Source organism: Mus musculus, chromosome 12, assembly GCF_000001635.26.
Source record: "Mus musculus strain C57BL/6J chromosome 12, GRCm38.p6 C57BL/6J".
Taxonomy (NCBI): domain Eukaryota; kingdom Metazoa; phylum Chordata; class Mammalia; order Rodentia; family Muridae; genus Mus; species Mus musculus.
This window is the reverse complement of record NC_000078.6, coordinates 85684126-85743956: the sequence shown is the minus strand read 5'-3', so window position 1 is coordinate 85743956 and position 59831 is coordinate 85684126. Positions and strand designations below refer to the sequence as shown.

Sequence of the window (59831 nt, the reverse complement as noted above, 5' to 3'; positions counted from 1 at the left end):
CCTGTCTCAGGTGGGAGTCCACTCACATCCTAGATGTCCATTGCATCTAAGGATAGCTGGGAGCCATCTAAGGCCCCTGTCCTAGCACATGTGCCCCACGTGTGCCCCAGGGAGAGACTCACTACTGGTTCCCAGCAGAGAAGACCAGTTCTGCTAACTCTCCTGGGTCAGTAGGAACCTTTTCAGGGAGCACACATTTTCTGGTAGAAATTACAGAGGCTTTCATTCTATTATGGGGTATTTGTAGAGAGAGCGCATACCCACTGAAGAGTTTCTGTGAGTGTCTATAACTTATTTTTCAGACTTCCATAATTAGGGTCAGAACAAATAACCACAAGGCAGAGTCCTGTTCCTAATGGCTCTTCCCCAGCACTCAGGGCAGAACTGTAATCTAGCGCCAAATTCCAGGGTCTAATTTGAGATTCAGGCAAGATTTGAGCTTGTTTCTGTTGTGGAATGGGAGTGAGTTTGATTTGCTCTGAGCTCTGGACTGGGTCTACTTAGGTTAGAAATTCTGTTGTTTGGGATCTTGGTAAAGAGACTTAATTTCTGTATGTCTGTCAAGTGAGTATTAAACACTCCTGCCTCAGTCAGGCATGGTGGCGCACGCCTTTAATTCAAGTGTTTAGGAGGCAGAGGTAGGCAGATCTCTTAGTTTGAGGCCAGTCTGCTCTACAGAGGGAGTTGCAGGACAGCCAGAGCTATTCAGAGAAATCCTGTCTCAAAAGGATTTTGAACCAAAACCCAAAGTTTTTGGGCAGTCATGAGAGTGGTAAGTATTCCTGGTAGCCTTCCACTAAGGTACAGACAGATCATCCAACTAGGTGGATGTTACACAGAGAGGTTCTTCATTCATTATTCATCTGTCATAAAGACATTTATTGAGTAGCTTCTTCTTTTTTGAGACAGGGTTTCTCTGTGTAGCCCTGGCTGTCCTGGAACTCACTTTGTAGACCAGGCTGGCCTCGAACTCAGAAATCCACCTGCCTCTGCCTCCCAAGTGCTGGGATTAAAGGCGTGTGCCACCACGCCAGGCCTGTGAGTAGCCTCTTATATGTCCTATCTACAGGTGTCTGCAGGCATACCTTGAAGAAAATGGGCCTACACTTCTTAGGGATTTCTTTCTGATAGAGGGCTCTGGTTTGGGGTTGGGCCTAATCCCTAGGGAATGAAAGATTCTCATTCTCGTTCTCTCTCTCTCTCTCTCTCTCTCTCAACTCCACCCCCCCCCCAGTCTGCCACCTCCACCCCCCACCAGTTAAGCAAGGCCTGCAAGTATAGAAAACACGGAGTTTGTTGAGGGCACGAGAAAGCTTTATTTCCAACAAGATTAGTATATTGAGGCCCCTTTGAATTTGTGATGCTGTTCTTGAGTCACACATGAGTAGCCTAGATGTGTAACACTGCCTGCTTGCCCGGAGTCCGTTAGCTTTATCTCCCCATATTTCCCACACAATCTAGCTAAGAACTCACATCCATTTTGTCTACTCTGCGGCATTTAGTGAGATAAACTGTATTGCACACGTGCTCATTTTGAGTCTGTAGACTCAGCATGGGAGTTCAGAAAATTGGAGGCGAAGAGATCTAACATATCGGGGGGATTTAAAAACAACTGGTTTCATAAGAACTGTTCAGAAGGTAAGTCTGGCGCTGGAGAGATGGTAGTGGTTAAGAAGAACACATACTGCTCTTTCAAGTGGGCTCACATCTGCTTTACTGTGCTACTCAGCCTGGGCAGCTCACAAGCCTCCAACTCCAGGGGATCCAATGCTGTCGGCTAGTCTCCATGGGCACCAGACACACAAGTGGCCCACGGACATACATAGATACATACATACATACATAGATACATACATACATACATACATACATACATACATACATACAGGCAAAATATGTAGACAGACATAAAAAAATAAAAATTAAGATAAAACAAAAATTTTTAAAAGAAAAAGAATTTTGGTGGTGGAGAGCTCTTGGGGCCACTTCTAGGAATTTGGCAGTCCTTGGGCCAGGACTTGGAAATAGGCTCAAGATCTTGATCATCTTGATAAGTCCCTGAATATCACAGGACTTTGTTTATTGCCTTGTCGTTGACCTAAGAACTGACCCTGTTCTTTGCATTCATCTAGAATGGTATGGAAGCAGACTGGAGAAAAATAAACCCACTTCAGTCATGTTATAGTGCTTGTCTAATTGTCTTTTTCTATTCAATCCTTACCTGCTCCCTTGAGACCCTGTTTGGCTGACTGAGCTGACTCTTGGTCATTTGGTCAACAAATTAATTGAGGAGAGTGGGAATAGGAAGCAAGCATGTGTGTGAGAGATGAGGATGGGGCACATACAGTTGTTTTACATAACCCAGGCAGTATCAATTTCCCCCTGTGACTTAGAGCTCGGTGGTTAATACCAAAAGGATTATCTGAGGTTGAAATAATCGCCTCAGGAGAGCCAGAAAGGAGGGCCAAGCAACTGTTGTTTTTGATGTGAGTATTTGATTCCTTAGAACATGTAGAACTTCATTTTAGAAAAACAAAATGCCCACCACCAAATATAGATTTGAGTCAGAGATGGGGAAGTGGCTGTGTTGGCCAAGGGTTTGCTGTGTGAACATGAGAATGTGAATCTTTTTTGTTGTTTAGTTTTTTGTTTTGTTTGTTTTTTGCTATTTATTTGTCTGTCTGTCTGTCTGTCTGTCTGTTTATTATTTTTTGGGACAGTTTCTCTGTGTAGCCCTGGCTGTCCTAGAACTCCCTCTGTAGACCAGGCTGGCCTCAGACTCATGGAGATCTACCTGCTTTTGCCTCTCAAGTGCTAGGATTAAAGGTGTATGCTGTCAGAATTTGGGTCACCGGAGCAGGAGTGAAGAGCTGGGCATGAGAAATGTTGAAAGGGTGGAGACAGGAGTATTCCTGGAACTTGATGGTTAGCTGATCTTCAGGCTCAGTGAAAGACCCTGTCCTAAAAAATAAGGTGGAGAGCAATTGAGGAAGACACCCAACATCAATTTCTGGCCTTCACACACACACACACACACACACACACACACACACACACACACACACACACACACGCATACATGTATGCATACACATAAACATGTTCATACACATAGACCACACAGTAAATAAATAGATAGGTTAAGTGGAATCAAACTTAATAGAGCTATTTGTCAAAGTCCCTTAGGTGGTACTTAGGTTGTGGCCAGCTCTGGGTTTGACAATGTTAGTGCTAAGATGGATGCTTGACACTCTTAGCCCTGGGCCTCAGTGGAGGCAAGTGCCTGCTCAGTTAAGCTCTGTATCCATCCAAAGAAGACGCATCATCAGGCTGCCTCCTTGGAAACACTGGCTGTTACCTATTGCCCTCTCCTGAATCTTGTTTAACTCATTTCTGACCTTTTTGTGTCTATTGTCTTTCACACTTATAACTTCTTTAGGGTTTTATCTCTTCCACTCACAATGCAGTTCTCTTTCCTCCATCTCCTGAAGCATGCCAAGGTACACCTGTCTGGAATCCCACGGGTGAATAGCTATGCCAGACTCAGAGAAGCCCAATGCCTGAGAACTGCCCAGAACTCTCCTCCAATCACTGTCAAGGCTCTCCTCCTCTCCTCTCCCACTGCAGCCATCTTGGGTTGGTCTCTCACCCTCTTTCACTGTTCCTCCTTCCAGCTTACCACCAGACCACTTGATGGGGTTTTCTTTTTCTTTTTTTTTTTCTTTCTTTCTTTCTTTCTTTTGGTTTTTCGAGACAGGGTTTCTCTGTATAGCCCTGGCTGTCCTGAAACTCACTTTGTAGACCAGGCTGGCCTCGAACTCAGAGATCCACCTGCCTCTGCCTCCTGAGTGCTGGGATTAAAGGCATGCGTCACCACGCCTGGCTTGATGGGGTTTTCTTAGACTTTTTCAGGTCACTCCCCAGCCTCAAGTTTTCCAGTGACCATTTGCAGCATTCCTCGGCGTACCACACAAAGCCTCTGTGACATCCTTTGGGACACATTGCCACACTGCCCACTCCCACCTGCAGCTCCCATGAGCATTGTGGGCCCAGCTTGCCTTGCATGCACCATCAGGGCAGGGCAAGAATTGCCCCATGAGGAAGCCCTCCCCATCCACACCCAGGTGTGATTTAGAGGGTTTGACCCACCCTACACGTGCACCTCCATAGTAATCCCTGTCACATCCTCTCGTTGACTTCAAGTCATTCATCTTGGAGTCCTTCCAAGTTTCTGGATCACATCTTCATCTTCAAACTCAGCCCCCACGAGGACTAGGGACTGACTTCTTGCCTAGTTTCTTAGAGGAGTCCCACCTCAGGTGGCCTCAAGGTTTAATGTAGGTGAAATGTTACTTACTGAATAAAAAGCAAAAATGTTTCTTCAAGAAATGAGACTAACTAGAACACACAAGCCAAAGAGTAAGGAGGTTTTGTTTTGCATAATCTGTAGAAAGCCCGGAGCTGTGGGGCCCTCTTTGCATAACAGAATACAGAAACTGTATGCAGAGAGCTTTGCTGACAGCCAGGGCAACAGTAAAAAGGTGTGTGGGGTAACAAGGTAGAGAGGTGCTGACTGGGGAGGGATCTAGGGATTTGTGGTATTGGAGCTCATTGTGTTGGAGAGAATACAGCCAGAATGCTCAGGTTCTGCCCTGATGTTTATGGAGATGAAACCTGAGCCCAGGAAACTGAGAGCTATTCATTCATTCATTCATTCATTCATTCATTCCTAACCTCCCACAAGTAAGACCCTAGGTATAGAGAAAAGAAACTAACAAAAATGGGGTTTCTGTCCTCCAAGTAGCCACACAGTAGTCATGGGACAGATTGTCTCAGGGTACCACAGTGAATGCCATGGGAGAGGGCCATGCTGGGTCACAGGCGGGTAAAGCTAAGACTCAGGAAGAGATGTTTGATAGAGTCCTGACAGGTAAGGCATAAGCCTTGATAGTAGGCGTTGAGGATCCATAGAGCAAGACAGATGTGCCCCCTCACCCCACCCCCCATCTTCCCGGAGCTTGTAGTCATGGTGACAGGGTAGTTGCCAATCAAGTATGCTTGTATGCACAGGAGGTTAAAAAAAAAAGATCTGAGGATCATACCTAATGATTTGTAAAAGTGAGCTAAAGATCTTAAGAGTGGAATTTCAGTTGACAAAATTGATAAAGTCAGTGTAGTCTCAGAGGACAAATGACCAAGGACCCTGAGCTGGGAAGGAGAGTTTGTTTTGTTTTTTTGAAATTAAACCTCGCTAGATTGGAAATAAAGTATGTCATATAAAAAAACAAACAAACAAACAAACAAAAAAAGAAATTGAACCTCGCTAGCATAGTGGGAGGAAAGGGATGGTAAGAAGTGAGAGACAGAAGTGGGTGGAAAGGAGAGGAGACAGGAAGGGGAATAGGAAAGAGGGAGAGAGAGAGAGAGAGAGAGAGAGAGAGAGAGAGAGAGAGAGAGAGAGAGAGAGGAGGGAGGCACTAGAAGGTTTAAGCAGGTGATGGTGTCAGTTCCAACGCTGGGAGAGGTGGCTCTGATTGCTATGGAAAGAATCCAGCCGTGGTGATGACCGAGACACCTCACAGGAGGATGCTGTGGTCGTCCAGGTGAGAAGGAGATTCATGAGCTGAACAGAGCTGGCAGGATGGGGAGAAGTGGGCAAGTGTCAGGAGAAGGCACTGGAGTTGAGCTATAGGGTGTGAATGGTGAGGCTGGAGTGAGGATAATGTCCAGATTGGGTTCTCAAAGGACCTGGGTGGATGTGTGGTGCCTTAGTGTTTTCCTGCTGTGAACAGACACCATGACCAAGGCAACTCTTATAAGGACAACATTTAATTGAGGCTGGCTCATAGGTTCAGACATTCAGTCCATTATCATCAAGGTGGGACACGGGCAGCATCCAGGCAAGCATGGTGCAGAAGCTGAGAGTTCTACATCTTGATCCAAAGGCAGCAAGGAGGAAATAACTTACCTCAGGTGACCAGGAAAGGGTCTCTTCTGCATTGAGTGGAGCTTGAGCAAAAGCCCTCTAAGCCCACCTCCACAGTGACACACTTCTTCCAACAAGGCCACAGATCCTAATAGTGTCATTCCCTGTGGGCCAAGCATTCAAACACAGGAGTCTACTTTGGCCATACCTATTCAAAAAACTACAAATGGTGAGATTAATAAATTCGGGCTTGTGAGATGGCTCAGCAGTTAAAAGCACTGGCTGCTCTTCCAGAGGTCCTGAGTTCAATTCCCAGAAACCACATGGTGGCTCATAACCATCTATAGTGAGATCTGATGCCTTCCTCTGGTGTGTCTGAAGACATCACATCGACAGTGTACTCATCTACATAAAATAAATAAATACATTTTTTTAAAAAGATGAATAACTTCAATTCAGAAGTGTTGCATTGTGGGAAGTGGGATAATGCAAGTATTCGTGGATGACTGCCTGCTTCTGTCCCTTACCACCCCACCACTATCTCAGCCACTGCTAGATGGAGGAAAAAAGAAAAAGAGTTGGGCAGTGGCACAGCCTTTAATTCCAGCACTCAGACGTCAGAGGCAGGCAGATCTCTGAGTTCAAGGCCAGCCTGGTCTACAGAGTGAGCTCCAGGAGAGCCAGGGCTACACAGAGAAACACTGTCTGGAGCGGCAGGGGGATGTGTATATGTGTATATACATGTGTATGTAGCTTTTGAGACAGGGTTTCATGTAGACTAGGCAGACCTCCAAATCACTGTGAATGACCTTGATCTGATTCTCCTGTCTCTACCTCCCCCGGGGCTGGGATGACAGACATGTGAAGCCATGCCAACCTCTAGAGAATCTACTCTAAATTCAGAATGTGAATTTCCATGAGAGCCCAGTAGCCAAATGGTATGAAAATCAGTGAGTTCTGAGTCACTTCTCTTCTTTCCCTGCTGGCACCATGCCTCCTCCAGTCGCCACCAAATAAAGCCACCTGTGCATTCCAGTGCCTGGCAAGCCTTGCAGGGGTTGTATACACTCACTCTGTGATGTTCCCTCCTTCTCCATCCCCTTTCTTCATAAGGACCAACCCTGTGACCACAGTGTGACCTGAGAGCACCCCTACATTTGAGCTGCCCCATCCTTAGTTCCCCTCACAGTGTTTCTGCAGATGACGGACCAGATCTAAAGAAACAATGGGCCGGGCATGGTGGCACACGCCTTTAATCCCAGCACTCGGGAGGCAGAGGCAGGCAGATTTCTGAGTTAGAGGCCAGCCTGGTCTACAGAGTGAGTTCCAGGACAGCCAGGGCTACGCAGAGAAACCCTGTCTCAAAAAACCAAAAAAAAAAAAAAAAAAAAAAAAAAAGAATAGGGTTTTAGGCATCAGGTGTAAGAGACTGTTTTTAGTAAAGACAATCTTTTAGTGTGCTTGTTGTGTCTCTGAATGTGTGTGTGTGTGTGTGTGTGCACTCATGCACATGGGAACATGTTCTTGGGCTCCTGTTCCATGTATCACCAGCCCTCCCTCCATGTCCCTCCATGCTCAGCACTGATGGCTTGTGCTGACAAACTGACTTGGCCCCAAGCCATAGATCCTACTTCCTGTCAAGTGGCTTCCTCTGCAGCCTGGTTCACCCTACTGTGCTGGCCACAAAGCTTCCAATGGAATTTCATTCCAGTGCTGTGTGTCCCGGGGTCCTGCTCTGTTGACAGAGGGACCTTGGGGCCCATGAATGCTTTGCGGGTCTGGAATCCTATTGCCAAATTTGATGAGTTCCTACATATTTTATAAAGGAAGTAAGGGGTCTGTAGTTTGTAAAAAAAAAAAAAAATCTTTAGAGCAATCTAGTGACCCCCAAGTGTAAGAAATCACTGGTTTAGATGGCTGATTTACATATTTCAAGTATTAAAAAAAATCTACAATGGGGCACATCATTGGGTGTCTGTTGTTAATATCAACACCATGTTTATTTTGTCACTATGGCAACCAATAATATGTAGTTGTATTAGTCGGGGTTCTCTAGAAGAACAGAACTGATAGAATGAATCTATCTATTTATCTACCTATCTATCTATAGAGAAAGGGGAATTATTAGAGTGGCTTATAGAGTGTGGTTCTGCTAGTCTGACAAAGACTGCCTACCAATGAAGTCCCAAGAATCCAGTAGCTATTCATTCCCAAGGTCACATATTAATAAAGACATCAAAATATAAGACTTTTTTTTTGTTTTTTGGTTTTTCGAGACAGGGTTTCTCTGTATAGCCCTGGCTGTCCTGGAACTCACTTTGTAGACCAGGCTGGCCTCGAACTCAGAAATCTGCCCGCCTCTGACTCCCGAGTGCTGGGATTAAAGGCGTGAGCCACCACCACCCGGCAATATAAAACATTTTACAATCTTAAAAAATTCCACAGCCTTAAAAATTCAAACACTTTAAATGTCATTGTCTCTTTTAAAATATCCAGTCTCCGGGACAGTGATGGCACATTCCTTTAATCCTCATATTTGAGAGGCAGAGGCAGGAGGATCTTTGTGAGTTCAAGGCCAGCCTAGTCTACACAGCAAGTTCTAAGACAGCCAGGGCTACACAAAGAAAAAAAAAAAACAAAAACAAAAAACCCAGTCTCTTTTAAATCCAAATCCTCTGTAAAACCTCAAAGTATATTATTATTATTATTATTATTATTATTATTATTCCTTCTTTGGTTTTTCAGGACAGGATTTCTGTATAAGCTTATCTGTCCTGGAACTGGCTTTGTAGATCAGATTGGTCCTGAAATCACAGAGATCCACCTGCCTCTGCTTCCTGGGTGCCTCCATACCCTGCCTTTAACAAATATCTTTGTTAAAAGTTTAAAGTCTCTTGGCTTTGGGCTCCTGTAAAATAAAAAACAAATCAAATGCTTTCTTACCAGGGCACGATCACAGCCTGAACAAAGCAAAACCAAACACCAACAGCGTAAATAACTCGTGTCCAATATCCAGGATTCACCTACAGTCTTCTAACTCCTCCGAAGGGTTTGGGTTACTTCTCTGGCCCTGCCCTCTGCAGCACGCACAGCTTGTCTTCTAGGCTCCAGCTGGCTCCACTCCACCACTGATGCTGTCCTTGGTGGTCATTCCATGGCACCGGCATCTCCAAAATACCGGGACTTCTGCAACTGGACTAATGCACTTTCACCAGTAGCCTCTCCTGGACCTTCATGGTGCCAAGCCTCAACGTCTCTGCATGAGTCCTTTAACCACCTTCACCAGTGGCCTTTCCTGGCCTCTCACAGTGCCAAGCCTCAGCTGCTCTCCATGACCCCCTCACGTCTTTAAAACCAGTACCACCCGGGTGACTCTTACACTACCAAATTTGGCTGTCTACTCAAGGCAAAACCTTGGCGACCTCTGGAACACAGCTCCTGTGTGCTGACTTTCAGGACACTCATTTCCAGAAGATTCCGCTTTAGTAGTACTGACCTATTCTGTTTGTTTTTTAATTTATTTTACATATATGAGTACACTATAGCTTGCCATGGACTCGGCCCAGTCAGCCCCCCTCAGTCTGTGGGAATCAGGGGTTCCGGCAGATGGGCATAGAGTCGGCAGAAATTGGGGTGACAAATAGACTGGACACAAGGGAGTGTGCTGGATCTGAATGTAATTTGTCAAATCATTTGTCTAATCAAGCATCAAACTTTTTACACAGAAGAAAATAGGGAAGTTAGGTGACACAATGACAAGGTACAATGAGGTTACATAAAACAGAGGAATGCAAACATGAAGGACTGGCAGGAACCAGCTGAGATAAAATTCAGTGTTAACAACTGGGAATCAAAAGCAGCTCCACCTAAGGTCAGCTTAATCTTAGAAGTCAGGGGCAAGGGCTTCATGCCCTTGCCATAGTTCCTATTCTAGTCTATTGTATAGTCCACCTCCTCCTTGGGCCATAGTAAATACGGGTGTAACTCAGCTATCTATAGTTCTAAGTATCTACTCTGGTTCCTCCTTAGATCACAAACTTCCTTCTTCCCAGATAATGGTAAATTCCTGTGTAGGGCAGTAATTTAGCTATCCATGCCCAGGGTCGGATTAAGGACTGCCTAGAATCTAATTTAGCTATATGTCAAAAACATCAGTCCTTAGGAGCACTTATAATAAAGCAATATTAAGGGAAAGCACACAGATCCCATTACCAACTAAAGCAAGGACACTGGAGCATTCATTCTACAGGATGCTATGGTTCCAGGAGACTAAGTTTCTGTGAACTTTTCACCTTGGGACAGTGCCCAGGTTTTGGGGGCCTGTCGCGCTTGTCACTACTGAAGTGGATGTAGCAATAGCTGTCCTCAAACACATCAGAAGATGGTTGTGAGCCACGATATGGGTGCTGGGAACTGAACTCAGGACCTCTGGAAGAGCAGTCAGTGCCCTTAACCTCTGAACCATCTCTCTGCTAGTTTCATGGCTCCAGTTAACCAACATCAATTGTCTCAGTTTTATTTCGATGGTGCTGGTCTCTTGTAATTAGTTGACAATTTGGATCCAGCTGACTAGCACAGAGTCTTAATTCAAAATAGCAAATATGCAGCTGGTGGGGGTGTGGGAGTGGCACATGTCTTTAATCCCAGCACTCTCGGGAGGCAGAGGCAGAGGCAGAGGCAGAGGCAGAGGCAGAGGCAGAGGCAGAGGCAGAGGCAGAGGCAGAGGGAGAGGCAGAGGGAGAGGCAGAGGCAGAGGCAGAGGCAGAGGCAGAGGCAGAGGCAGAGGCAGAGGCAGAGGCAGAGGCAGAGGCAGAGGCAGAGGCAGAGGCAGAGGCAGAGAGGCAGAGGCAGAGGAGGCAGAGGCAGAGGCAGAGGCAGAGGCAGAGGCAGAGGCAGAGGCAGAGGCAGAGGCAGAGGCAGAGGCAGAGGCAGAGGAGGCAGAGGCAGAGGAGGCAGAGGAGGCAGAGGCAGAGGCAGAGGCAGAGGCAGAGGCAGAGGCAGAGGCAGAGGCAGAGGCAGAGGCAGAGGCAGAGAGGCAGAGGCAGAGGAGGCAGAGGCAGAGGCAGAGGCACAGAGAGGCAGAGGCACAGGCAGAGAGGCAGAGGCGCAGAGAGGCAGAGGCACAGGCAGAGAGGCAGAGGCGCAGAGAGGCAGAGGCAGAGGGATCTCTGTGAGTTTGAGGCCAATCTGGTCAGCAAAGCCAGTTCCAGGACAGCCATGGCTACATGGAGAAAGCTTGTCTTGGTATGCAGCAGGCCTGTAAAAGCTTTAATTCTCAAGCTTCCTTCCAAGCTTTTATAAGGCAGGCCACCATCACCTGCATTTCTCTCAACTCCTCTCCTCCAGGTTCCCACAGAACCACTCACCAAGTTTTGAACAATCCTGTTTTCTGGGGGGTTTTTTGTGTGTCTTTTCCACCCAAAGCTCCAAAGTCTTTCCACAGTTCTTCCAAAAACAACACGGTCATGCCTGTCATAGTCATGCCCCATGATCCTGGTACCAATTTCTGTCCTAATTAGGGTTACTGTTGTTGTGATAACACATACAGACCAAAAGCAACGAATGTGGAGTTTGTTTGGCTTACACTTGCACAACACTGTTCATCATGAGGGAAATCAGGGCAGGAGTGCAAGCAGGGCTGATCCTGGAGGCAGGAGCTAACCCAGGACCACCTGCCTCAGGATGGCATGACACACCATGGACTAGGCCCTCCTCCTTCCATCAATAATTAAGAAAATACCCTACAGGCTTGCCTGCTTGTAGGCGTTTTTCTAACTGAGGTTTCTTCCTCTTGGATGACTATAGCTTGAGTCAAGTTGATGTAAAACTAGCCAAGATGGGTTTTACAATAGGAATTGTGTATGTTAGAGGCAAATTTTGAGGACTAGACCAAGAAGCCACTGGGTTGATTTTGGCCAGAATGAGGCTCACATTTACTGAGAGGGTTGCTATTCTAAAGAGGATTAAGACCCTTTATCCTCCTTCTATTCACCACATAGTGCTGAGGTGTGGAAAGTCTTTTGGGGTACCACTTGGCAGGAGTCTGACATTGGCTAAGGGCAAAGAAGTGGGCTTCAGACAGGAATCTGACATTGTCCTAGGACAGGGAAGTAAGCTCAGGCAGGAATCTAACTTTAGGCTGTGATAGGAAAGTAGGATAAGGCAGGAATTTTAGTCTTAGGGTGGAACTAGGACTCAGGCAAGATTTTTGGGCTTGGAGGAGAAAGTGGGCTCAAATATTTCGGTCATTATGATAAGCCCTTTGTAACAACTATCAGGAGTAATCACAGGATTTAGCTTGCCCAAAATACTTGCATGTAATTAAAGTGGTATTAAAAAGTGGGTTGGAGCCGGGCGGTGGTGGCGCACGCCTTCAATCCCAGTACTTGGGAGGCAGAGACAGGCGGATTTCTGAGTTTGAGGCCAGCCTGGTCTACAAAGTGAGTTCCAGGACAGCCAAGACTATACAGAGAAACCCTGTCTCAACCACCCCCCCCAAAAAAAAGTGGGTTGGAAAATAAAAATTTGCCTTCAGTCTCAGAATTGACTGGGGTTACCCTACAATGTTGTGTGTCTTTTTTCTTTTTAATCCTCACTCCCATGCTGGAGAACCTGTTGACTGACTGAGCGGGCTTGGTCACTGAGGCCCGTGTCTGAAGGGGAAAAGAACACTGGCTTTCTTTCTTTTTTTTTTTTTTTTCTTTCAATTTTTTATTAGGTATTTTCTTCATTTACATTTCAAATGCTATCTTGAAAGTCCCCTATACCCTCTCCCTGCCCTGTTCCCCTACCTGCCCACTACCACTTCTTGGCCCTGGTGTTTCCCTGTACTAGGGCATATAAAGTTTGCAAGACCAAGGGGCCTCTCTTCCCAATGATGGCTGACTAGGCCATCTTCTGCTACATATGCAGCTAGAGACATGAGCTCTGGGGGGTACTGGTTAGTTCATATTGTTGTTCCATATAGGGCTGCAGATCCCTTCAGCTCCTTGGGTACTTTTTCTAGCTCCTCCATTGGGGGCCCTGTGTTCCATCCAATAGATGACTGTGAGCATCCACTTCTGTAGTTGCCAGGCACTGGCATAGCCTCACAAGAGACAGCTATATCAGGGTCCTTTCAGCAAAATCTTGCTGGCATATACAATAGTGTCTGCGTTTGGTGACTGATTATAGGATGGATCCCTGGGTGGGGCAGTCTCTGGATAGTCCATCCTTTCATCTCAGCTCCAAACTTTGTCTCTCTAACTCCTTCTTTGTTCCCTATTCTAAGGAGGAATGAAGTACCCACACGTTGGTCTTCCTTCTTCTTGATTTTCTTGTGTTTTGCAAATTATATCTTGGGTATTCTAAGTTTCTGGGCTAATATCCACTTATCAGTGAGTGCATATCAAGTGACTTCTTTTGTGATTGGGTTACCTCACTCAGGATGATATCCTCCAGATACATCCATTTGCCTAAGAATTTCATAAATTCATTGTTTTTAATAGCTGAGTAGTACTACATTGTATAAGTACCATACTTTCTTTATCCATTCCTCTGTTGAGGGACATCTGTGTTCTTTCCAGCTTCTGGCTATTATAAATAAGGCTGCTACGAACATAGTGGAGCATGTGTCCTTATTACCAGTTGGAACATCTTCTGGGTATATGCCCAGGAGAGGAATTGCTGGATCTTCTGGTAGTACCCAATTTTCTGAGAACTCCTCTTTCACGGTTCAGGTGTCACGGACCTGGACAAAGAGAGAAGATCCAGAAGGAGCTATGTGCAGGGAGTGAAAGCGGGGAAGTGCTTCTGTTCACCTGCCCATTGATCACACTCATGTCCGCATTTCAGTTGAGACTGAAATCACTAGGCAGCCACACATTTCAGATTGAGGTGACTCCTCACTGCCATAAAGGTCAAACACCCTGTGCTGACACAGCTCCCCCTCCCCCACCGACTTGAGTCATTGTGTCTGAATGACTGTGCTGACACAAACGGGCCTCAGCTGGTGAATCCAACGGACAGAAGAAGTGGGGCACGGGGCAGGGCAGCCTGGCAGAGCAGAGACACTGGGCACAGGGGTTTTCTCTGCTCTGTGACCAGAGAGCTAGCTGGTTGCTTGATGACTAGAGCCGAACACGACAGTACAGAAATTAGAGGACTTGCCATAGAGGAGGTATGGGATGAACTTTGACCCTCACATCAAATGTCTTCAAGGTGATATGTGGAGGCCAGGTGGAACCCCCAAACTGTTGAGAGCTTCCTGTCAATCATTTATGACTCCCTTTATAGTGAGCTTTGGGGGTGCCCAGAGAGGTGGAAGCTTACATCCAGAGATCACAACTGTGCACCCCACTCCTGGCAGAGCAAGGAAGGTATGACCATTGGCCGGAACTTCAATGGTCAGCTCAGCGTGAAACAGGGACCAAAAATTGGCACGTGCAGTTCTCCATCTTATCGCTAGGTGGCAGCACTACCTAGGTGCTGTCCCCGTGGTTCTGTGTACAATGTGGAGCTAGAGAACCTTCCTTAGCGTTTCAAGCCTGGCCCGAAGATCCCAGCTTTGGGGTCAGCGCAGGCCAGCCTGAGTCCTGTGTTCGCACTTAATTAACACGGGCAAACCAGGTAGCGTCTTTTGAGGCTGTTTCTGTATCTAAGATGAGGGTTACAACAGTTCCTGAAAACATCACGAAAAGAAAAATAGGGCCAAAAAGGATGCCACCGGCAGTCTCTGCCAACCCTCGGAGCACATTCACATCCCTCCCCCATTGCAGTTATTTTTATTATTTTGTCCTTCACACTCACCCCAATGCTCACTTCAAACAAGCATATGAAAGCATTTTGAGGTAGGGAGAGAGAGGGCAGGATTGCCATCACTCTGAAACTGTAAGTCCCTTCCCTCTACAGGCTGACTTGGTCATTATGTCTCATAACAGCAATAGAAAAGTCACTAATACAGAGGAGGGAAGAGGGACAGAGGGACAGAGGGACTAGGCCGGTGAAGAACAGCAGAGTCCCAGAATCTTCTGCAAGGGTGCACCTTCAACGACCTAAGGAGCTCCTCTTGACCCTTGTATTTGGTTTCGGATCAAGGACAAGAGACCCAAGTGTGGATCTTACATACCAAAGCAGACCTGGCCTCCAGATTCTCCCAGAATCCCTCAGTCTCTACCTGGCATACCCTGCCCCCAACCTTGAACTTTCTAGCCCAGGGTCTGGGCTTTGGCTGTCGTGTCCCCCCCCCCCCCCAATCTCTTCCCTGTAAAATCCAGACATTTTCATCTCTTTTTTTCCTACTCTCTCAAAATGTTGAAATGTCATTGCAAGTCACCTCAGGCCCTCTTTCTTATCTTCATTGAGTTTATTAATATTGAACTCCAGATTATAAAATGAGTAAAGTCTTTCTGACTTTGAGGGGTAAACTTGACGATAACCCTGCCTAAAAGAGCCACGGAACCCATGGGATATCTGGGTTGCAGTTTTTAAGACATTGGCATTCCCACTTGTGATCCGGCCAAGCTTTTTTTTTCTCACACTTGGCACTGCAGTATTTGGCGGTTCGGCACAGAGAACACCACACCATCTTTTCTTTCTTTTGCCAGGGCTTCAAAAAGGTTAAAAGTAGACAGCGGCAGCTGAGAATCATCTGTGATATGTTATTTGTCCGCTGCCAGGGAAATGAGCCAATTCAAGTCAGATTATATTATATTAAAGTGGGTTTATTGAGAAGCTGCTCTCGGGCAAATTCACTGGCTCCAAGGATTGAGGCCAGGGGAGTCGCCATGGTGAGGGATATGGGAGGATGCACAGGAACACACACACACACACACACACACACACACACACACACACACACACAGAGAGAGAGAGAGAGAGAGAGAGAGAGAGAGAGAGAGAGAGAGAGCAAAACGTTGGAAGGGAAGAGCCTGGGGAGGGGTAGGGGCAGTGTTGGAAAGTTCAAGGCAGGGTTTGCCAGGTAGGAACTGCGGGATGCTGGGAGAATCTGGAGACACAGTCTGCTTTGGTATGTAAAATGTGTACCTCTGTCCCATGTCTCTGGTCTGAAACCAAACGCCTTGAAGAGTAAAGCTTCCACTATATTCCAATAACGTCATCCTGGAGACCAAACCTTCAGTTGTAAAGCTCTGGGGTTTCAAATCCCCAGCCATTATTTAAAGGCAAGCAGCTGTATTTGGTGTAGGACGGACCAATGCGCCTGAAGCTAGAGGCTGAGCTCAGCTTGTTGTCATGGTTCCTGCTAGAAGCAGTAGTGGTTGTCCAGGTCGGCTAGCTGCTCTGGGGACTGGTGCATGGTTAGCAGAATGCCTGGCTTCTAGTAGGGCATAGGCATCCCAGAGCTCACTCAGGGAGCCCTGAGTGTCAGGACCCAGTGTCCCTCTATGGGAAACCCATATATAGCCACTATCTTTGGTTTGTTTTAAAGATTTGTTTATTTATTTAGTTCATGTATGTGGGTACACTGTACTGTCTTCAGACACACCAGAAGAGGGCGTCAGATCTCATTACAGATGGTTGGGAGCCACCATGTGGTTGCTGGGAATTGAACTCAGGACCTCTGGAAGAGCAGTCAGTGCTCTTAACTGCTGAGCCATGTCTCCAGCCCTGTCTTTTGGTTTATGACTTTGCTGGAACAATATGTTTAGCTCACAGATACAAGGGAAGGTACAGAAGGTAGCAGGAACCTGGACAGCTACACGAGTTCCCTGGTCAGGGCTCCTCCTGTGGTGGTGAACTGGCCTCACCCTTCCTTCTCTGAGAGCTTTCTCTTGAAGAGTCAAATTCCCAGGAGATGTTCTCATTGGCTCAGCCTGCATCACATGATTGCACCTTAATCAGATAAATCAAGCCCTCTTGATTATCCGTCCTTTGCCTAGAAGGAGGCAATTCTTTTTTAAAAGTTTATTAGCAAATTCATTATACATAATGGGGTTCATTAAGATAGCCTTATATGCATAATATAGTTTGATCATAATTACCCACCAGTACTATCTTTTGTCCCTCTCCTGTCACTGGTCACCTTCCTCTTTTTGAGGCAGTCCCTTTCTACTCTGTAGGTCTTTGGTGACTGCCTGAGGGCCTTCCCCAGTGGAGGGTCCTTGATGACGGGGCAGCCCGAAGAGGAGATAAGAGGAGGGGCGGGAGGAGTGAGTCAGGCGATGGTGTTCTGGGGAATCTGACAGCTCTGACTGACTAGCAGTCAGGTGCTTCTTTATATAGGTTTCACAGAACAAGGACAGACTAATGGTTATCTAAGAAATATAGATTATGGTTGATTTTTTTTGTTACATGTCCAAGGTTACAAGTTCAGTCACAATTAGAAAATACAAACAGAACCAGGTATTATTATTATTTTTAAAGATTTATTTATTATACATATAAGTACACTGTAGCTGACTTCAGACACACCAGAAGGGGGCATCAGATCTCATAACGGGTGCTTGTGAGCCACCATGTGGTTGCTGGGATTTGAACTCAGGACCTCCGGAAAAGTAGTCAGTGCTCTTCACCGCTGAGCCATCTCTCCAGCCCAGGTATTATTATTTTTATTATCAGCCCTATAACTTCAATTTAAAGAATCTAAAGAATGTCTCCTCCAAATCAAACACATTTATTATATGACAGCCTGCTTGGAGGTTGGCAGTGTTTGCAGTTTGAAAGCACTCCAGACAAACAGAAAATATCTGAATTGGTCTTTTTAGGAGTAACAAATACCAACGCCTAACTTCTTTTACTATATGTTTCATCATCCTTGCTATAAAGTAGGAAAGGTTTATTTTAGTCAATCTCTCTTATTTACTGAGTTCTTTTTCCCGGGAGTGTACCCTCTATGACCCCCTATCTTTACACTACATTTACAAAGAGCTCTAAGCTATAATTAAAAGAGACCTTAGTCTGTAACCTATTCTCCTGGCCAGTCAGAGTTTGTTATTGTCTCTGTTTACTCTCCACCAATTATACTGTTAGAGTTTGCTCAGGGGCAGACACCCCAAGAAGATTCCTGGAGTAATGGCCTCATCTAGCTATGTGCTTATCTGTGCTTATCTCCAGGGCATAAGGCAGACTTCCAAATAGAGCCAGATAAAGTTAATTCTAGGATTTTCCTAAAAAAGACCCAGACATAACTTTTTCAGGAAAAGACATAAAATGAATCATAACGCAGAAAGCCCCCAGGACTTCAACAGACAGAGACCAAAACCCAAAAGTTAGAGACAGAAGGACAGCGGGAAGGACAGCGGTTGGCTTATCTTTGCTGGGACTGTGTCAAGAAGCTGTGCTGGGGACTTCATGACTCTCACCATTTCTGGTGGATATGGCCAGGTCAAGGTGACCTAATGAATTTGGTTACTTACAGGAGTGTGGGTGGAGGGTTATTTACAGCAACATGGGCATCTTACCAGTGGCTACATCACTAAAGAAAGTGCTCCCCCAACCAATCACTAACTACTTACAGATCCTGGTGGCGGGTGTGTGTGTGTGTGTGTGTGTGTGTGTGTGTGTGTTGGGGTGGGGGTTCTTGAGCTCCAGCCTGCTGCTCCCTGACAACAGGGTGTTGACAGAGTCCGGAGAGTGCAACATGTTCTGCCCGGAAGACAGCATTCCCCGATACTCCACCCCTTCTTCTGGCTCTTGCCTTCTTTCTGCTTCCTCTTCTGCATTGCTCTCTGAGCCTTGGAGAAGATGGAATAGCTGGTCTATTTAGTACTGAGCAGTCAGTCAACCAAGCATCCTCATCCTTTGACCCGTTTATGGAGCTCAGCTGTTACCCCGGCCCACCGTGTTTTTGTTGCAGGATTTTCCCTGTTCAATCACATCAGGGCAACGGGAGGCCTGTGATTGGACAGGAAAAGGGAGACAGAGCAAAGAGATAAGGAGAGAGGATCGTCTCAGGGTAGGGAGAGGAGGGTCGATGGCTGCTGACCTGTAGCTGAGTGGCGTTTTCCAGCCACAAGTAGTTATGATTTCACAAGGTTAGAAATATTGGGATAAAGTTTTTTATCATTATCAATTGGCTTGAAATTATTGTATTGGCATCTTGTAAATGGTGATATCATTGATACATAAATCTGATTGGTTAATTAAGCTTTAAGAGTCTTGATTTTACTGGGTTACTGGGTCTTGTGATATGCAACCTCGAGGATGGTCGTTCTATTTGGTTTCTGGAGTGTGGGACCACCGGTCATAGGGGATTGTGACAGGGAGGGAACTAGTGGCTTGTGGGGACTAGCTCCAGAGAGTTGGCAGTGGCGGCAGGAGCGCAAGGGCATGATCTAACCTCCAGAGAGTTGGCAGGTTCATTTCTTAATATTTCCCACATCTTCTCATGCCAAAGCTGACAGCAGGAGTATTCTATTGGCACATACGTTATTTAACAGGCATTGTACATTATTTCCATTTAGTGAAATAACAGTACTTGCTTCCCTGCTAGGGCCCATGCCATTCCAGCCCTAGGCTTTTAAACAGGGATCGGTTCTCTTGATTATTACCGTAACAGACTTGCTACTGTTGTAATGCTGGGCACATCTTGCCTGGAAGGTCAGGAAGGTAGCAGGTAGGACTCTAGGTGACAATCCTTTCCTAGCAGCCTGTATAGCATCTGCTAGGGCCTGCAATGAGGAGGCTGTGGCTCAGTCAGTCCCAGCTTGACTTCTCTATGTCCTATGACCAGAACATGTGGTCTTCAGCATTAAGGTCTTAACATTCTGGTGGGCACTCAACATCAGTATAACTTAAAAAAGAGTCATTTAAAAAGACTTATTATTATTTTAAATTATGTGAACACATATGTGTCTGGGTATGGGTATATGCATATAAATGTAGGTGCCTGAAGACTTCAGAAGGGGGCATCAGATCCTCTGTAGGTGACAATACAAGTGGATATGAGCTGTCCAATGTGGGTGCTGAGAATCCAATTCTGGCTGGACCTCTGTAAGAGCAGTATGCGGTCCTAACCACTGAGCCATCTCATCAGCCCCTAAAGAGGCAATTCTTACAAGAGACACCAGGGTGCTAACTGAGAGGATGGATATATCATCATCATCATCATCATCATCATCATAATAAATGTCACTTTCATCACTTACATTCCAGTTCTGGGTCACAGTTCAGTGACAGACACCCTGTCTGCCGCACCCAGGTTGTAGCCTCAGCCAGAGCCAGACCCCATTTTAGGTTCTCAGCAGTCAGCCCTTCTTAGTTAGTCATAGGGCAGATTCCAGATGTTCATACCGAAATAAACAAGCCTTGAGAATGTAAGAACAAATGGATTCTTCACACTCATCAGTCTGAATAATTCATCAAGTGTACAAGCACATATTAATATTAAACGCTTGTTCACTTAGACACTAAGGGAAAATGACAGTGAACAGGGAGAGTCTCCATCCACCCCTGCCTGGAGGGTGATGCATAACCCATGTCTAACACTGGCCACCACCTGGGTGGCTTTGCAATGCTATGGATGGATTCTGTTTTTTAAGAGTCTCACTATGTAGTCCTGGCTAGCCTAGAACTCAGTACATAGACCAGGCTGGCCTCAAACTCAGAGATCTACCTGTGTCTGCCTCTCAAGTGCTGGGGTTAAAGGCATGAGCCACTATGCCTGCTATCTTTTCCACAAAGAGACAGGAAGAAGGAAGGAAAGAAAGAAAGGGAGAAAAGCTGAGACAGAGGGAGAGAGAGAGAGAGAGAGAGAGAGAGAGAGAGAGAGAGAGAGAGGAGAAGGAGGAGGAGGAGGAGGAGGAGGAGGAGGAGGAGGAGAAGGAGAAGGAGAAGGAGGAGAAGGAGAAGGAGAAGGAGAAGGAGAAGGAGGAGAAGGAGGAGGAGAAGAAGAAGAAGAAGAAGAAGAAGAAGAAGAAGAAGAAGAAGAAGAAGAAGAAGAAGAAGAAGAAGAAGAAGAAGAAAGAGAAAGAGAAAGAGAAAAAGAGAAGGTAGACATTATCAATATGTGAGTGAGTGGGGTTTAAAAGCATCTCACTGAAGACTCAGGGGCAGAGCAAGGCTTCGAGGGCAGAGGAAACCAGAGAAGTAGGGGATGGGCAGAACAGGTACAGAGGAAAGAGAGTTCAGGTCCCTTGGTCCAGGAACTACGGATCCCTCATGTTGAGAGTGACTTTGATAAACTCTTCAACCCCACTCATGCTGAGAACAAGTCTAGACAAGATGCATGGGGTCAAGTCCAACTGATGTGAGTCTCAGTAAGATGAGTAGAGTCAAGTGGTGTGGTGCTGATGTGAGTCTCACTTGCATTGTGTGGGTGCAATGGTACATATATAAAGAGCTACTGTTAAGAATTGGGGGTCAGAAGCCGGGCATGGTGGCGCACACCTTTAATCCCAGCACTTGGGAGGCAGAGGCAGGCAGATTTCTGAGTTGGAGGCCAGCCTGGTCTACAAAGTGAGTTCCAGGACAGCCAGGGCTACACAGAGAAACCCTGTCTTGAAAAACCAAAAAAAAAAAAAAAAAAAAAAAAAAAAAAATTGGAGGTCAGGGCTGGAGAGATGGCTCAGTAGTGGTTAAGAGCACTGACTGCTCTTCCAGAGGTCCTGAGTTCAATTTCCAGCAACCACATGGTGGATCACAACCATCTGCAATGGGATCCTACACCCTCTTCTGGTGTGTCTGAAGAGAGCAACAGTGTACTCACATACATAAAATAAATAAGTCTTTAAAAAAAAGAGCTGGGGCTCTATGTCATGGCTACAAGTTGTGAGATGGTTTGAAAAGTTTGGGGTCAGTATTTTTTAATGCCGCTAGACTGAGAAATAAGATAAGGACTTGGCTTTTCAGAGAAGGAACCTGTAAAAGTAACTGGGGTTTTTTCTTTGTCCCATTTGCTCCCAAATAGTGACAGGATGCTTCTATCCCTGCTATAGTCCATTTTAGGTCCCAAATAAATGACACGGAGACTTAGTAAATTTATTAAAAGGTTGTAAGCCCTATAACTGGGCAGATGTTCATCTGTTCTAACCCTCTACGGCTGCCTACTTCCCAGCAGTGTGATCCTTTATCTGCAGTCTGAGTCTTGCCTTGGCTAGCTCTGCTCCATGTGTGTCCTCATGGCGACTCCTCTTGTCCCTCCACATGTTTCTCTCTCATCTCTCTGGGAACCCTGACTAGGATAAGAAATCGTGCTCTATTATCTCTGTCCAGCTATTGGCTGAATCAGCTCTTTATTAACCAATCAGAGGTGATAGAAAACAATCTTTATACAACATTGAGACTGGAGATGCTTGGCAATGCCAGTGTCCAGACTGCAACCAGATCCCTGGACACAAGTTGGCATCTGAATATACAGTGCACAAAACTACCTCCTAACACCTCCTTCATTAGTTCAACAAAAGCCTCATCTTCTTATATTAATAAACTATAAACAATAATAATTATGAAAACACTCAGGTAAAATTATATTCACAATGTCCAGTCCATTTTTATTTGGCAACCTTGGATAATGTACTCTATTCTCTATCATATTTTGGTAAGTTCAGAGTTCTGTACTTAAATAATTTTCTATTATCGCTTGAGTTTATCAACCTAAGAATATCTTCTTAGACTTTAAAACATTTTCTTAAATCCTGAACAACTTAAGCCTAATTGTGAGACTGTGGCTATCTGTTCTTCAACTCCATCAGAGACCTGAGAAGGGCTAAATATCACCTGAGTGAGCAGGAAGTGCAGAACGAGTGGTTTTCGACTCTACAGAAAAGACAGAGACAGGCGGCTGCCCGGACAGTCACTGAATGCTTATCTGCCACATTGGAGCATCATCCTCAGCCTCCTGGGTCAAAATAGCTGACAGACTTTTCTGCGAAGCAGGAATTATGAAGGACTGCATCCCTTGTCTTGGCAAAGCTCTGCAGTCGTCTTCCCTGCATGTCCTGCTTGTCCATAGCTTGAACAGCATGCTGTCACACTGAAGGCAGGGGCAGTTTCTTGCTCAATGTCTAGCTTCCCACTTTTGAAGCAAACTCCATGTAGAAGCAAACTTGTATGCTCTCTGGCTTCTTTGAAGTAGAATAGGGGTGCTGTCAGGAGCTGACATGTCTCACTGTCAAAAAAGCCTTTTATTAAGAAACAACTTTAAATGCCATATTCTGTGATCTCTGAGGTTTTTGAAGACTATCTATCTATCTATCTATCTATCTATCTATCTATCTATCTATCTATAGTATATCTGAATTATTTGTTTCTAGCTATTTACTATTTGTTCAACATAGGAAATATATTTTTGTAATTAACTAAACTAGTATCTAACATGACCATAAGATTTGTTGACTGATTACTAACTCGCACTTCTTAATTATAAACAGTTTGCAAATAGCAGCTTCACATTGCATTTTTAAGAATTATACCTTAAACAAGAGTTGAAACATATATACAGTATGAAATAACAAAATATAACCTTAAATTTGTATAAATATACAAATTCTGTACCAAATGTAAAATATTTGGTTTATTAATGCTTTTTGGTGAAAAAGTAGATTCGGTTACCTACCCTTTAACCCTTTATCATATCATTCCTCTCCCCCACCTTTTTCTTTTCATCCCTTCTCCCCCCTTTCCTCTAATACTAGGTAGGAGGGAGAGAAAGATAGAGAAAAGAAAAAGAAAGAGAAAAGGAGACCCCTGAATCTAACCTCCCTTACTTTGTTTACTCTCTGACCAAGACCATAAACAACTTGAGACCAATCCCCCTTAAAGGATGATAAACATCCATCACCCATTGAAAGACCAAAACCCACCCATCCCACCTCTTGGAAATGGGGGCATCATTCTCTTAAAACTTCCTCCTGCTGTCTGAGGCAAACAGCTCTTTTGGGGGCTGTCTTAGTCAGGGCTTCTATTCCTGCACAAACATCATGACCAAGAAGCAAGTTGGGGACGAAAGGGTTTATTCGGCTTATACTTCCATGCTGCTGTTCATCACCAAAGGAAGTCAGGACTGGAACTCAAGCAAGTCAGGGAGCAGGAGCTGATGCAGAGGCCATGGAGGGATGTTCCTTACTGGCTTGCTTCCCCTGGCTTGCTCAGCCTGCTCTCTTATAGAACCCAAGACTACCAGCCCAGAGATGGCACCACCCAGAAAGGGCCTTTCCCTCTTGATCACTAATTGAGAAAATGCCTTACAGTTGGATCTCATGGAGGCATTTCCTCAACTGAAGCTCCTTTTTCTGTGATAACTCCAGCTGTGTCAAGTTGACACAAAACTAGCCAGTACAGGGGCCCATAGAAAATTGGCATATAGGCCAGTCTTAAGAAAGCTAGCTGTAAGATTTGTTGTCTACTCTCTATGTGATGTAAAAGTGCAGGGCTTAAGTGAAGTCTTGACTGGGACAGACTGTAAGGCTAGCTATTTTGAAACAGTCCCGGAAGCAAGTTTTGATGAAACAGCTATTGAGGTAGTCTGGGACTAGATCAAGCAGGATGCTGGAATAAATATATCTCAGCATCTCAGCATTCTTTTCAGGATCCGAGAGGGTGAATCTTGTCACGGCCACTTTAACTTCACTGGTATCTGATGCTTTTGTTCTGAAAACATATAAACTTTCACAGGTAATATACATGTTTGTAGTAATATATGTGTGGAATATGCAGTGTGCATAATTCAGTTCAAGATGATTCTCTGCTCTCAGGTCGATCAGGTAAGGCACCTGTATTTCTTTATGAATTAGTTTGGACTGTATAATCAGTCTTTCTGCTATTTGAAAGGATGCCATAAGTCCTGTTGGCCATAAGTTGTGGCCAACAAGATTTATTGGTTATGCGTAGCTGAAGTCCTGGCTGGAGACGTTTTCATGTGATCCTCTTCATGGGATCAGCATTTCATGTTATCTGTTTTGTTGGTCATCTTGATTTCTTACAAGTCTGAAGTCAGGGTCTTCTGGAAGTCTTCTCTGGTCAAATCTAATCTTTATTAGGTTTGAAGGAGTCCATAGCTTTTCTTCTCTTGTTAAAACAAAGATAAAACCTCTTCCCCAACATAACATATTTCCTTCCTTCCATTCTGAAGTTAGGATATCTTTAATATAAACAGGCTGGGTTAGCTCAGCGTTTTTTTTTTTTTTTCCTGTAATCCAATGTCTCTCAACAGCTGTTTTGTTTGCTTGTTTATTTTGTTGTTCATTAGCATTTAAAAAATTTAAAGTTGGGCTGGTAAGATGGCTCAGTGGTTAAGAGCACTGACTGATCTTTCAGAGGTCCTGAGTTCAATTCCCAGCCACAACATGGTGGCTCACAACCATCTGTAATGGGATTCGATGCCCTCTTCTGGTGTGTCTGAAGACAGCTATAGTGTACTCATAATAAATAAATAAATCTTAAAGAAAAAAAAAGAAAAACCAAAAAAAAAATGAAGTTAGTAAAATCTTATGTAATTTTTCTCTGGGGGTCTTTGTTATCCCTTTTCATTTGTTATGCATCCCTTTAAAAACTCAATTAGGTCTATGGCCATACCACCCTGAACGTGACCAATCTCGTCTGATCTCGGAAGCTAAGCAGGGTCGGGCCTGGTTAGTACTTGGATGGGATACCTCCTGGGAATGCCAGGTGCTGTAGGCTTTTTGGACTCCCTTTGCCGGGCGTGGTGGTGCACGCCTTTAATCCCAGTACTTGGGAGGCAGAGGCAGGCGGATTTCTGAGTTCGAGGCCAGCCTGGTCTACAAAATGAATTCCAGGACAGCCAGGGCTATACAGAGAAATCCTGTCTCGAAAAACAAAACAAAACAAAACAAAACAAAAATACAATTAGATCTCTCTACAACTGCTTGTCCTGTAGGATTGTGTGGGATACCTGCAATATGCTTTCTATTGTAGTAGGCAAAAATATTGCTTCATTTTACTAGAGACATATGCTGGAGCCTTGTCAGTTTTAATTTGTAGGGTATTCCCATGGTTGCCATAACTTCTGTTAAATGTGTCATTACAAAACCATCCTTTCCAGAACTTAAAGCTGTGCCCACTGAAATCTTGAATACGTGTCTACGGTATGGTGCACATATTTTAATCTTTCTAAACTCTGCAAATGAAACATATCCATTTGCAAAATTTAATTTCTTTGGGGGACCTTTAGGGTTACTCCTTCCAGTTAACGGAGTTTGATTATACAAAGAACAAGCAGGACATTTCCTTATAATTCCCTCAGTGTGTTGTCAAGTGATAGAAAAATCCCCTTTTAAATAGTGTGTTTTAAAATGAAATTCTGAAGCTTCTAGCAAGTATCCTATTAATGGTTGACCGATTTCATCATGATCTTGTGCTAGAGGGCCTGGCAGACCTGTATGGGATTGGATATGTGTTATATAATGGAGGATTTCTATTTCTGATTACTTGCTGTTGTTGAATAAACAGTGATGTTAATTCTAAATCAGCAGTTTTCTATATGCAAAACAACTCTTTCTGAATATTGAGTCAGTAACTATATTAAGAGATTCACGAAAATCATGATATACCATAAGAATTACATATAACTGTGATTTTTGAATTAAGTCATATGGACTTTGAATTATTTTACTTATATTCTTTTGACTTTTAGCCTGCCTTTCCTGATTTATTTACATAACTTTAGAATTTAGGGGCTCCAGAAATTGGTGTTCCTTTTACTTTATGAGGGGGAGTCCAATTAGGGAGAGGGAGAGGGAGGGGGAGGGGGAAAGAGGGAGAGAGGGAGGGAGGGAGGGAGGGAGGGGGAGTGGTGGAGAGGGGGAGAGGAGAGGGAGAGGGAGAGGGAGAGGGAGAGGGAGAGGGAGAGGGAGAGGGAGAGGGAGAGGGAGAGGGAGAGGGAGAGGGAGAGAGGGGGAGACAGTCATAGTGGTGTCTACCTTTAATCCTACCAGAGGTAGGAGGATCTCTGTGAGTTCCAGATCTGCCTGGTCTACAAATTGAGACATTTTTAAAAATAAAAGTCTTTTCGGGCTGGAGAGATGGCTCAGTGGTTAAGAGCACCAACTGCTCTTCCGAAGGTCCTGAGTTCAAATCCCAGCAACCACATGGTGGCTCACAACCATCTGTAATGAGATCTGAATCCCTCTTCTGGTGCATCTGAAAACAGTTACAGTGTACTTAGATATAATAAATAAATCTTTTTTTAAAAAAAGTCTTTTCAATGCCTCTGCTGTTGGGGAATGTTCTGTGTTCTTGTGATGGTTCATATATGCTTGGCCCAGAGAGTGGCACTATTAGGAGGTGTGGCTTTGTTGGAGTAGGTATGTCACTGTGGAGGTGGGCTTTAATACACTCATCCTAGCTGCCTGGAAGTCAGTCTTCTCCTAGCAGCCTTCAGATGAAGTAGAACTCTCAGCTCCTCATGCCTGCCTTGCTCCCACCTTGATGATAATGGACTGAACCTGTGAGCCAGCCCTAATTAAATGTTGTCCTTATAAGCATTGCCTTGGTCATCGTGTCTGTTCACAGAGGTAGAACCCTAACTCCTAACCAATAGTTGAGCAGTGGTGACGCATGCCTTTAATCCCAGCACTTGGGAGGCAGAGGCAGGCAGATCTCTGTGAGTTCTAGACCAGCCTGATCTACAGAGTGAGTTCCAGGACAGCAAACACAAAGAAACCTTGCTTCAAACAAACAAAATCAAACAATAATAAAACAGAACAAAACAAAACAACATCAACAACAACAAAAACCAAAACCAAAATAGGGGACCAATACTGCGGCCATCAAAGGTGGCCCTGTGGGTTAGCGTTGCTTTCTCTATTGTAGTTAGCAGTTAAACAATAGTGTCAGGGACTGGTGAGATGGCTCAGTGGTTAAGAGCACTGACTGATCTTCTGAAGGTCCTGAGTTCAAATCCCAGCAACTACATGGTGGCTCACAACCATCCGTAATGAGATCTGATGCCCTCTTCTGGAGTGTCTGAAGACAGCTACAGTGTACTTACATATAACAAATAGATCTTTGGGCCAGAGCCAGTGCAAGTGGAGCAGAGCGAGCAGAGTTTCTGAGCCAGCAATCACATGATGGCTCACAACCATCTGTACAGCGACAATGTACTCATATACATGAAATAAATAAATATTAAAAACAAAACAAAACAATAGTGCCGATGGAAGGGAAGGTTGAGATTGTAGCATCCCATGGTTCCTGGTTCCTCTCTGTAAACCTCCCCCTCCCATCCTGGTGTTCAATCTGTTAGAATGATGAAAACTGCAGCTGATAGATGTGGGTACTGGAAACTGAACGTAGGTCCTCTGCAAGCGCAGTGTGTGCTCTTAACTGCTGGGTTATCTCTCCAGCCCCAAGAATGTCTGTTTTGAGACAGAAACTCGCTATGTAGCTCTGGCTGTCTTTGAATTTGACAGGTTGAACAGGTTGCCCTCAAAACTCAAAGAGATCTGCCCGTCTCTTCCTCCTGATTGCTGGGATTAAAGGCATGCACTTCCATGCACGGTTAAGAATGGTATTTTTTTTAAACCATTATGGTTTTAGCCATTTTTTTAAAAAAAATATTTATTTATTTATTTATTTATTTATTTATTTATTTAATATATATGAGTACAGTGTAGCTGTCTTCAGACACACCAGAAGAGGGCATTGGAGCCCATTACAGATGGTTGTGAGTCACTATGTGGTTGCTAGGAGTTGAACTCAGGACCTCTGGAGGAACAGGCAGTGTTCTTAACCGCTGAGCCATCTCTCCAGCCCCCCCCCCCCCCATTTTTCTTAAAATTATCAGTGACCTAGAATCTCTTTCCTTTCTTTCCATGCATGCATGGTTTGCTCATGGTCCTAAGATAGTGGCTCCCTCTCTAGTATTACATCTACTTTCAGGCAAAAAAAAAAAAAAAAAAAAAAAAAAAAAAAAGAGGTGGGGAATGTGTGTGCTCACTGGGATAGCCTCACTGTTTTGTCTTGTTTAGATTTCTTTATTCTTATGTGTATGAATGTTTTGCCTGCGTGTATTTGCACCATGTGTGCCTGGTTCTCTCATAGTTCAGAGGACATAAGATCCCCTGGAATTGAAATTATGGATGGCTTTGAGTCACCCTATGGGTTCTGAGAACTGAACCCTAGTCCTCTGCAAGAACAAGTGCTCTAACCACTGACCCATCTCTTCAGTCCCCTGACAGCTTCAATTTTTAAAGAGCTTTTTTTGTAAGACCTACTTGTTTAAAGTTCATGGTTAGAACTGTGTCACATGGCCAGGTCTAGCTGCAATGTAGGCAGGAAGATGGAACTTATTATCTTATTGCCAAGAAAATATAAGACAATGACCAGTCTCTGCCACCCCTTTCAACCATGGTTGTCATTGACAGGCTTGGCAGCGTTTTTACAGGAGTCTACCAGGCAGACCCCTGAGCACAGGATCCATCTGTGCCTTTTCCTATGAAATTCTCTAAGAGAGGGTTTCTTAGCTCTGCTTACCAGTAGATTACTCAAGCAGTATTCGGTTTTTGTTTATCTTAAGGGAGTTAACTCACATCACATATCAGCATAAAAACAAGATGAGAGTCGGGGGCCAGGGTGGCCACCAGGGACAGCACTCTACTGTCGTGGGGTGGCATGGGCACAGAGATCATGCCCTGCCCCTATCACCTCTGACAGTCGGGAAAGCTGCCCACAGGGTCATGAGTGTGGGAGAGCTGGCCCTACCCCTCACCAGCTGCACCACTCAGGAGAGCAGGCCGTACACCTCATCTAGGCAACACCATGGAGTTGGCCTTGATGGTGGAGGTGTGGGTGAGCCGGTGAGAAGTCATGAGAACAGAGTTGAACCTGCGTCCTGCTGATGGTGCATTGGGTGGCCTAGCCAGAGTAGTACTGCAAGCTCCCCTGGTGATGTAGATAAGGGAGACCCTATTGGTCTAGGTGGACCTGGGCGGGAGTGGGCTGACTAGCTTGGCTGCCTGGTAGGCCAAGATCTGAGTTGGTACACCCTAAATCTATATCATCTGCTAAAAGTTGGGTCACGTGAAAGGGTCAGTCCAGTTGTTCCAAAGCTGCAGGATCTCCATGACACGGGGCAACAACAGGATAACCATGAGGAGTCCTGGTAAGAATCCAATATTGATGGTGTCACAGAAGCCAGAGATCTCTAACCAGACCAATGACTCTGACTCAATGCAACGAATATTTGCAAGTGAAGATGTGTGGACAGAAGGATATACTGTGGGACACACTGTGACATACTACAGCTTTCACAATGAGATGTTTTCTATGCTTTGGGTTTTGTTTGTTTGTTTTTTATGTTGGGGGGGAGGTTGCAAAGTTGAAAGGGGATATGGGAGCGGGACTGGGGTGTATGATGTGAAACTCATGAGGAGTCAATAAAAAGTTAAGAAAGAAAGAAAGAAAGAAAGAAAGAAAGAAAGAAAGAAAGAAAGAAAGGAGGGAGGGAGAGAGAAAGAAGGAAGGAAGGAAGGAAGGAAGAAAGAAAGAAAGAAAGAAAGAAAGAAAGAAGGAAGAAAGAAAGAAAAGAAAGGAGGGAGAGAGAAAGAAAGAAGGAAAGAAGAAAGAAAGAGAGAAAGAAAGAAAGAAAGAAAGAAAGAAAGAAAGAAAGAAAAGAAAGGAGGGAAAAAGAAAGAAGGAAGGAAGGAAGAAAGAAAAGAAAGGAGAGAAAAAGAAAGAAGGAAGGAAGGAAGAAAGAAAAGAAAGGAGAGAAAAAGAAAGAAGGAAGGAAGAAAGAAAGAAAGAAAGAAAGAAAGAAAAGAAAGGAGAGAAAAAGAAAGAAGGGAGGAAGGGAGGAAGGAAGGAAGGAAGAAAGAAAGAAAGAAAGAAAGAAAGAAAGAAAGAAAGAAAAGAAAGAAAGAAGAAAGAAAGAAAGAAGAAAGAAGAAAGAAAGAAAAGAAAGGAGGGAGAGAGAAAGAAAGAAGGAAGGAAGGAAGAAAGAAAGAGAGAGAGAAAGAAAGAAAGAAAGAAAGAAAGAAAGAAAGAAAAGAAAGGAGGGAAAAAGAAAGAAGGAAGAAAGAAAGAAAGAAAGAAAGAGAAGAAAGGAGAGAAAAAGAAAGAAGGAAGGAAGAAAGGAAGAAAGGAAGAAGAAAGAAAGAAGAAAGAAGAAAAGAAAGAAAGCAGGATAATCGAGCCATGAGGAGCAAGCCAGGAAGCAGCATCCCTCCAAGCCTCTGCATCAGCACCTGCCTCCAGGTTCCTGCCCTGTTTGCAAGTTCCTGTCCTGACTTCCCTCAGTGACAAACAATGCTGTGGAAATAGAAGCCAAATAAACCCTTTCCTCCCCAAGTTCTTGTTCATGGTATTTCATTACATCACATGGTGAACTTAACTAAGCCACATACCCCACAAGAGTTTTAGGATTGGCACATCTCTGTCCCCTTTCTAGTCCTACCTCCCACTCTTTGTGTGGTACTGAAGACTAGGGCAGACACTGCTCATCTCTATAGCAACAATTCTAACAAACATCCCTGCATCAGTGTTGGTGACCTAAAATCAAGAGAAACACATTCCTTTGAGTCACGCACTGCCCTTTGGCGGGTCTTAAGGTATTAATTCTCTCTATGCTTACAATCCCTACTCTCAGGAGGATGAGGCAGAAGGATTTGAAGTTAGAAGCCAGACTAGATACATAGACACAGAAAGACTCCATGTCTAAAAATAAATAAACAAAACAAAGCAGAACTGGAAGTTAGTGTTGGTCTTGGTTCCTTAACCCCTTTCATTGCTAGGACTCCCTGGAACAACTTTGGAATGCTGAAATCAGTTGGAGAGAAGGGAACCTGGGCAGAAGGAGGATGGAGACAGCCTACCTGTCCTCCAAGTAAGTGGGATACCCAGATGCCTCACCTCCTGTGTCACAAAACCACAGGAGCAACTGTGACAGGGGCTGGAAGTATACATTCAAATATACATTGCCAGCCAGTTGTGGTCCAGCAGCTGGTAACCTGGTCTGTCTCCTGGTTTTTTATTCCTTCTAGTGGGGCAAGGGATCTTTGGTTGTTGTTGTTTGTTTGTTTGTTTGTTTTGTTTTTTCTGAGACAGGGTTTCTCTGTGTAGCCCTGGCTGTCCTGGAACTCACTTGTAGACCAGGCTGGCCTCGAACTCAGAAATCCACTTGCCTCTGCCTCCCAACTGCTGGGATTAAAGGCGTGTGCCACCACGCCTGGCTCGAGGAAAGGAATCCCTAGGACAAAGGAGGCACACCTCCTCAGAGCCCGCAGTGCTCTGTGTCTCCAGGATGCCCAGACTCCCTAAGCTAATGCTCCTCCCATGGCTGCAGTTCTTTCCAGAATTGTCCTTCCTGGGGCTGGAGTGTGAACAGAGTTTGATGCTGTGGACAGGAGGAGCCAGGGATGGAGCAAGAACAGACTGACTGCCACTAGAGGTCTGTCTCCCCATTACCTGAACTGATCAAATTCCAAGGTGTCTAAAAATCCTAAATTTGAAGCTGGCACATCAGGGCAGATGTGAAGTCATCTTTGCCAGAGAAGAGAACGGTGTCTAGGTATTGAGACCTAGAACATGGGACATTTATACTTTGTCCCAGGTCAAGCAGATGTAAGGGGCAAATCTGGCCTATCAATGTAGTTTGTCGGTCCATAGATTATTTTAGAAATTGGAGAAGAGTGTGGTAGAAGATGTCTGTAATTCCAGCACCCATAAGGCTGAGGCAGAAGAATTGCTTCAAGTTCAAGGCCAGCCTGAGCTATTTAAGTGCCAGGCCAGCCAAGGTTACAGATCCTGAGTGCCTCGAAATAGACAGACAGACTCATAATCCTAAAACTTGGATTTCAATGCTGAAGTGTGGTTCAGTGGCACAGAATGTGCCTACCATATTGGAGGCCCTGGCTTCAACCCTCAATACTGGAAAGGGGTAAACACAGAGAGAGAGACAGAGACACAGAGAGAGAGAGAGACAGAGAGAGAGAGAGAGAGGAGAGAGAGAAAAGGAACTCATAGAGGAATTATGATTTTAGCTTGTCTTACAAACTGGGAGATATAGCAATCACTATACTTACATTATAGCATGACCCCATTGGATGGAGCTACAGAGACATGACATACTATTCATTTGTTATACTCTGATCCACTGCATTCACGGTGCCTGTGTGTACCTAAGAACTGGTCCAGCCATTGGTGTGATGTGTCATTCCTGTACTGAGCAGCTAAGCTGGGTTGTGATGTCTGAACTCAGTGGCTGCCCCTCCCAGTCCCCGTGCAGAGAGACTGCACCTCTGCTGTCTGCTTTCACCAAGCTGATCAGAAAGGAGAAGTGGAACCACCCAGGGTCATTAGAAAGTGGGGAATGAAAGGGGAAGAGGAGTCACTGCTGAGAGATGGGAACAGCGCACGTGAGATCGCATTTCTAGTTCTGGCCCCAAGTCTCATTCAGAAGATGCCCGGGCCAGTCATGTGTCTTGTGCGGGATTTCTAGGGGGAAATCACCATGCTACAGCAGGGGTGAGGGGAGACATCTCTGACTGGAAGGAAGCCTGCCTATGAAAGGCCAAGTAGTGGTCAGCTGCAAAGAAAACTGGACCTAGAGTTCTGTGTCTCAAGATGATGACAGATGACACACGGGGCACCTGAAGTGAGTGGTTTCATGCTGGGGCCGCTGGGTGGGATAGAGGGGCCAGGACCCCCAAATCCTGGTCCTGTAGGGAACTGAAGAGAAGGCCGCTCTCCGTCACAAATCCCAGACATATGGAGCCTCTGCTCTGGAAGGGGGGGAAGCACCAGTTTGCCGTTTTGATGGGAGACCAAAGATTAGGATTCCAGAGATGGCACTGAAGGACAAGGGGGTACTCAGTGGCGGTAACCTGAGCAAACTCTGAATCAGGCTCAGCCTATATCCTAAGCAGACTCTGAATCAGGCTCAGCCTAGCCCTACTCTGGGGCATGCAGAGGCAATGGCTTCCAAGATGAGAGCCCACTCTGTCCCTACCACCATGATTTGCTCTGAGATCCTCTCATAGACAGGTCACAAGGAAGTCATAGGCAGGAGGCAGGTTAGTCAGGCCTCTATGAAGTTTAATGCTCACATCAGCTCAACACTGCCCTTATTCCAGGGGGTAAGAGACACCTGGGCAGGGACCATCAAAATGAGGCTTTAGGGAAATCAGAGTCACTAACCAACAGGTCAGGACTTGGCTAACAAGCACAGGGCCGACTCCTCCTTCCCCTTCATGAGAGCATGGCAGTTGAAGGTGGCTTCTACTGATTCTGCTATTCTGAGGGATTACGGGCTGGGCCTACAACAGAGCCCTGGCCCTGGGTTATCTACCTCATTGGTGCCCAGCCAGTCAGCAGAGACTATGGAGAAGGACAGGCTCCAAAGCAACCTTGGAGGAGACGGCTGTTCTTGCTTCTGGGCACTGTTATGGGTAAAGGCATAACATGAAGACCAACAGATGTGTGGCCTGGGGACTTCTGAGAAACAGGTGGACATCAAAGGGAAATGAAGAACACTGGTTTCTACCAGATGTCCAAATTGAACACAGCCCTGAGCTACTCAACCTTGGGACACTCAGTGTACAGGTTGAGTGTCCTATTTCTAAGGGCGTCTTTGGCAGGGTGTGGCAAAAGGTTACCTACGGCCTTGAATGGGAGGTGCTGCGTTTGTGTTACCCATATTCCTGGCATGGAACCTGCCACAGCATCCTTGAGACTTGACTGTAGGGCTGCAGCAGCCAACCAGGAAGGTGTACAAGTGGGAGAAACTGAGATTTCCCTGACCTGTCTTATACAGCCCTTTCTCTAACTGTAGAGTGACTGGCTCCACCATTTAGAGAAAGCACCGTGCAAGAGGCACGGCTGGGGGGGGGGGTGTCACACTGTGGAGGAGTGTGAGGGAGATAGCTAGAGGTTGAAGATGATTTGAAGAGACCAGCTTCCCAAACAGGGAACAAAACATGGAGCAGACAGCTAAGTGGAATTCATAGAGTCTGGAAGAGCTCCCTGAAGCCAAGAAGGAAAACCAGGTGCCAAATCAAGAGAAAGTAGTTCGCACGATGCTGATGGGAGAAGTGAGGGAAGCCGCTTTCCAGGGCTGGTTTTTTAGAAAATATTTATTTAGAAAACTATCCACCCCCTGCCCTCCTCCCTCTGTGCTGTGTATTTTGGGCATCATTCATGACAGTCCAGGGTTGACTTGTCATTTTTTGGGTCCAGTACATTGGCTCGACTTCCCTGGGAGAGTCCAGTACATTGACTATACTTCCCTGGGAGGCCTTAAGTCCCTCTGACCACTACAGTTCTTGTGTTCAATACTTGTCCAGGCCTCTGCCACTGGGCCTCTGGGTAGAGGTATGAGGGCAGCCCGGCCTCAGTTTACATGCCCCTCCAAGGGATCACGGGAGTAGCATCGCCCTTCTTGTCCAGAAGGTCAGGGCTGGAAGCGTGGCGAGCTGATGTGAGGCTGGTGGAAGGCATGGGCACTGTATACCACCTCGGGGGGCGAGGGGGTGCCACTGGCCAGCACGGAGCACAGGGGCTCGTGGCTGCTCAGCACTGATGTGAAGTACTTGAGCTCCTCGGTGAGCTGTTTGATCTCTTTGCGGAGAGCTGCGTTCTGTTTCTCCAGGTCCTCACTCTCCTGTAAAGAGACAATCGGCATGATGACTCGCGTCGGGGGTCGGGGGAAGGTTGGTGGTACATGATGGCAGAAAGGTGGTACACAGGGAGCTAAAGTTTTCTATTAGCACAGCCATGAAGAGGGCAACTGAGAATTCCTGTGCACACATACACATACACATAGATTTGTATGTGGGTGTGCGTAAGTATAAGGTTGACCCGTGGGCAACTGCTGATTGCTGTCTATTTTGACTAATAGGAATAGCAATTTCACCTAAGATGTCTCTTCCCTGTCACTATAAGAAAACTCCAGGAGGCTGGGTAGTTTATTTAGATCAGAGTTCTGAAGGTTTAAGGACATGGTGGCTGAGGGGTGCATGATGGGAAAATGGATGGGCAAGTGGGGAGCTTAGAAAAGGAGCTTGTGTATAAGAGAGAGGGGGTCTCTTTAACAATCCACTTACAATAACCAGTCCCATCCCCTCACTAGTGAGAGACAAGCTGGGAGTGGTGGCACAGTCCTGTCATGAAGCACGGGGAGGCAGGAGGATTGGGGGTTTGAAGCCAGCCCAGGCTAGAAAGGAAATACAGAGAGACAGTCCCTTGTCACCCTGTCTCTAAATGGATGAGTATTCTCAAGGGCTGGGAGATATGCCTAGTGTGAAGAAGCAATGGAGCCCTAGGTTCAATCTGCAACACTGAAAAGGAAGGAAAGGAGGGAAGAGAGAAGGAAGAAAAACAATAGAAGAGAAACTGAGAAAGACATTAGTACTTTTTAGTGACACAATCCCCCCTTGTGGCCACCACCACCCCTCAACTCTGTTGTTTCACTAGGGATGAAATACACATACAAGTTTGGTAGGGACAAACCTCAGAAAACCTTGCCGTGGTGTGTGTGTGTGTGTGCGCACACACACACACACGCACGCACGTATGCACCTCTAGGTTGGCAGTCGGGCCAGCCCCAGGTAGAGGAAAGCAGTTTGTGCCTCTTACTCCCCAACACACGCCAAGTGCCTTGTGTCTGTGGTTGCCTCACGCGCTCTGCCTGCTTTGCTCAGGTGCTAGGGTGCTTATAGCCTTTCTGAATATTGAGGATCTACGATGGACTTGGCATTCTATTCTGCTCCCTCCTGGGTTTTGCGATCCTGTTCCAAACCATCCATAAGCCTTGGACAATACCCAGAAGACACTATGAGCTTCCCTACACCTGTAAATCTCTGATGAAGTTTATTAAACATAGGAAGCGATTATCAATAAATAAACACAGAATGGAACATTTATGACAGTATACTATAGCTGGAGTTATTTTAAAACGTATGAATTGTTTATCTCTGGAACTTTCCATTCAGTATCCTCAGACCACAGTTGACATTGGCTAACTAAAACCATAGAGGGTGAAACTTCAAACAAGGAGGAGCCCTGTACTCTGTGCAGAGGCAACAAGCGCTTGGTCCAGAAATGTCTTCCAGTGTTGTGGGGACTGCGTCATTTACCAGCCACCACAGCACTGGGGCATAGAAGTTGCTGAGAAACAACAACTTCTCCAGATAATGGGGTTCCCGGACCTGAATAAACAGAACCTTGCCAAGTCCTGGGGGCCTCCCCCAAGTCCCCTGAGAGGCAAAGGAACCTCATTTCAGGCCAGAAGCTTGCAGGCAGCTCTTCTGCAGATCTGGGATTTGGGAAGAAATTTGGACTCTGGAATCTGGGCTTTTCTTTTCCATGTGTGTGCACACATGTATGGGTGCAGGTGCACGCATGTGTGACACGCACATGGAGGTCAGAAGAACTCCCACGGGCACCGTCCACATTTTGTTTGAGAGAGGATGTCTCATTACCTGGAACTGCCAGTGGCCCTCGGGCTTTCAGGGATCTGCCTCCAATCTCGCCATCGCCCACATTCCAGCCACGTGCTCCCCCCGCCCCACTTTTTATATGGGTGCTTGAGAACACAATTCAGGTCCTCCGTTAGCACTTTACCAACGGAGCCAACACCTCAGTTCTGGAAATCTGAGCTTTTAACAGGTGTCTTAGGTCGTTTTAACGCCCGGGCAAGTTTAAAAACCCTATTAAATATGATACAAATAATTAAAGCCTGCTTTAATTATTTAAGCATGTATTAAATGCCCGTTTAAGCTCCAAGTGAACTTAAGTGTTTGTGGACTGACTGGCTGATAACATCAATTGTTGGCATGAGAATGTTGACTCAAAAGTATAGTGGTTAGCAGATGTACGATAACTTGACATTTAAAATTAACCCTAAATGATCCAGCAGGAGTGAGCTGCAGGCTAAGGAGAGATGGGATTTATCAGCTATACTGCCAATCACGGAAACTCAGTACAGTCGGGGTTTCTCTTTTAAGTTGTGGAGGAGCAGAGGACCCTGACATTGCTCATCAAGACAGCTTCCATTTCTTTTGAAGGTCATATGGGAAGGCGCTGAGCCTCAGCGACACTTTGAATGCTCTCTGAGCTAACCAGGGCCCCTAGTCTGGTGCAAAGGAAACCCCCATCTCAAGCGGGCTGAGGGAAGCCGACAACTGGATGCTCAATCCCTGGCTGCTGCTGTTCCTGCAGGCTGAGGCCAGCTGGGCATTTCGCTGGTTTTTGTTTTCTGGCACATCCCAGAGGGAGGTCAGCCTTTTACCAGGAAGGCAGCGCCCCGTTACTGAAAGGTGGGCGAAATGAACCTGGTGGAGCGGTATGCTAAGACGGGAACTGGGGCCCTGAGTCCTGGCCCTTTCCTCGCCCCCTCTGAGAGTTTCCACTGGTTACACCATTTACTGTAAGTTCCGTGCTCCGAAGAGCCTGGGCAAACCCCAAGGCAGCAAGGAGGGACGGACTGGGTGGGCGGGCTCCGATCGTCTCCCCGCCTAGAGGCCGGCCTAGTTTTCGGGAAGTGACTGCAGGGCAAGTCACTAGCAGGCGCTCTGCGGAGCTCCCGCTGGCCTTCTCCTGTCACCTCCTGGGCCTACAGATGCCAAAGCCCACGCTGGGGTAGACCTGACTAACCACTGCCTGCTGCCTCTCACCATGAGGCAAAGTGTGTCTTTACCTCTTAAAGCCAGACGGCTGCTTGCAAGAGGAATGTCTGTAAGCTCGGAGCCTTGCAGACACTGGCCACTCCCTAGAGAAAGAATGACTTGTAGGAGGAAGTGGCTGCTTTGGGCCCCATCCCTCTAAGCTGTAGAGGGCAGCAGGGCCTCTGGAGAGGACTCATCTAGCTAAAGGGACAGTTGGGGTCAGCTGTTTATCCACAAAGACAATGACTATACCCCTACCCAACTTCCGGGTGTGAGAAGGGACGGAACTCAGTGAGGGAGAGGGGTGAGGGTGTGTGTGTGAAGGAAATGTCCTTCTACTAGGCAGTGTGGAGATCAAGCGAGCCTGCCTCCCTCCCTGCTCCACCTTAGCCTGCTCTCTTCACCTTTCAGAATGTGGTTAGGCCCATCAGGGTTCTCACAACGGCTGCTGCAGTCAGTATAGCCATCCTACCAAGGAAACCAATTGAGACCTGGAGCAAAACCATACTGCCTGGGTCCCTAAAAACAGGCTGGTGGCAGCAGTTATGAGAGGTGCTGTGGTCCTCATGTGTGTCTCCTCAGAAGCACAAAAACTTCAAATGCTGGATCCAAAGACCCATAGCCAGGAAGATCTGGGCTCCCACTGGATTCCTCCTTTCTGCCTCTCCTGTATTGAGGGTCTGACTATAGGAGCAACGAGAAGTCCTCAGCCCCCTGTGCCCCCAGTGCCCTCCCAAGGGATAGCAGCACAACATCACATAATACCACGGGCTGAGTTGGCCACGCCCCTGAAGCCACAGAATCGCCCACTTCCATCTGCCACCCTGGAAGAGCACTCCATTGAAGCGTCATCTTTCAACATGAGCCAGCCCTGGCTCCATGACCATGGTGATCATTGGTGGTCTTGGCTGCGTGGCCCCAGGAGGACTCTCTTTTCCTATTGGATGCCAGCTGCTTCGCCTGAAGGCAAGATGACTAGTCCAAAAAGATCCTCAGCTGGAGCCTGCTATTCCTGACATTGGGTCCTCCAGGGAGGACTAGTATTGTTGGTGACAGGTTCTAACTAACTAGATCTGGGTTAACCTTGCCATTTGGTGGTTATAGGCTACACGGGGTGCCCGTTGGGCAGCTAATGTCGACAGCTACAGGAATGGGGGTGTCTCCAGTTTCCCCTTGAATTTTCCAATATTTCAGATTCCAAATTGGCTACCTAGATGTATTAGTAGACTAGCGCCTGTAATCTCCTCCCCAAGCCTTTTGATATTTTTGTGCATGTGCCTATGGGTGTGTCTGGCACCACAATTTAAATAGATGTGCATATATGGTACACACATATTTTATTTTTTTGAGAGTCTTATTGGAGCCTAGCTGGACTGGAACTGACTGTGAAGACCTGGCTGGTCATAAGCTCACAGAAATCAGCCTGCCTCTGCTTCCTGAGTGCTGGGGTTAAAGGAATATGCCTCATGACACCCACCCTTTTGTATATTTTATAGCTATCATCATATTTAATCTTGGTAACACCACTGCATAACACACCCTTTTACAAAAGAGGAGAAACTGAGGCACAGAAAAGTTAAGCAACCTGTCAGGAGACCACACAGCTTGTAGGCTGCAGCACAAACACCCGTCCTTTGCCTCCTGCCTTGGGAGCCTGTGAGCTTAGATTGTCTCAGGCTCAGTTCACTGGCCAACCTCCCAGTTTCCCTCCCTCCCTCGAGCTGATCCTCCCTCACCTGTAGGGTCACCTGATGCCACTTCTATCTATCAAGAGCTGGGGGTGGCTAAGGAGGAGGCGTTGAGGTGTGGGAACATTCTGGGAAATCCCCAATTGGAGGGGCTGCAGAGGAGGTCACTCAGAGCTCCTGAGTGACAGGGGAATCCCCAGGCTAGTCCCTCAGCCCCAGGCAGCTGAGCTGGAGAGAGACTGGGAGCAGCTGGCACTGCCTGGCTGGGGTCCAGCCTGAGCTCATGCGGGGGGCTCAGCAGGGACTCCCCAGGCATATGCCTTACAGCTCTGTTCTGCTCTGTTCATGGCCAGCTCTCCAGTGCTTTGACTTTCCTGCATTTTCTTTGAAAAAATTTTATGTGCGTATCTGCATGCCAGTACACCACAGATGTGCCTGGTGCTCGTAGAGGCCAGAAGAAGGCGTCGGATCCCCTGGAACTGGAGTTACAGATGGTTGCACACCATTGTGTGGGTGCTGCAGTCCATCTGAAAGAGCAGCCTGTGCCAAGCTATAGTTCCAGCCCCACCTTCCTGCATTTTCTAACAGCCATTTCCAGAGGATGAAATACCCTCTGTAGTTTTTTTCTGCCCAAAGGAAAATGCACACTATCGTTAGCATGGTAACCTTCCAATTCACATGGCATTTGGAGTTGGTGCCACCATGTGCCAGACATCAAGTACACATGGCAAGTGGAGCCCACAGTTCTTGATGAAGGTTTCCAATGGAGAGGTGGGCTTGCTCCCCAGGAGAGAGAGGACCGGTCCTCCATCTGCCACCATTGACTTTCATGGTGGGGAGGAGTCACCACACATTGGGTTCTGGAGTTGGCTTCATTCAGCTCCTGGCCACCAATAGCTGGTCAGACACCAATCATGCTCTCGTGGTCCTGTCATAGTCACAGGGTTGGAAGGATGTTACCTGGGCCTCATTTTTTCCATGGGCCTACTAGAGGTTGGCTCACTTAGCGTCCTCCCCAAATACCCCACTGTTTTCAGCTAGAGAGACACAAATACCCAGCTTCCTTGCACCTGGGGCTGTGTGTGTGTGTGTGTGCGTGTGACATAATTATGACTGTAATATGTAGGTAGAGGCACAGGGACAGAGGTTCTCTTTTCTCTTCATGGTAGAGTTGCTGGGCAAGGACAAATCAATCCCCCCGCCAACACAGACTGAGGCCTGGAGGGCCGGCAGCCATCTTGCAGCCTTGAGAGGAGAGCCAAGCAGATGACGCTGACAGAGACCTGCTCTTTCCATTCCTGAGCTTGGTATGTGAGAGAAAGAAAGCGAGGCTTGCTGCTGCCGCCCCTCCATGGCCTATTTATGACTTGTAGCTGACAGAAATCCCGATGGATGGCTTGCTCCCAGGGTACCACAGGAAGCCCAATGTGGAAAAACAGAGAGCAGAGGCTTGGAGTGTGTGTCAGCCACGAGGTGCTGGGACCGAGGACATGCATAGCTTATGGACTCCTTCCACATTGGGCTGCATGTCCCTGAGGACTTCTGCCTGTGGCCCAGAGTCTCTGCCATTGGTCACTTTCCCCAGGCCGTCTCAGCCTCTGCTTTGATTCACATATCATTTCCGAGGTTAGGGGCTTAGGAAGGTCTCCCTGCATCCCTGCCCCATCCCTGTCCCGAGGTCACTTTCAGCCTTGCATTATTTCACTTTTTTTTTTTTTGACAAAGCACTTTTCAAGCTGTGTGATTACCAAGCACACATGCAGACTCCACATTGTCTAGACTCCACCCTCTGTCTCTTAGAGGCCCCAATTTCATTGCTACAAATGGGGTGTAGGCATCAAGATTTTAAAAATACTTCCCTGGTGAGCCCAGTGCTTAGCCAGATTGAGAATCATATTCATTGCAGATACTTAAAAAGAGTATAATAGCAGAACTAATCACTATTAAATGTATTTCATGTTTTATCTCATTAGACATATTTCTCTCTTTTTTTAATCTTTCTTTGTTTTGTTTTTCTCTCTATAGTCTTGGCTGTCCCGGAACTCACTCTGAATGCTGGGATTAAAGGTGTGCACCACCACCGAGCTAAGTTAAGAATATATTTTCATAGGTAGCATAAAACAGAGTCTTAGGAGTTGAATGAACATTTCTAAGTTAAAAATTTTCTAGAATACTTTGACATTTAAAGACAATAGATTATTGGTGAAAACAAGAGTTCAGAACAGCTCTTTTTTTTGTTTTTTTGTTTTTTTTTTTTTTCCGAGACAGGGTTTCTCTGTGTAGTCCTGGCTATCCTGGAACTCACTCTGTAGACCAGGCTGGCCTCAAACTCAGAAATCTGACTGCCTCTGCTTCCCGAGTGCTGGGATTAAAGGCGGGCGCCACCAATGCCTGGCCCAGAACAGCTCTTAAGGTGCTAAACTTATTAATTGTTATTACATGTGTGTATGATGTATGTGTGTGAGGGCAGACTCGAATGAGTGGCAGGCCTTTGGAGGTCAAAGGTTACCTTCCCAGAGTCAGTTCTGTGAGTTCAAGGGGTCAAACTTATGTCAGCAGGCTCTGCTACAACTGCATTTACTCCATCAGCATTGCCCCGGTCCCAGCACCCCTGCTTCTTGGGATGGCAAGGCTAGAGGTGGGGATCTGTGTGAACTCACCAGTTAAACCTCACTCACACTAGGTCCCTTTGGATTGGTGAGCTCCTCCAGGGCAGAGAAGGAAGCTGCTATGGTCTCCATGCGTTGGTCCTCAGCGTTGCGACAGAGACAGCACAATGTGAATGCTCAGCCAAATCGTGTTACTTGCTTGCTAGCTTGGAATGTGACAAATGCTCCTGACGGTGTCTACTCAGTAGACCTATGACATCTTCGAGGCTAGCGGGGAGTGTTTAACCCAACATTCCAGCTGCTTTATAACAGTTACAAAAGAATCTAAGAGGTTCCTTTTTCAAAAGGCCCAGCCATATAGAGAGTAGCACCACTTGACTTTGAATGTAATTTCCCTCCTTTGTATTTGACTTTCCCGGATCAGACCAACCCAAGGAGGCTGAAGCGTTGACCATAGAGTTCTCATGAACCCACAGACAGAAGGGCATAGTTCTTTCTCACAAGTGACAAGACAGCAGGTTGGTTTGTGTGCCAAGACTCACAAGTGACAAGACAGCAGGTTGGTTTGTGTGCCAAGACCAACTTTTGCATGAGCTGAGCAGACAAATCAACACCCCAGCTGGAGCTCTGCTTTTCTCCCCAGGAGAGATGAACATTCTTACTTTCTCTCTAATTCAAGGCTTAAGAGACTTAGGCCTCATGCTGCTTAGGGGGTCTAGGCCCGGGTGGGAAGGGGTGAGAGCAGCATGGGATGGTAGGGTGGTAGGGTAGAGGACGTAACCTGATCCTGTTGTTCTGATTAATGGCAAGCTGTCAAACTGTCTTGTTCATATTTATACCACAGACTTAGTGCTTTCATCAGCCTTGGCCAGAAAGAAGCAGCTGTCTGCTATGGTCAACAGTTAATGTAGAGAAAGCTCTCGTTTGAGTGTAATGTGGCCAATAAACTCACTGCAGCTGACGTTACTTGACATGATCAGTGAACAATACAATGGGCAGTGTTAATTGAACTCAGTGGATTAAAACACACACAGACACACACCACACACACATAATACACATAGACACATTCACACACATACACATATACACACATATACATATACACATATACATACACATATACACATACATACATACACACACACACAGGTATCAGTATCAGAGGATGTAGATCAGGGAGAAGGGAATGTATCGGTGAGAGTGGGGACAGAGAGTGATCAATATGTACTGCTTATATGTATGAAACTGTCTAAGAATTAATAAAAGCTGGTCTACCTAAAAAAGTCTCCAGTTGAGAGCAATCCCCAGCCTGGATCACAATGGTCTTTGTGTGCTCCAATTTCCTATCTTCCATCCTTGTATTACATATCTGGTTTATCCTTGTCACCCCGACTCTGGCTTCACATTCCGTTTCTGATGCTTCATGTTGTGTTTGGCCCCAAGTCTCTCCACAGGCCCCGTTTCCCCAGGTCTTCCCAGCCTCCTCTGTGGTTTGCAGTTGATCCTCAGTGTCAAAGCGGTTTTCATGATGTGTAGCTAGTGAGATTCTGAATTGGTTTCCAGACCTACAGTTGAATGTAAAGCCCATGAGACCAATGGCTTAGGCTTCCATGCTGGGCACACAGAATGGCCTTTTGGTCCTAATCTGCTTGGTTTTGAACTCTATCTTTTCCTTTGCACTAGTGAGTGATCCAGGTCACTGTCCTTGGTTCTCCCAAGCTTTCTGGGGATGGCTCAAGTTCATCTCTGCTGTCCTGGTATGATATTTGCTAGGACTCCTTTTTCATTCCCTAAAGAGCTCCAGCTGAGAAGATAAATTATAACCTCCTGCCAAAACCTAACAGCGATATTTCAGTTTCCTTCAGAGTTCTCAACTTTGGCCATCTTCTTTACACACACACACACACACACACACACACACACACACACACACACACACTTACACTCATGTGTATATATGTGTATATACATATATATACATACACACAGTATAACTATATTAAAGATTAATTAATTTGAGATAGGGTCTCACTATGAACCCCTGATGGCCTGGAACTTGCTATATAGACCAGGCTGGCCTCGAAATCAGAACCATCTGCCTCCGCCTCCTGAGTGCTGGGATTAAAGCTTGTACCACCTTGCCTAGCCTTCGAGAGCTTTTAAGATGTAAGGCACCCATAATCCTAGCTCCTAACACCTGCTCGCATCGCTACTTACTAGCATCCTGGTTTTTTTCAAACAAAGTGTATACTTCTTTCTGTAGAAGCTCAACCCTAGTGAAAAGATAATTTGTCTTTTGCCTTTTTTATAACTTTGTAATGGCTACAGTGTCACAAGTACTGTGTTTCATGGCCACCTCATCAAGTGCATGATCAGGAATTTACTTGAGATGGTTGCCGGGTATGGGACATTCTGATGGCTGTCAAAATATCCCTGTTGCAAATAGCACTAGAAATGCCACCTTGATGCATCCATACTGTGTTGTGAGACGGTATAACCAACAGTGAGTGCCTGCCCAAGATGACTACAGCTCCTGAGATGTAACGTTGCTGCACCTGAAGCCACCCAGAGCAGTCACAGAGAGGCACTGGATGCCATGCTTTCTAATGGAAGAAATTGTGCCAACTAGTTTTGTGAAGATTTCTTAACGCCCTAGTGAACGCCCTAGTCCCAACTGCCCACTTGTTGGGGTTTCTGGTGGGATCCGATTCAGCCTCCACCGCTACACTCGCAAAACGCAGGCCGGAGAGAGTGGAGGACGCCCACCCCGGCCGCTCCGGGTCTAGCCATGTGATCCTGGGCCCGTGGCCACGGGGTGGGCGGCGCAAACGCTGTCCGGGAAGTCCCGGCAGCGTGGCCGCGGTCGGTTCGGGAGGAGCACGGCTGCTCCAGCCGCTACTCGCTCTCTCCACGCCCACAGTCGCAAGCACACAGTCCTGCTAACTCCAGGACTTCCCTCCACCCGCAAAGTCAACTTGGAAGGGTCCCTCCCGCCTCGGCCCGGCCCGGCGGCAAGTCTCGGAACTCCAAAGGGTTCCAGGCCGTCCGCCATCCTTTCCGGCTGCCTGCTTACTGGTGCAAGCTGTCAACTTCTAATGAAGCAAAAAACAAAACAAAACAAAACACCTTTTTAAAACAGAACCTAATACATCAAAACCAAATGGGGGTAACTATTCTATTCAGGGGGTAGCTGGCAAGTTCCAGATGTCATAACTGGAGGGAGACGAATCTAGTGGCATCTACTGGGTAGAGTTTACATTTTGCGGTGCACAAGACAGCCATATATAGTAATTATCAGAATTATTAGGAGTCCTGGGGGTGTAGGCCCACAATCCCAAGCTGCTTTGGAAGCCGAGGCAGCAGTATTGAAAGTTCAATGTCTGCCTGGGCTAAACAGTGAGTTCAAGGCCAGCCTGGGTAGCTTTGTGATACCTTGTCTCAAAATTTTAAATGTAGAGTGGGGAAAAGATGAGTTATAGTTCAGCGGTAGAGTGTTAGCCTGGCATGTATAAGGTCTTTTTTTTTTTTTTTTAGTTTCTCAAGACAGGGTTTCTCTATGTAGCCCTGGTTGTCCTGGAACTCACTCTGTAGACCAGGCTGGCCTCGAACTCAGAAATCCACCTGCCTCTGCTTCCTGAGTGCTGGGATTAAAGGCGTGCGCCACCACTGCCCAGCTGCATAAGGTCCTTAATACCTTAATACTAAGGAAAAAGAAAAATGTATAAGACTCAGACTGTCAATCACCCTGAGGTTGAGAAACCCTGTCTCAATGTGTACTGTTTTTGTCATCAGAATTGAAAATTAGGTTATTTTCATTTGGGTAGGAAAAATGTGTGTAAGCTTTCTGTGTAGTTTCTGCCCACTTAGTGATGAATGTCTTGATGTTTTTCTCTCAAAGGATGTTTTTCCTTCTTAGTATACATATTAAATCATCATGTATTTAATTTAATGACAATATATTCTTCAAAAATACCATCATCCTTTTGGGGTCCTGCCTTTACATCTTCTAATTAACGGGGCCTTTAAATTCTAGGCCTAGGCTGGTGAGACAGTTAAGAGCAATGGCTGCTCTTATAGAGGACCTGAGGTCAATTCTCAGCACCCACGTGGTAGCTCACAATGGTCTGTAACTCCAAGTCCAGAAGATCTGCCACCCTTGTAACAAGCACGCAGGCAGAACACCAATCAATGCACATATAAATAAATAATTCTTTAAACTCTAGGCTTTATCCACTGTAACTCCTTTTATGGTCTCTCCCTGTTGGTGAAATGTTTTGGAAGTAATGAGAGTCTTGTGTAAGCATCCTGACCATCAGTCTACTTCTTGGCTAACCCTTTGCAAAATGATAGATAGGAACAACAAACAAAACAAACAAAAACAAAACTAAGAATATCACAAAACAGATACAGGCTGGTAAGGAAGCAAGAACCTGGGGTCCTTTTGTGTCCCCGAGAAAGACACTGATTTCCTCATTGGTAACATGACAGGTTGGCCTAAAAACCCCAAGTTTTCGTTTTTAACACTTTGATCCTATGAACAAGACAGTGTGGCCACACTTAGTGGCATTTCCTCTGAAAGCTACTATGGGGCCCCATGGTGAGGCTATGGAAAAACAAGCCGAAAGGAACCTTTATCCTGTGGACCAGTCCACTGCTGTGGGAAGCAGAAGCCACACTTGGTGCCGCTGAGGAGAGCCTCCTGACACCTGTTGAGTGGGGTAGCTGTTGGGTTGTGAGCTGGTACTAACAATCCAGTTCAGCCACACATTCCTCAAGTCTGGGGCCCTCCCACCCTAACGGAGCAGCCCATCGTCCTTGGATAAGCAGTTGAGGTGGTAAATTGCCTTGGTGTGTTCTTCCCCAACTAAAATAGCTGATTTGTAAAGACTCTGGGACTATTTCTGATTGTTTAAACAGCACATTTAAGTCACAATAACACTGCAAAGAGCACCAGGAGGAAGGCAAGCTACCCCAACCCAGGCACTCAGAAGTAACCACCATTGGTAATTTGGAGACTATGTTTCCATCCCCAAACCTTGCAAGCTTCACATTAGCAGATGGTGCTCTGCACACTCCCCTGGCTTGATTAGCTCAATTCAGCCTCGCAGACATCTTTCTAAGTCTATACACAAAGATCTCCATGGCCACTTCTAGTGTCAGCCTCAATTTCTATTGCGTAAGTGGATCACAGTCTGTTAAATATCCTGTTAACCATCTGCCTAATTTTATGACACCCATAAAGTGTTTGCTGTTCAGATATCCATGTTTCCAGCATCCTCATCTATGGACTTTGCCTTACAATGTTATAGTGAGAAGGACTGTGTCCAAAGGTTATTCTTGTGTACACTGTTAAAATGGAACAATCTTCTAAAAACTAGTGTATAAATATTATACATACATATGTATCACATATTTATATAAAGATCTATATATACCCACACACATACAGCCAGATAGAGAGATAGAGAGAGAGGGGGAGAAAGGGGGGAGGGTAGACAGACAGATAGACAGACAGCAACAGATAGACCTTTCTTTACTTTCTTGACCAAGCCTAAGATGATCAGGGAAAAATAAGAATTTCAGAGTGTATTGTTTAAATAGAAACAAGACAAACAAGACCTTAGCAGGAGATGCAAGGATACAGATAGATGTTTATGTTTACAAAGGAGGGCTCTGAAGTTCAAGCTGTCCAACCTTCAGCAGATTGATTAATGCAAAGAATTTGTTTTTTCAGATCAAGTGCAACCCCACTGGTAGGACACTTAACGCACTTAGCGTGACCATGGCCAGGTGTTCAATGACCTTTGTGTGTGTGTGTGTGTGTGTGTGTGTGTGTGTGTGTGTGTGTGTTTGGAGACAGGGTTTCTCTGTATAGCCCTGGCTGTCCTGGAACTCACTTTGTAGACCAGGCTGGCCTCGAACTCAGAAATCCGCCTGCCTCTGCCTCCCGAGTGCTGGAATTAAAGGCATGCGCCACCATGCCCAGCTAATGACCATATTTTAAATAGAAATTCAGAGAGGCAGAGATGCCAGGGAGGCGGCTGATTCACTGGCTCTAGATTAAGCATTTAAAAGGTGAAACTAGCCAGAATGTCCCTTCATGTTTTATTGTTTTACAGATCTATGAATTTGTTATGTTAATAAACCTCAGGATGTGGTCTCCTAGAGACAGAGAATGAGAAATGTTGGAGGAACCTCACAGCCTCGTTTCCCCGCCACCTCAGCAAGCCAAGAGCAATGGCCTTGCTGAAAACTTGCTCCCAGTGTCCCTGGGAGCTAACATCTTTGGGAATTTCTCAATTATTTAATTTCCTCCAATGGTCCTCATTTTTCACAGCATCAGCTCAGTCTACATGATTTTTCTGTTTTATGTGATTTTACAAATCACAGACATTGCCTGTCCTGAACTGTGGTGAGATTACTTCAGGAGCCCACAGCAGTCATATCCTGCCTCATCTTCACAGAAAGGAGCCACCCTGTTCGTACTCCAGTTTCCAGATCCAGCACGGATGGCCAAGCAACCTGGAGACCAGGCGCCACTTGCCAACAGCACACTCTGGGAGACTCTGCTGTCCAACCCCCACCTCCTCTGCTTGGAGCCCCTCTCCAGAGCAATGCTTTTAAACTGATCTCAGTTCTCCCCACCCCCACCCCCACCCCAACCCTGACCCAGGACATTGACTCAAAATCCCCCTATGATAGAAGATTCCAGAAGGCTCCCACTCTCAACTGGCTGGCTGGCCACAGGAAAACGACTTGCCATTCTTTAAAGTGTTCCATCTAGTACCACGGAGCTTAGAGTCACTCAAATCTTAGCTACTCCTAACTGACATAAAAAAGGATTGAAAATGCAAAGGACACTTTTCCTGTCTTTTAACTTCAGTGTGACCTTTTGAAAATGATATTAATAAGTTCGGGTGATCCATTTGAAACTTGCCTGTATACTTATGCTCAGACAGATTAAAAAGTGTGGCTTGGCGCAAGCTAGATGCTACATTTGCACTTTTCTTCCTTAAGAGTCTGGGAACCAGGGACCGGTAAGAGGGCTCAGGGGGTGAGAGTGCTTGCTGCCAAGTCTTTTTTTTTTTTTTTTTTTTTTTTTTTTTTTGGTTTTTCAAGACAGGGTTTCTCTGTATAGCCCTGGCTGTCCTGGAACTCTGTAGACCAGGCTGGCCTTGAACTCAGAAATCTGCCTGCCTCTGCCTCCTGAGTGCTGGGATTAAAGGCGTGCTCCACCACGCCCGGCTGCTTGCTGCCAAGTCTTATGACTTCAGTTCGATGCCCGGACCCAACACAGCGGAGGGAGAGAACCGACTCATCCACACATGCATGCACTCCCCCACAATAAACAAACAAACAATAAATAACTGCAACATAGAAAGCTTTAAAGAGGAATTGGACAGATGGCTCAGTGATTAAGGGCATCTACTGCTCTTGCAGAGGACCCGAGTTCAGTTTCTAGTACCTGTGGCCATGGGACCAATACCCCCTTCTGTCTTTTATGGGCACCTGCACTCATGTACACATACCCCACCTTCCATAACTTAGAAAAACTGTTTTAGAAAAGAAAACGATAGTTTTACCACACTCAGAAGCAACTCACTTAACAGTCCCATAACAGCACACTCAGAATGGACCAATAGTGTTCATTCAACCCCCATTCTCCTAATGAATATGTAACTAGTTTCCAGTCATTCAGTGGTGTACAAGTCCCTGGGTTCAATCCCCAGTGCCACTAAACAAAAACCAAGAGACACCAAGAGCAGCACATCGCAACAATGACTCACACTCAGCTCAGAGAGCTACAACCTCTGTGCTGTGCTTGTGGTGTGGACGGATTCTGGACAGCACCCTGCTGGGAGACAGGGGAGGTGCCCCTGCCACCTGAGTGAGCCTGCTCAAGCTGCCGTCTTAGGGGGTTATAGCAACTTGCCCTGCTAAGGGAATGCGATGCTCACTCTCCGTCTCCCTTGGCCATTTCCTGGGTCAGCTCCATCTTTCACCTCTGTCAGCCTGGCAAGGAAGTCTTACATTCACCCTCATTGGCATTTTCCCAAGGAGGCCTGGCGCATCCTTACATGTGTAGGTACATTCTGTTTCTCCCTTTCCCTCACTTTATAGTCTTTTTTTTTTTTTTTTTTTTTTTTAATAAAGATCAATCATTTCCCTCGCCATAGAGTTCCCACATATGTAGTAAACCTGCCTTTCTGGCTCATGAATTTTCTAGATGATTCCCTCCTGGCTTTCCATTTGCCTTTGATTTTGTATATAATATTTTGAAGAATGAAAGAAAAACTTCAGCCGGGCAGTGGTGGCATATGCCTTTGATCTCAGCACTTGGGAGGCAGAGGCAGGCAGATTTCTGAGTTTGAGGCCAGCCTGGTCTACAGAGTGAGTTCCAGGACAGGCAGGGCTACACAGAGAAACCCTGTCTTGGAAAAAAGAAAGAAAGAAGGAAAAAAAAGAAAGAAAGAAAGAAAGAAAGAAAGGAAGGAAGGAAGGAAGGAAGGAAGGAAGGAAGGAGAGAGAGAGAGAGAGAGAGAGAGAGAGAGAGAGAGAGAGAGAGAGAGAGAGAGAAAAGGAAGAAAGAGGGGGGGTAAACTTCATCCTTTTTTCAAGATGGGCGTCTCACTATGTAGATGAAGCTGGTCTTGAGCTCAGAGATCCACCTGCCTCTGTCTCCCAAGTGCTAGGATTGAAGGCCTAGCCCAATTAGGATGCCCAGCCAAATTTTTTTATTTTTTGATGCATGTATAAATCACATTTGTATATCAATTTTCTTTTATTATTTTCTATCTATCTTATTTGAAAAATTTTCATGCCAAGGTACATTTCCAAATTACATATTTTCCCCCAAGACTTCTTTAGTTTCCTTTAAAAATATTTAAACTGTCTGTGCATTGCATAAGGAATGAGAGACCTGGCCTTTTGTCTCTTCAAGTGACTTGCCAGGTGTCCCAACTCTATTTATTAGATAATTCGACCTCTCTGACTAGGTTGATATGCCATCCTAATTATCTTATGTTTACATCTGTGTCTGGGAAACCATCACGTATATCTCATAATCGGAACAGAATCACAAATGAATTATGTGCAGTTAATCAATGCTGGGGACATTGTAACACAGTTGTCGCAGGAGGCTCCTCCCCACCTCTGTCACTTAAAAAACAATCAGCGCGCCATGCATGAATACAAGACAGGTATTCAAAATGCTTCATTGTAAGTTTCTCATGCTCTCACAGAAGAAGTTAGGCAACAGAGACCAGGGGGCTGAGTTTACAGGAAGGTGGCCTGCAGCTAGAGACAGGAGGCCCTTCTCCTGTGTCAAGAGGGAGGCAGCACTCTGCTATTAGAGGTGACTGGGCGTGCCCTGGGGACCTTCTGCCGGGAGTGAGTGTGGCAAGGGAGTCTCATGAGCTTTACAGCTGTTAAGAAGTCTCTCAGCACTGAGATGATGTGGAGAAAAAGTATACACACACACACATATGCATGCATCTCTCACACACACTCACACCCATACTCACATACATACGATACACACACACACACACACACATGGTAGATACACACACAATACACACGGCACACAATACATGCATGTAATATGTGCATATATACATACTGGGAAATACACGTACATTTTTATATAAAATTATGCAATGTACATATGTATGCCTGCTCAGTCTCAGTTTTCACGCCTCTTACACTATTACTATAACTTTAATTGCACAGAATCTTCTGAGTATTTACTGTATGCCAGGCACCATACTGAGCTTTTCTCCTGCACTGTCTCTATAAGCAGTTCCTGTCATTTCCCATTCTATAGATAAGGGCCCCAAGGCTAAGGACCATGAAGAATGCTTGTGGGTCCAGACACACAGACAGCAGTCGGCAGAGCGGTGGTTCAAGTCTGGCCTCCCTGCCAGAGAGAGGCTGAACTCAGCTTCCTTCTTTTAATATTACAAACTTACAAAGCTTACAGGAGTTTGCCCATCTAGGACATTGTCTACTTGCACAAACAAAACGGAGTTTATCGTAAGTGTGGCTTTCTTGCTCTATGGAATATTAACTAAGAACCAGACTCAGATAGAAAAAGTCAGTTTCAGATAGTGTGAGATTTTTAAGCCCCCAGGAAATCTTGAAGGGTTTGAGTACCGGGACAGACACTGAACACTCAGACTGTTGGTCTGTTTGTGCTGAGTGCTGTTTATTCTTTCTCTTGTTAGTCTGACACATATTTGCCAATTGAAAATGATGTTAGCACGTACTGGAGACTATATTAAGAACCTATCAAACAGAGCAGAAGCACAGGCAGAGCGACTAGGGCAGACCGTTCTCTGTCCTTAGGCTGAAAGAAGTGGCGATATCCTCCCCTTTGTCTTCTAAAACTGTATGTTACTTATTCTTTTGTTGCATGTGTATGTGCGTGTGGTGTTTCCATGTATTTTTCTTGTATGTGGGCACGCGTGTACATAGATGCACATGCGTGTGTGAGGCCCAGGGTTGAGGTCAGTATCTTCTCCCATCACTTTCCAACTTCCGTATTGAGAATCGAGGCAGAGTCTTTTGCTGAACCTAAAGCTTACTGTTTTGACTAGTCTGGCTAGCCAACGTACTCTAAGATTCCCCATCTCCACCTCCCATGAGCTGGGATTACACTGTCAGGCTGCCACATCCATTAAGCTTTTCAGCTTTTTTTTCTTTCTTTTTTTTCTTTTTTCTCTTTTGACACAGGGGCTCTCTATGTAGACCTGGCTATCCTGGAGCTCACTGTGTAGACTATGCTGGCTTCAATTTCATAGATGTCCACCTGCTGCTTCTGCCTCTTGCCCATTTGACTGTCATGCGGGTTCTGGGGATTCTGACCCTGATGCTAGAATGGCAAGCATTTTACCCCCTGAGCCATTTCCCCAGCCCCCGATAATTTATCCCTGATAAAATTAAAGCAGCCCTTAGCCATGCTAAACATCAGATCATTATCAGCTTATCTGGGTTTGGCACCTCTTGCACTTTTAGGAAATTTCTAGAATATTAGCAGTTTGGAAATGTTTCAGGAGGAAGGAGGAAGAGCAGGAAGAAGGATGCGATGAAGATGGAACAGTTGAGCAAGAACACAGTGAAAGGAGCAGACTGTAAAGAGGAAAGGTATGAAGGGTGGGAACACTGCGCCCAGTCAGGACTCGGGGTCGCTGGTCCAGGCCCTGGGTCTCCCAAGTGAGGCTGCAGTTCATCCCCTCCCTGCTAGACCAGGATGGTGATTGTCCCAAGTAAGTGCTTTAAAATTTTGTCTTTAGCAGACCCTAGAGAGACCATTAACAATGTAAATCTCAACACAGAACTTTCTCCATGCTCAGGGAAAAAAAATAAGGGCAGCATCATCGACCTCCTTCTCCCAAAGGCAAGTGTGCTTGGGTGGCAGACCATTGCCTTCCAGAGGGATGAGATGTGCAGCTCTGAAAGAATGGCTTCCCTGAAGCACTTAACACCTAACTTCCTCTCAGCATCAGTGTTCTGCTCACAGTGGCTCAGGAAGGACGACACCCTCTCTGCTGTCCCTTTCCACACAGGTGGCTCTGCCTCCCATGAAGCCTTGAGGCTGTCAACATCCCACACATCTACCCTTGCACTCTCCTGGGCCAGAAAGGTTCAGTGTCCAGTGCTGTTCTCTGCTACTAAATGTTTTCATACATGCATGGGAGAGCGAAGCCCTTTCCACAACCTGACCCCTGCAGCTCTTGCCCTCTACTACTCTCCCCCAGTACTTAGCTCTACCACAGCAGAATCATCAGAGCTGGGCCCCACAGCCTCACTGGTGTGGGGCGCAGAGCCTAAGGGCAGGAGCATGGTAGGAAGTGTGGGTACTCACCAGGTGAAGGGTGTCGGCTTTCTGTGTCTGTCTCTGTCGGCTCTTCTGGGCAGCGATGCGATTCTTCTCTCTCCTCTGAACTTTCCTCACATCATCAGATGAGTCCTAGGAAGCAGAGATATCAACGGTAGGTCTGATCGTTCCTCTTAGTCAAAATAGGACATTGGTTTCCTCCCTCCTTTCCTTCCTTCCTTCCCGGTCCTCAGTTCTTTCTGTATTGTCCATTCCCCTTATTTACAAAAGGCCTGTACCCAAAGACATTTTCTTCAGCATTCCCTGCTACCCACCCTTGGGTCTCCTATGGTCTTCTTATGATCAAAAGCTACTCAAAAGTGAAGAGAAATTGAAGCCTCAGGAGGGCTACTTTGGGAAATTCCAGTTAAGATGCCATCACTTCTGCTCTCTCCAGAGCTGTTCTAGCTTCACTCTGTGTGTGTGTGTGTGTGTGTACATGTGTGTATACATATGTATGCATGTGAGGTATGTGTGCGTGTGAGTGTGTGTGCATGTATATATGTGCATGTGTGCGCACATGCTAAACCTTCTTGATGCTCCTTTTGCTGTTGTCTTTGAAAACTCCGCTGAGCATTTACCATGTGCCAACTTCTGTACAAGCGCGTTCGGAGACGCTATGCTTCAACTCCCCAGCTTTCTGAGCAGGCACCGTCTTTTCTATTTTACACAGTACGAAGCTGAGGCTCTCCACCCTGATCCCTGAGCTCATGGACATCCAGGGGTATGACATCTTTCTGGCACTGATGCTCAATCCTTTCTGAGAATTCCCCCTTGACTATTAATTTCATTGTGCTGCACCCCTAGGCAGAGGGCGCCGCCCAGATCTGTTTTATTCGGTCCATCATTGTGCAGACATCTTGAGACCTTCCTAGTCCTGAACATGATGCCTGCTACAGATGAGGTAACCCCACCACCACCACCACCAAATCATTTTATGAAGTGCAGGTCGCCTGCTTTAGTGAGCCACTGACGGGTGCTTTGGAGGACACAGTGCTCTTTGAGTGCTTTCTAAGTATCTCCTATAGAAGATCAGGGAAGAGAAGCCCTTCTGCAACCCCCACCCTGTCACCTACCTCCACTGGCCTGAGGGGCAAAGACCCTTGGGTCAGGTTCTGATTCCCTTCCCTCTTTACTCAAACTTTCCAGGTCATTCTAGCAAACGGACATTGGGTTAGAGAGGGCAAGGATATATTCTTCCTTTAATGTGCTAAGGGACTAGGTTGCCATGGAAGCTGTGAGTAATTTCCTTCTTAAGAAGAGACTGGGGTACCATCTTCCAGGCAGTCTGAGTTGCTCTGATACCATCGTGAGCGAGGGACTATCTCCCTCTTGAGGTCTTCACCAGTATGGCTTTTGGTGAGGGCTTGTGACAGATGTGGGAGCCGGTGGTCAGGTAGTTTACGTTTATTTTGTTTGTAGCGTTTTGCAGCCCCCTGGATGTGTGTGAGCCAAACACTCTACCTCTGAGCCCCTCCCAATATGTGTGCTAAGGAAAGAATATAGTTTTTAAGATGAGATGTAAAAAAGTTTAATCCGTGGGTCTATGTTGGATGAGGAGGAGAAATGTCTAGAACAAGGGGCATCAGGAACGTGGTAGAGAGACCCAGAAACCACAAGGTGAGAAAGGCATCCCATCGGAGGCATCTTTCAGTCTGAGACATTTCGGCTTGGTATCAGTCAAGAGTCTAAGAGTCTCAGAATCTTTCCCTCCATCCCTGGTTTTTCAGGGATGATATTAGCTACTAGTGAAAGTCTCTGACACGCCTCCTGGACCATGGCCTTCTTTCTTCTATCTGGAAGCCACATGGGGGGTGGGGGGGAAAGATACAGGTTGTAGCTTTAGCCTCCCTTCCCACGGACTGCTGGAGTTACCGAGGCAATCCGCAGGCAGATCTTGCCACTCTTCTCCTCCTGTCTACCTTGCTTTGATTTGCTATATTTCTCTTCCCTGACCTCGGTTCTGTCTTGCCACTTGCTTGGTTTTTTCCTGGAAAGCTACAACTCTAGGATTTGGGTGGAGCCCGAAGCAGCGATCTACTGGAACATTCCTCTGCTTATGGTTGACCATACTTCTAAGCTCTGTGATATTCACCCTGCCCCCAGCTTCCTAGAAAGTTTCACGGTGGGAACCTAAGTGGCAGAGACGAGGGGTACCTCTTGGAAAGAGAGGCTTTTGTGGCGGGATGCGAAGCTTCAGCCCTTGGACCTCTGTATAGCAAACACCACACGGTCCAGAGTCTGCTAGAGAGTTCCTGCCACGAGCTACTTCCTTCCCCAGACAGAGCTCCCTGGGCAGGACAAGGGAGCCTACCCCTCTTCTACCACCCCAGGAAAATCAGAAGGCAAGGCATGCGGGGCGTGGGGGAGGGGGACGAAGGGGGTACCTGTTTGCCAGGGGGAGGAGAGCGGCTGAAGCTGGAGTCACTGCTGTCGGAGCTGTGAGGCATGGTTCTAATCTTCCGGGCTCTCCCACACCGTCCCAGATGCCTCTGGGCGATCTTCTCACTAGCTGGCTCCCCTTCTTGACTGCTAGGGGGCCACCAGCACACCACCTTCCACAGGTACCTCCCCTGCTTGCCCAACAGCAACCTCTGACAGACCCCTGCGTCCTCCTCTCTCTCGGGTGCAGAGGGACTGCTCCCCACAGGGACATCTCGCTGCTTTGGGGCTTGCGCACAGGCCCTCTCTTGTGGTTTCTGGTAATTCAAGCTGGAAGTCACATGGGCGGAAACGTCAACAAGTTAGAAAGAAGGTAGAGAGAAAATACACATCTGGGAAAAGACCACAGAATTAGGTGAAAGAAAAAAAAATACACAAACCCCCAGTATCTTCCGGCAGGCAGTTTGAAAGGCAGAGCGAGCGCTCTTCAATTGATGAAGATAAAGAAGAAAAACAGCCACACAGGGAAAATCCCCGGCCAGAATTAGCAAGTTCTCTGCTGTCAACATGGCAGAGAGCAGCAGGAAAGAGCCTCCAGGTCACAGGCCTTGATTTTTAAATCTAAATACAGTCAGCGACAAGCCTGAGGACCCTTTCTGGGTTTCACCCGAAAGCAACTGCCCATCCTGTTTTATGACCGGCCTTCCTCCTTCACCTATAGGACAGTTCGGTGGGCTGGGGACAAAAAGAAAGGAGGGCACTGCCTTTTACAGATGACCAAGCAAGACGTTGGGGCTAGCTGAGAGTCTCGGGGAGTCTCTGGAATCGATGCTAAAGAAGTTTATTATCTATCCCCTGTCCTCTTAGCAAGACACTTTCATTCTCCCTAGAGAAAGGATACCTACCTTCTGTGGAGGGGCTCCTTCAGGAGTTCAAGGTTGACCTTGAGTCTTCAGAAGTCAGTGACGTCATAACCCAACAAGGAGAGAACGTCAAAATGAGGGACAGAGGCTCTGGACTTGGAGTCAGATCGATATGATGAGAATCCAGTGACTCCCTATCCCTACTCCCCCCCCCCCCAGCCTCCCACCACACACACACACCTAAAACCTGCCCCACCTACTACCTTTCAGGGCTACTGCAATGAGGGATGACAATTTGAATAGGAATGTCCCCCACTCTGTAAAGCATGCTGTGGAGTGGCGGTGTTTGGCATGTGTCCCATGACACGAACACGCTTGTCGCTTTAGTGAACAGTCCCATTCTCATCCCAGTGTTTTGGCTATTTTTTTTTAAAGTTTGGGGACTGGAAAGATGCTCAGCAGTTAGGAACACTGGCTGCTCGTCCAGAGGACTTGGGATCTAGTCCTAACATCCAGACAGTGGCCCAATCATCTGTTACTCCAGTTCCAGGGGTCCTCTTCCTGACTCCTCGGGTACCAGGAAATGGACACGGGGCACATACATATGTGCAGGCAAGACACGCACACATATTAAAATAAAAGCTCTTACTCTATTCCCAGTGTGGCTCAAATGCTCACCTCGATTAATCTGAGGGCTGACAATATGTTATGGCTCCTAAAGCATTTTTGTATCCACTGATTACAATTCTGCCTGACGACAATATTGTTCTAAGGACAAACCTATCAAAATAATAATAATAACAATAATAACAATAACAATAATAATAATAATAATAATAAAAGTCAATCCTTGTAGAATTTGTATTTAGTGGTGAGAGCAGACAGGTAAAACAACTGAGCTGACATAATACATCAGGGAGTGTCAAGTGTCACAGATAAAAATAGAGCAGGGTAGGAGAATTCGAAGAGTGGCCACTTTTGTAAGCTGGCCAGGAAGGGCTTGGTGAAGGGGTCACACGTGAGCAGGAACCTGAGGGGGAGCAGAGAGGCTAAGTGAAGAAAGGTCCAGGCACACACCTGAGGTGGAACACCAGAGAGCCCAGTGTCTCCGGATCAGAGGTCCTGAGAGTGGCAGGGGACTGGTAGGGGATAAGTTCGGTACGTGGATCAGCCGGGACGTCTCTCAAGGCTCTTGGAGTCAATTGGGAGGAGTTTTGCCTCATTCTAAAGTAACCAGAGAACCAACCACAGGCCCGTGCCCCGTTCCCTAGATCCTCAGATCTAGCCACTGCGACTGCCTGTTTGTTTCAGAGCACTTATCGTAGCCGCTGATTGTTTTAGAACTTATTTTCTTCACTGGAAGGCAAACTGCATTTGGGAATTTCTTATTTAATCAAGCGTCCCCTGAGCACCCACCATGTGCCAGGCAAAACACTTGACTTTTTCCCCTGAACGAGACAGTTTATCAGTAAGTTTCCACTGTGTAACATACCAAGGACTTCACGAGAGCTTTAAACAGGCATGCTTTTGGCTGAGTTTGTAGGTCATTCAGAAGATTCCAGAAGGCCACAGTAGCTCTGATCTCATCCAGACCTCTCAGCTGCTGAGTTGGTTGGTAACTGACTGGTCTGTTCTCCCTGGCCCACCCCACCCCACCCTCCCAGCCATCCTGCCTGTTGTTCCCTTGGCAGGTGCCGGATTCTAAAGGCAGAACTCAGAACCTGCCAACATCCATGATCAGGTCTAGCTCAGAGTCCCATCTACCACATCCTATTGACCAAAGAAAGTCACAAAGTCGCTCAATGTTCAGTGGGCTGAAGATACAGTCCACCTCTTGACTCAGACCCAGTTGAAGACTTGTAAGGTCAAGCCTGCTGCCTCCCCCAGGTGGGCAGACGTTGGTAGTGTGAGAGCAGGGGAACTACATGCTCTGACTGGAGTATCCTGGGATCCCTTTAGACACAGTTGAGATTTTCCTGTGGGGAGAAAA

The 59831-nt window shown here is 46.2% G+C and overlaps 1 protein-coding gene and 1 non-coding gene across 2 annotated transcripts; one reads left to right on the top strand and one right to left on the bottom strand.

Moving 5' to 3' along the window:
- Nucleotides 1-25361: 25361 nt before the first annotated feature.
- Nucleotides 25362-25480, top strand: LOC115488082. Its single transcript, XR_003950372.1, has one exon. It is a non-coding gene; the product is annotated as a 5S ribosomal RNA (ribosomal RNA).
- A 9389-nt stretch (nucleotides 25481-34869) lies between these two features.
- On the bottom strand, nucleotides 34870-57237 carry Batf (basic leucine zipper transcription factor, ATF-like). The gene is made up of 3 exons (NM_016767.2): nucleotides 56984-57237; nucleotides 54585-54689; nucleotides 34870-35414 (listed from the first exon to the last, which is right to left on the bottom strand). Exons 1-3 carry the CDS (start codon nucleotides 57044-57046, stop codon nucleotides 35205-35207), a joined length of 378 nt encoding a protein of 125 aa, NP_058047.1. The 5' UTR covers nucleotides 57047-57237; the 3' UTR covers nucleotides 34870-35204.
- Nucleotides 57238-59831: the final 2594 nt, after the last annotated feature.

Excerpts from the sequence above, each read along its gene's own strand:
- Batf (NM_016767.2), bottom strand. The coding sequence starts at position 57,046 with ATGCCTCACAGCTCCGACAGCAGTGACTCCAGCTTCAGCCGCTCTCCT. Across the intron at positions 54,690-56,983 it reads CTCCTCCCCCTGGCAAACAG|GACTCATCTGATGATGTGAG; the intron begins GTACCCCCTTCG and ends TCTGCTTCCTAG. Across the intron at positions 35,415-54,584 it reads AAGCCGACACCCTTCACCTG|GAGAGTGAGGACCTGGAGAA; the intron begins GTGAGTACCCAC and ends GTCTCTTTACAG.